The sequence below is a fragment of the Barbus barbus genome, assembly GCF_936440315.1.
Source record: "Barbus barbus genome assembly, chromosome: 40".
NCBI lineage: Eukaryota > Metazoa > Chordata > Actinopteri > Cypriniformes > Cyprinidae > Barbus > Barbus barbus.
Window position 1 is genome coordinate 16,683,864 of NC_136718.1, and position 60,948 is coordinate 16,744,811.

At 37.3% G+C, this 60,948-nt stretch overlaps 4 protein-coding genes across 7 annotated transcripts; 2 read left to right on the plus strand and 2 right to left on the minus strand.

Moving 5' to 3' along the window:
* Positions 1 to 18,622: 18,622 nt before the first annotated feature.
* On the plus strand, positions 18,623 to 19,463 carry LOC306859784 (baculoviral IAP repeat-containing protein 5.1-like; the record flags this gene model as incomplete). Its single annotated transcript, XM_079401040.1, has 4 exons — positions 18,623 to 18,748; positions 18,881 to 18,990; positions 19,136 to 19,253; positions 19,383 to 19,463. The coding sequence occupies 4 exons, from the start codon at positions 18,623 to 18,625 to the stop codon at positions 19,461 to 19,463; spliced, it is 435 nt and encodes a 144-aa protein (XP_079257166.1).
* A 6,109-nt stretch (positions 19,464 to 25,572) lies between these two features.
* LOC306859527 (neurogenic differentiation factor 4-like) lies at positions 25,573 to 28,800 on the minus strand. The gene is made up of 2 exons (XM_079400586.1): positions 28,579 to 28,800; positions 25,573 to 27,417 (listed from the first exon to the last, which is right to left on the minus strand). Exon 2 carries the CDS (start codon positions 27,409 to 27,411, stop codon positions 26,356 to 26,358), a length of 1,056 nt encoding a protein of 351 aa, XP_079256712.1. The 5' UTR covers positions 27,412 to 27,417; positions 28,579 to 28,800; the 3' UTR covers positions 25,573 to 26,355.
* Positions 28,801 to 37,532: 8,732 nt separating this feature from the next.
* Positions 37,533 to 44,872, plus strand: LOC306859857 (myosin light polypeptide 6; the record flags this gene model as incomplete). Of its 4 annotated transcripts, XM_079401225.1 has the most annotated exons (7): positions 39,055 to 39,141; positions 39,641 to 39,668; positions 41,556 to 41,699; positions 42,584 to 42,757; positions 42,915 to 42,992; positions 43,233 to 43,273; positions 44,325 to 44,867. In XM_079401225.1, the coding sequence occupies 6 exons, from the start codon at positions 39,139 to 39,141 to the stop codon at positions 43,259 to 43,261; spliced, it is 456 nt and encodes a 151-aa protein (XP_079257351.1). In that variant the 3' UTR covers positions 43,262 to 43,273; positions 44,325 to 44,867. The 4 variants fall into 4 exon arrangements, with proteins under 4 accessions (XP_079257353.1, XP_079257352.1, XP_079257350.1 ...); XM_079401227.1 differs by lacking the exons at positions 39,055 to 39,141; positions 39,641 to 39,668; positions 43,233 to 43,273 and adding exons at positions 37,533 to 37,709; positions 39,865 to 39,892 and having other exon boundaries at positions 44,325 to 44,872; XM_079401226.1 differs by lacking the exons at positions 39,055 to 39,141; positions 43,233 to 43,273 and adding an exon at positions 37,533 to 37,709 and having other exon boundaries at positions 44,325 to 44,861.
* A 4,248-nt stretch (positions 44,873 to 49,120) lies between these two features.
* LOC306859487 (complement C1q-like protein 4) lies at positions 49,121 to 60,101 on the minus strand (the record flags this gene model as incomplete). The annotated part of the gene is made up of 2 exons (XM_079400527.1): positions 49,121 to 49,300; positions 59,559 to 60,101. 2 exons carry the CDS (start codon positions 60,099 to 60,101, stop codon positions 49,121 to 49,123), a joined length of 723 nt encoding a protein of 240 aa, XP_079256653.1.
* Positions 60,102 to 60,948: the final 847 nt, after the last annotated feature.

The window sequence follows — 60,948 nt, forward strand, 5'->3', positions numbered from 1 at the left end:
GTCACAAAACATAACGGATCTCTCCAGGAGAAACAAATAAGGGACGGCATGTGTAAATACAGAGAAATATTCTCAATCCTTCCTTCTTCAATGACTGTACCAAGCTCAAACACTAGTGTTAAAGGGGTAGTTCACCCAAAAATGTAAATGTCATTTACTCACCCTCAAGTCATTTTGTTTCAAATTTCTGTTCTTCAAATTTTGGGAAAATTTATGGGAACAAATGCTTGTTAAACTCCAAAAATGACTAAATGTGCTATGAAAGAAGTCCATATATATATATATATATATATATATATATATATATATATATATATATATATATATATATATATATATATATATATATATATATATATATATATTCCAAGTCCACTGAAGTCATATGATACCTTTTGTGAAAAACCTAAAAATATCTCAAATTACTTGTAGCAATAAAATTTTGCCTTGCTCTCAAATCTCATTTACTTTTGCGTATATATTGGTAGATCCTGTCTCCATCCATTTATATACAAAAAACGGAATAAATCCTAAAATAATATCCGAATAAATCACAAAAAAAATTATTTGCAAATAAAACATTTCCAAATTCAAGAAACCAAAAACTGGCGCAAACCAGAAATGGAAGTTCTAAGTTTTATAGCATTTTGAAAACTGCATTCACATGATCTTGTTTCCATCCTTCTTTTTCTTTTTCTTTTTTACAAAATTCACATAAAGATATGTGGATGCAACTTAGCAAATGGTGCTAAATGTGAACTGATTGTGTCACAGAAAGTTAAATAAATTAAAGCTGTGGCGGGAAGAAGATTTTCAGTAAATAATAACTTAAATTTCAGTCTTTTCCTCACATAAAGCTGCATTGCTGAAGCTCAAAGAATTCAGCATGGTGCTAGCAACCCCAAGGTCATGGGTTCGATTTCCAGGAAATGTAAGAACTGAAAATGCATACCTTGAATGCTTTGGATAAAAGCATCTGCCAAATGCCTAAATGTAAATAAAGCTACTGTACAGCTTCATATAAAAATAGAGCAGAAGTGACATATGAGAACACTCATGAAATACATGAGGGTGAGTAAATAATAACTTTAATTTTTGGGTACTATTCCTTTAAACGAATTGGCTCTGAGAGCTTTACTTTTCTGTGTGTGAGCTCAGACAGGTGTGCAGGTGTGCATGGAGGAAAGGAGGGGGGGTGTTCTGACTGACTGGCCACAATAGAAACTCCACACTGGGCAGGCGGCAGTGAATGCACATCGCAGTGCTGCTGCTCGGGTTACTCACCTCTCCTTCAGCAGTCAACCCCACTCTTTGTCTCAGTCCTGCCGATGAAAACACTGGGGACCAGGCGGCGTGCCACGGCTCAGTAGAGTCGATGTTTGTCTGCATGTGTGCATTTATGGCAGTGTATAGTCTGTCTTGTGGGGCTCAGCAGATCTCCGCTGTATACACTGCAGAACTTTTATGTCCTATTATCAGAGTCAACTGTGTGTTCACACCACTGTGAACAAATGTCACAACCTGCTCACCTTTCACAAGAAAAGATATAAGACAATTGAGAAGTTCAAACTCATTTACAATAAAAACACTGACAGCCAATCAGAATCCAGCCGACTGTAAAGAGCTTGAGAATTTAAAGAGGCAGATGACATAACTGCAGTGTTTGCTTATAATAAACAGAACGTTAACATGCATTGGTCTGGATGCTAATACAGTTATCGTTTTTGATGTGAATAGGCTTTAAAAGGGCTAAAAGCAGGTTAAAAAAGAGGAAGGGGATCTGGTCAAGGTCATTCAGAGTATATTTAGATAAGGACTGTAAATGAGTCAACACACACACTCTGCTCAAAAAAGGAAGTTCATAAATGGATTGTTTTGCATCACACTACAGCACGTATAATGTAGTGCGTTGTCCGCCGACGTGTGTGACATCATTTTTGTTTACTGGAGTGTAAAATAGTGCAGAGAAGTGGCGTCCTGAGTACATCTGCATTCTAAAGGTCACCACAATGACAAAAGACTTTGTTCAAAATACCAGCAACCTACATTAAAACAACAACAAATAAATGAGTAAAAAATTAAGATACAAGTCTGCATTATAGCAGAATGTATCATTTATCTTTAAATGCGGCAATGCTATTTTTTACATCATATGCAGATGTGTCCTTAAACATGAGATCCTAGCAGCACCAAGCACACTTATGCAAAAACAAAAATCAAGTATTCATTTATTAATAGTCTGAATCTTATTTTTTTAAGAAGGCATATAGATGGAAATGTGGTAATGAATACAGATGCTGACAGAATGGTTGAAAACAAATGGTAGCCTACTTGAAAACATTCGTTGCCAGATGTGACTGATTGGATTGGATAGACGCAGCTGTAATCAGATGGGTTAATGAAGCCATTAGCCCATCTCTCCAGTCACAAACATCATTCCTGCCTCTTTTGATGGGAAGGGAACAGCACGTCTGTGCTTGTCTGTTTGTTCATTGAGACCAAATTCAAGCAAGCTAAATAAATAAAATACTTTTCTTTTCTTTATTTTGGTGGAGAACACGCAACTTGAAAAGGGGTTTAGAATATCAGGTTTATGATTCAATTTGTCAATTAAAATTAAATAAAATAATAATTTGATGAAATAATACAAATTATTAATTAAAATTAAATTAATACAAATTATTTGTTCACCCGTGTCATTCCAAACATGATTTGACAAAAATGACTTTCTTGTTTATGGGCAAGACAAAAGGAGAAGTTTAGCAGAATGTCCAAGCTGCCCGTTTCCCCACAATGAAAGTAAATGGTGACCATGACTGTGCCTGGCCCCTGTCCATTTAGCTAAATTTCTGCTTTTGTGTTCTAGAAAAGACAGAAAAATCAAACAGGTTTGGAACAACATGAAGATGAGTAAGTGATGACAATATTTTAATTTTTAGGTGAATTATCCTTTAAATGAAGAAAAATCTATAAAAAAAAGAGTCTATGAGAGGCAAGAATACACACTTTTTTGGTAAATTATTTTGTTTAATTTTAACAGGACATATATAAACCCTCTAATTCTGAGGATATTTCACAAGCTCATTCTGCAAGATAGATAAAGATAGCAAACGTGAGGCTGATTGTGGTGCATAACCATACATTGCAACTATAAATCCTTTCTGTCTGTAGTAATAATGGCATATGCACACACACATAGAGCAGACAGATCACACATTACAAGGCCTATAATCATTATGCTTGGCTCCCTGGAAAACATGCCCTGAGGAAAATGCCGGCGAGAGTGTAGCAGCTCGGCTGTTAAATTAGCCCAGGCATGCGTTAAACAATGTGGCCTCAACTGGTGTTCCCTCACAGAGCATTACACAAACAAACACACACAGCAACACTTTTATAGCACTTATAGACTTTTATAGAGCTGAGCCACACAGCGACAACTGTCCGACACAATTGTGTTGTTGAAATAGAGTGCAGAGGCTATATTCACACAACCCCTGCAGGAATATGAGCTGGCTCAGATGCTGCAGCCTCTAGTCACCATACACATACACACATCTACAGCCTTGAGCAATGGAGGAACTCTCCAGAAGCACCCAAAAGACTGTAAAAATGTCTCATGCTCAACATTAATAAATTGTTGAGGTTGTTTATAGGTTTAATTCCAGAACTGAGCTCATGATATATATGATTATAAATACCTGAAGACGATTTAAGGCTTGCAAATTCATAAATGCACCATATCATATATTGGTCCCATATCGGTTTTCTGCCAATATTAGAGATTCTTTTTATTCTCTGATTTTGGAAATTTAATTATGCAAGCTCATTTTCTCTTTACTTTTGCAAACATCTAACACACATTTTATATTAACCTTTAAAAACAACAATAAACAACATAGTTGTTTATTGTTTTAGTAAAATTACCAATGATGCTGTGATGCCTAAATTGATTTGCAGCAAATTAACTTGTAAAATGTTTAATTTTTAATTTTCTTTTTTTTTTTTTGTGTTTTTATATTATTTAATCAAATATACAAATAATAATAATAATAATAATATCAGTCATTTATTGTTATAGGTCATAACATTAAAATAATTATCAACATATCGGTATTGGCCAGAATTTTTATAGCGGTGCATCCCAATTTGTTAATAATAAGCAACGATTTTCACAAAGAATGCAATGGTAAGCCAACAAATTAACGCACAAAAAAAACAAGATACCTGTCATATCCTGTCATAACCTGCCATAAAGTACACCTAGGAAGTTCAACTTAGGAAGTGTTTTGTTTTGTTCCTTTAGATCTTAAACCATTATGTTTTCATATTTGAGTGCCAAAATCCCTCTGAGAATGGACAACGGGAGTCTGACCAAGGGTGAAACAGCTTGTACTGCTGAACACCCGCTGCTACAACTGTGACCTTCAGCATCAGCCCGAATTCATCTTGAAGAAACCATTATGATTCAATACTTGCACATCAGGTCTACACAAGTTGAAAAGAATGGCATTAAGGAAGTTAGGAGCTCAATCAAACAGTTGATGTTTCCCAAATCCCATTTCCATTGTGCCACATCACTTAACACAAAGCTTTGTAGAAGAACCGGAGGAGAACTTACCCAAGATCATCCTAAAAGCCTTGCTCCTGCGATCAGGACCAGCTCTCCTCAAATTCTAATCCAGGGGAGCACGAGTTCTTCTCAATGCTCCTCTCTGCGTCTCTCTTCTGATCCAGAAGTGAGTCAAGCAGCCAGCGCAGCATGAAAGAGAGCATAGCTGTTGTCCATCCTGTATCTAGTATGTCCTCTCTCTCCAGGTGAATGAGCAGTATTCTGAGGGGAGGGATCTGCAGGTCTTCTCTCAGGTGAGTCAGAGGGCAACGTGGGGGAGGGTCCCGAGACAGGGGTTGGGGGGGGGGTCAGAAATGCCAGAGCCCTGGTCAGTGAATGAGCTGAAATCTCTGTAGGTGCACTGGGACACACCGTGCTTCTCTACAGCAGACTGAAGATGAACAGTTTCCCTTCAACAGGAACATTTCTCAGATACCATGAAGAAATGCCTCAGTAGCACAGTCAAACCGGTGTCTGCGCTGCGCTCTCTCTCTCTCTCTCTCTCTCTCTTTCTTTTCTCTCTCTATCTCTCTCTCTCCCCGCTTCTTGTTTTTGGGGTTGGGTATAACCTAAAGGCACCTTCCCTGACTGTGCTCTGATTGGTTGCAGTCCCAACCAATTGGAAATGCAGCAGCCGCTTGTCATCCTGCAGAGTGGAAAGCATGGAAGCATTGCCACACTCTCTCTCTCTCAATTTTTCCCTCCATCTCTTTCACTCTCATAATCGGTCTGTTTATGGCAGTCGCGATGGTGGTGGTCACTTCTCCATCTCTCACTCCTCTTCTTGCTCCCTTTGAAACCCTGTGACGGTGAACTTGTAAAGGGATTAACGTCCTGTCTGCACCCCCACTGAGGCTCTCCTTTAGTCTCTCTGTTGCAGGAAATATTCGTTACTGAATGCTTTTCTCAATAGTTTGGGGAGATATTCGGAAGACATGAAACGGAGAGCGACAGAACGAAGGAATCAGGAGGAGGAGGGGGAGATTAAACTAAATTCAAACTGACAGAGGGATGAGGAGACATGGAGTGACACAGAGAAAAGACTGGAAGGAAGAATAAGAGAGACCGAGAAACTAACAAAGACAGAGAGAGACCGACACAAGCCGTAGTCTTATTAAGCACAACTGGGCCAATTTCAAAACGTGTCATTGTCGGGTTGAAATGCACCTCATAAAGAATTCAAAATTGAACATCTTCAGTATGTAAGTGATTTGTCTCGCTACAGACAACAACGGAGCTTATGGCAGCTTTTCCGAAGGAGGAAAGCCATGCTGCAGGGGTGAATCGAGCATTTAAAAACGCTACAGAAGAAAGGAGGCGTCAAAAATGAATTCTCTAAAGTCATAAACTAGCACACACACTATGCACAGTTGAGCCAGGGGCTAGAAAAATTGCAATCTTTTATTTTGTCTTCCTGTTTGTTCCTTTTCCGTCCTCTCTCTCGCTCTCTCTCTCCTCTGTTGTCTCTGGCTTGTGCAGTAAGTCAGCAAGTGGGGATGTGAATACTAAGAAGGCTGGCTGACACTCTTGATAGTACACTGCACAGAGACAGAGACTGAAAATAATGGAGGGTGGGGGAAATTGGACGTATATGCTCCATTATTATAAGACAACAGGTGCATTACATGCACATTCACACACACGCCGTCATCTGATCCCAGAGGGCACTCATACACACTATCAGACCAGCACCTGAGCAAACAACTCATAATGAGTATGGACTCGAATGTGTGCCCTGATACACCAATGGGTAAACACACTGATACAGGTGAGGTCTTTATACTGATCTTTACTGATTAACTGCTAATTATTGAATCTTTGCTTAATCATTCGCTTTGCAAAGGTCAAGAGGAAGGTCATAAATCCCAGTTCGTAAACTGTGGCTGCAAATGGTGACAAAATTAACGCAAACCACCCAGGATATGATAGGATTTGGATGCTGGTATGCTGGAGTCCCTATCAGGGTTAGGCAAATTTATAACTTAAGAATTTTTCAACCTTTTTAAATTATAAATGTGAATTTGGATTGAATTGGCAACACCCCACAAGAAGTCGAATTAACTTTAAATCAGGATGACAGGATGTGGAATTTATTTTTTGGAAAAGCATTCCAGGAAATGAAGTGTTTATAAGACCTATAAAAACAAGGTTATAATACCAGCAGACAACATTTGTTCCTACAAACTTTCCTTTTCCAAAGAAAAACTATATTAATTGGGATTATAATAATTTCTTTGAATTGAAATTTATTTAAATTCTATTTTAAATTCAAATTCAAATTGCAATGGAATTAAACTCAATTATGAATTACCAGGTTTCTTAACTACTGTAGCTTAATCAGGAAGCCTTTGTCGGTCAACCAGCCTTTTTGATAGTGAACAACATAATGATGGCACCAAACCAGCAAGAACCAGCATTAACAATAGCATTTTTAGGGTTGGCCTAATAATAATAATTATGTCATGGCTGATAACTGGCACTATATGGCGCATATTAAAATTATACACTTAAAACTAAATGCTGAATTTAGGCATTTTAGCATTAACATGTAGAGTACAAAAAGTGTACTGTAAAGCATATGTATATGGTTTGGTCAAGATTACATTTAACAGTGCTATTAAACTATGAATATTATTTTAAATTATTAGGGGTTAAATGAGCATTACATGATGCCAAAGGTAATCTAAATATAAAAAATTGAAGAAATGACCATGCACACTCAGATGTTGACTGGTCAATAAACCAGTTTGGACCAGCATAAAAATTCATACTCATCTAATGGGCTGCATTTCCCAAAAGCATTGTGAGCCAAAGTTGATCATGGAGACCATTAGTGGCAATGGTTTCTACAATCTACATATGCTTACGATTCTTTTGGGAAACACAGCCCAGGTCTTTTCACTGAGGCCATCTGAGCCTGTGAACGTCAAAGCACTGATAAACAGGTTGATTAAATGGGCCGAGTGACCGAGTGACCGAGTGACGGCTGGGTGGACAGTGTGCCGGTGTGGACGGCAATGCAGAGCTCAAACAGTAGTGTGACCGTGTGTGTGTGTGTCTCATCAAAAGAGGGGATAAGGTTTCCTCATTAGTTGTGTTGGGATCAATAATTCAGAGCAGGGCCTTGTTGAGCTCAATGGTCCAAACGCTAATGTGCTGTCTACCTGCTAAGGACTGGGACCCAGCAGGACTTTAATGGATGTCATGATGAGAGGGTGAAATCCAAGAATGGGGATCCTTTTGCACCCCCTGGTTCCGTGTGTGTGTGTGTGTGTGTGTGAAGTCTAGGATGGGTATAGTCACAGCGTGAGGAGAATGGCTATCAAAGAACAGGTGTGATGAGATGAATGGATAGATGAGAGTGTCAAGAAAAAGAGATGAAGATGACAATCAACCCTACAGTAACTTCAACATCCCAAAATTGTTACTTAACTCAATTAGCTCTTTCTGTGTTTGACAGCTCTGACACAACAGAATCCCATCTTGACTACCTAGGAGTCATTAATGACATTAAGACAAAGAAAGAGAAAAAAACATGACCATCATAAGCATGTTTGAAACTTAAGACAAACAGCTTTTTTTCTGAAAACATAATAATGTCATTTTATAAGTAAAATTACAAATGAATCACGATTATTTAAAAATTTCACAATCATAAAGCATTAAGAATAAGTTACGTTCATAATTTCTGTCCTTCCAAAAGTAAAAAGTATGGGCTGCTTCACAGGCTTAACCGGCGCAAGCAAAACTTTCAACAAACTTCTCAACTTTCATCCACAACAACTTTTAACAATTTTGGACAGATCGAAAACCTTGTGTGGCCTTACTACCGGAGGTCCCCGGCTCAAATTTTTGAATTTGCTCATATTTTTTCTAAAGAAAGATAAACATGTGTAGTGATGAAAATCTAAATATTAAATGTTGTGGATGAATATTTACTGAGTAATCCACTATTTATGAGGCACTATTTATATATGAGCCTCATCGAGACCCTGTATCTCTGGGACTGAACGATGTAGAGCCTTGAAAATGAAGACTCCAAAAGAAAAGTTTATTAAGAACAAGAATCTAAAACCATATTGCAATATCTTTAATATTTCTTGAGCTACAGGCAGGCAAACTTTGGAAAAAGAATATTTATGGAACTCAGAGAGGTATGTTCAATGCAGTTGTTCTGACAGAAGGAAACAAGATCCATTTAGTTTAAACATTATTTGTTCTTCAGACAAAATAAGCGTCATATTTTTTAAAGTGACCCACATTTGGTTTTTGACCACTGAAAATATGTACAATTTAATGAGTTACTCCTGGAACCATATTGAAAATCCAATATCTCTGGAACCGAACAATATAGGACCTTAAAAATGAAGATAACAAAAGGAAAGTTTGTTAAGACCCCATATCTAAAAGGGCATTAAGATATCTTTAATATTTTTGAGTTACAGATGAAGTCAACAGATTCACTAATATACCTACCAATCTCAGTGTAAAAGTAACATAATGATGCTGCCATCTTTCTGAAGTCATTTTAACCCCCTGTAATTTGGCTCTGATGCTCAGGTGAAAATTGTCATTTTGACCCCACTCTACAAAATAGTGGATAACTCAGTAAATATTAATCCGTGACATTTAATACTTTGGCTTTAGTTTATCATTTAGTTTATCTTTCTTCAGAAAAAAATATTAGCAAAATCAAAAATTTGAGCTGAGGGGACCTCTGGTTGAGTTGACACGGAACGACCCCCTTGCCATTTTAATGTTCAAATGCATCAGACGGTCAGTGAAAGAACTGTGGGTGGTCCATAGGCCTATCATTTAAAACCAGTATCGTTATGACAAACGACAAGACTGGGATGACAGAACGAATGCCTCATGCCCAAAGAGTCCTCATTAAAACCTGTAATCCTGAATCAACAGCAGTCGACTGCAGGTCACATAACCCTAACTGTTATTCATCACTTCAAAAAACAATAAGTTCATATGAATAACTTACATTTAGTCAAAGTATTTCAGCTGAGGTGTCTGTTTTTGCTCCACAAAAGAAAATAGCTCCAAGCAAAGACAAAACATTGCTGAATGATTCAGTGATTCTGTACAATAGGCACAATATGGCCATGAATAAGTTTTTTTTAACTATCCATATGCCTGTATAACTTGTTCGTTGTTTATTGCTTTGGCAACATTGTGCTATTCCACAGTCATGCCATTAAAGCTCATTTGAATTGAATTGAATCAGTTGAGTAAGTGAATGATTCAATGATTCACTGATTAGGTCAAGTCGATTCAGAATAGCCTGCTTCTAGCATACTAGTGTTTCTGCCATATAAAGGCATGACAGAAGAGTAGTACGAGTAGTACAGTGATATGCTTTTCCAGATTTTCACTCCAGAATGAAGTGTGTGTTTAATCGAATTTTGAACGAAGGAATGAATCGCTGCTTCATAGGCTAATACACAAAAAGTTATTTATGGTGGCCGAGAGAGCTCAAAATGTTGCAACTTCAGAAAACACATGCAAATAGACAAAGCACCAGTAAATCAAGAAAGCATCTTCATTAGTTTACAGCAGGTGGTGCCAATGCTCACAACACAAGCAAATAAAGAAACGCACTGCAAATGCTCACAACAAAACCAAATAAATTTTATTTGCAGTGCGTTTCTTTTTTTGGTTGTGTTGTGAGCATTTGCAGCTTGTGTGTTGTCAAATTGAGGAAGTTGTTTTCTTTATTTGCAGGTGTTTTATCTATTTGCAGCGCGTTGAGCTCTCTCGGCCACCGTACTTGTCGCCCCCTACAGGTGTAATGATGTAAACTGCAGAAAGAGTCACTACAAAAATCAGTGTACAATAAAATATTAGACTCTGAAAAAGTGTCCCAATATTTACCATGGTCAAAATGCACTAAACAGTAATTCACCTCTTTTAACATTGGGAATTTTAATGATCCATAGTGAACTAGAAATGTTGTCAAAATGTTTTCGAAATATGGTCAGCTTAAGACAGGCCCATATGAGGCCATGCTAGGCGAAGAGTCAGAGTGCGGCTCTTTGAACCCTATAATCTGTCTATATCCCTGCAACCATATGGAGGACACAGAGAAAGAGAGTGTGTGTGAGAGAGGCTGGAACACCTCCTCTTGCCACCAGTCAACCATTAAAGCCCACTGCCAGAATAAACCTGCACTGCGACACACTCAGACTCAAAGGACAGGGCCTTGACTCCTGCTCTACAGTCCATTTCATTGTTATAAAGCTCCTCATTGTGTAACCCCTACACCAGAGGCAAAAGCGCTTTGCTCCCCTCTGCAGGTTGAGAACTGCTATTACACACAAAAATCATCCATAAACACAAAATAAACCAGCATAACAATGACAGATTTACATATTAATCATTTAAATAATGTGTCTTCCATCACTGTATTCTGAATGAAAATATGGCAGACATATTCTCAGTCCATCGTATATCATACATCTACCATATTTTCATTATATATAAAGTCATATGATGCTTATGTAAATCTTACATTTGAATATACAGTTGGGAATCATCCTTGAGGATTTCAGCATACCTGCTATGTCATATTTTATCCTCCCTCTTAAAAGTACCGATTACACAGAATTATGGTTTATTTAGAGAGCTATTTTTACATAGAGCCTTGGGGAGTCACATCCCCAAACATACACACTTCTGTAATGCAGCAGCCTGGACTGCCTCCAGACTGCAAACCAAGCCTTGCAAACTAAGCCTCTCACGCAAGCACCAAGCCACCTCCCGCAGGGCAAAGCAGGGACATAAACCTGGGACACAAACAAACCTGGAACTAGCATGCAAAATTAAACACCGTACTCATGGCCAGATCAAAGACCCAGAGACATCAAGAGCCAGAGAGAGAAATAGAGCTTTCCGTGTTGAGATTACTGCCCAGCTGCAGGGAAAGGCTGCATGTGTTAGGGGGACCGGGCCAAAAACATTTTAGGGACTCTGTGAAGGCTTCCCTGTCTGGCTGGAGGCCCATGGATATATTGGAATATCAAGGTTCTATTTTTAATGTGTTTAATGAGAGACCAGAGCACAATAAATTAAATCTGGACTCTGAGTTGGCTAGTTCAGTAGACATAGATATACAGTATATCTAGGGATAGGGTGAAGCCCAGTTGTAAAAATCTGCGTGCTAACAGATCTTTCATCATAATCAGTTCTTAACATGCTACTAAGAACAGACCAAACAGACATTCTGGAGGGGAAAGGGACAAATATAAAAAGAGCTGGGTAATAAATTATTACATTTAATCTGGATTGCATAATCAGATTCCAAAAATTAAGTACTTGTAACTAGATTAAATTACATTTAAAATACTTGTAATCAGACTATTATTTTTATTGATTGCATATTATTCACGTAATAGCAATAAATGCTTCTTTCATCTTTTATTCATTTTAATAATTTTTTTTTCATCTGTTCCTTTCTAAAATAGCCTACCACTTGAATGAATATACATTCATAAAGTCCTCCAGTTTTGTGGACATATACACAGTTTTAAAATACATAAATGCACGTTATTTATTATTACCCAACTTTTTTGTCATCTGAATATCTTTCGCCTAATATATTTACTTGAAGTACCCTGAGATTTTAAAATAAATATTTGACATTTTATTACATTTCAATATATTTTAATATGTTACAGTACATTTGCATGTTGGTTAATGGTCACATGACATCCAGGTAATCAAATTAAATATTTTCTTTTTGTAGTGTTTAGTTTTGATAGATGTTATTCTAAAATTACTTATTTTAATTTACCATTTTTATGATTTAGTTAATAATGAGCTTTTGATGAAACTCATGAAGTCCCTGCAGTTGATTTACAAACTCCAGTTTGGGAAACCTTGAAGTCACATAATATTTACTGCACTTCCTGTTATTAATTACAACGAATGAAATATATTTTCTCACTCTTTGTATTTTTATAGCATGTATCAGATTATTAAACCAATGTGATAAACAACTTAAGTAAAAAAGTCATCTAAAAGTAGTCTGATTACATTACCAAAAAATGTGTAATGTAATGGATTTTGTTACTAGATACAATTTTTATCATGTAATTTGGAATCAATAACGGACTACAATTTCTAAATAATCTACCCAGCTCTGTATATAAATAGTGCAAAAGTCAGTGTACAATGCATCATATCAAAGGATAATCATCTCCATAATATTCATTTTTATCAGTGCAAAACTTTTTCCCAACAAAACTTTGTGGTCAAATCATTTAGAGATTTACACAGGGGAAAAATGGTGTATACTTTGAAATTCATTTTAAAAAGTAGCTAGAAGTCATGGGAAAAAACAATGAAAAAAGCATTGCTTTGATTTCTGACATTCAAATTCATGTCAAATTCTGTTCAACCGTTCTTGCAATACCATTTAGTGCCAGTAGAAGCACCGATAGTACCTTTCAGTATCATAACAAGCAGTAAGACAAGCTGCTTTTCTTGCCTGCAAAAACAAACTGTGACAAACTGTGTATTCTTTAAATCACTATTCTAAAGTATTAAATGACTCAAATCTGCACCAACCTGCACTACAGTCATCATTCTGTCTCGCCATGTCGCTCATGCAGACTTCACATACTGTAGGCCACTTCTGGGATGGCTGGATGGGGAATGTGTTTCACAGCCTTTCTCTAAGATTTTCCTTCCTCTCTTTTGTTTCTGTTAAAATGATCATGATTTTTATATATTGAGGGAGCTGCAGTGTATGTGCCATGTGCTCTGAGAACAAACTGTATATATCAACAGCAGTGTGTGCTGGCGGACGGGTGGTGAATTTAGAGACTGCGCTGAAAGGTCAAAGGGACGTCCAGGGTCCAGCCCACCATATAAAAAATAACCTAGACTTAAAGTGCAAAAGGGAAAAACATCAGCTATATGAGTAGGAAATAAAAACTATATTAATTCCTATAAGTAATAGTAAAGAAATGTATATTAAGTCCTGATCTGACATTTATTGTTTATCACATTCATTCATGTAACCTTTTTTGATGTAGTCAGCATTGTCTCCTACATATATACAAATCTAATTTGGTTTGAAAAATAGAAAAATAATGCATGCCTAGTGCGAGGTTAAAGGATTTTATTTGATATTCATTAAATATGCGTAAGACCTTCACGGTTCCGCTTTAGTGCCCTTGAAAAGCACCGAGCCAGCAGCCGGTATATGAGTATCCGTTTGCATGACAGTGGATGATCACACTAAAATTAGACTATATTGATCAAGAGTGGATCCATATCAGTTAGGTTCCTGTGCAACAAGAAGGAAAGATTTCTAGAAAGCTGTTGGAGGGATGAGACATTTCCAACTGGATAGCCTGTGTGCTTTTCCAGCTCTGTGTATGAGGGGAATGTTGAAGTTGACTGTCATTCTCTCTCACACAGAGATGCTAATTTCACACCTTTGGCAGAAGACAGAGAGCCTGCTAATACTATGTCTACACTCGTCTATCTCAGCAAATATCCAGACTTATAGACGCTTACACGTATACACACTTATATGTGCACACATTCATCTCAAGAGATTCACAGAAATCAGATTTATGACAAAGCTGTGTCAAATACGTTGAGTAGAAGATTGTTCGATGATCTTATGAAAGTGACTCATTTTGTTAAGTCAGTCTAACAACTGGAAACATATGCTGAATAATAATAAATAACATCTCAAAGGTCATTCCAGGTGTATTTTTGACAGAATATAGTTCACTAATGGCTCTGGGCAATATTTCTTCTGAAATTGTTAGCACACTCAATCAAACACACACATTAACACAAAGTCTACAGGTATGTGCACTCACACACACACACACACAATACATATATTTCTTGGCTTTTTAGTGGCTTGTACATCTTCAGATCAAACTTGTTTTAGCTTTATTGGTGAGAATAATGAACACTGTGACAAATGTGTTGAACGTTGGCTTTCTAATTGCTGATGAAGAGAAAAGAGGAAGCATATACAGAAAATGCCAGTTCAAATGTCCAGGAGAAGTGTGCACTTCTTCATGAAATACAATCTTTTTAATGACAACATTGACATGACTAAATTAGGAAGACTAGATTCTGGCTACCCCATGAGATGTATCACATCTCCTAAACTGTTCATCTATGTCTTGCATGCTATGTATATCGTAAATGTCATAGTACATGAATAATTTTAACCCTGAAAATATAAATTAGCTTCAGTGTTGTTAGTGTGTTATAAACATATGAGTACACACGAATGCTGTAGATTTCTGCCCATGCAGCAAAAAGGATCTCCAAGGAAAAAGTTTGCGCTCGGATGTGTTCACTTGAGACTGCAAACAGAAATAGATATTAGTGGATGTTCTTACCTGTACCCCACATTAAACCCTCTTCCTCTGACTGTTTTCCTGTCCTCTCGTCTCCTCTTTCTGCCTCCGAGGGTCTTTCCACTGGCACCCTGACACCACAAACTCCCCGTAGAAATCTTTGCTGGCATGAACAATGGAGCGTCCGGATCCAGTTTTTTGAGTCTCCAGGAATATTTGGAGCCAAAATAGTCCTGATGAATTTACAGGAGTGTCTCCTGCACAAAGTATCACACAGTCACACAGAGACACGCATTTCCCTCTTTTAGCCCATCCCACTCTCAGTCTCACCACACTGAGAATACAGGACAAGTGCAAGAGATTCCAGCAGATAATCACACCAGGACCTTAATAAGTAAGGACAACCGTGTGAGGAAGGGGAGAGGAGGAGAACGAAGAGGAGAAGGAGGGAGTGGGTGAGAGAAAGTGAGAGAGCGAAGAGTCAAGTGTCAATGAAGCATGGATTGGGATGAGGAGAGAGAGGGGTATAGGCTGGGCAATGTGAGACACACACCTGATAGCTGGGAAGATGTAACTGGCTTTAATCCTTCCCTGGAGTGGTGTGATGAAATCCAACTGGAACATCCAGGTCTTATTTTATAATATAGATAACTCTGTCGTTGCATAACAAATGATTTTTACATTAGAGCTCCAAAAGTGATAAATTGAGCCATTATGTTATGTTTTGCTTTCTATGTCAATGGTACCACTCAAGTTTGGGAATTTTGCAACTGGAGAAGGATGTAAGGAATATTCTGTAGTAAAAGAAAAAGCCAGTGAATAATATGAATATTCCAGCCATGCAAATTATTTCCAATCAGTTCCATTCATTCGAGGTTGTACATGAACTCTTAAATATGCACACATCTCAAGAGCTTCACAATAATTTAACTGTGACAAAATTTTGCCACCTCTATCTCTTGAGAGAAGATTGTATAAAAGCATTTAATTTAGTCATGCCAATAATTAAGTTATAAAAATTAAAATAAAAATTAATAAATAATAATAATTATTATTATTATTATTGTTGTTGCTGTTGTTGTAAATATTGCTTAATGTGTGATATTTATTTAATATTTATTTATCTTTCAATAAATTAAAACAGCATTCTTTTTACTAATGATATGGTGATAAATAAAAAGGTATTATTATAATTACTTTTAAATATTATGTATTATTTGTTTATTTATTTTTCAATAAAACAGCAACAATAATTCTTATTACTATTTATATTGTGATAAATAAATAGAACACTTATTAGAATTATTATTATCAAATATTGTTTAATTAATTTGTATTTATTTATCTTCCAATGAATAAATAAATACATACATAAGGAACCTTCTGCCTTTTACTTCTGAAGTTAGGAAGTCTTGCAATTGGAGAAGTATATCAGGAAAATTCCAGTCGTGTTGAAGCTGTGGCACATGACATATTGGGAGCTGATATGGGTCATGTCCCGATTCCTCTCCCTCCACTTTCCTTTCAGTTCTTCAGTGTAGTAAAGGAAAAATCCATTTAACAAAATAAACATTTCAGCCATGCAAAGTAATTCCAGTCAGTTCCATCTAGAGTGTGGCTTGGATGAAGTATTTACTTTGTGGTTTTGGCCGAGCCACACAAAAGACGGAGGCTGTACAACAGCTGATGGTGAGGTATTCCCAATTAACTTCTGCGATGAGTCTTGAGCGGCCGACTGCAAATGAGTGACAGCTCCGGTGTGGGGTCTCGCCTGAAACGAAGACGGCAAATGTCATGTCTGATGTGAAACTCCAGCCTGAATATTAGGTGACAAAGTATCACCACAAAAGAGAGAACAAGCAGCCACGGATCTTCTCAAAATCTCAGAATCTCACAAATCAGTTCACGGAAAAACCTGCTTTAGACTCATATGACCATCCCAGTTGAGTGATCTCACATTCGCTTTTTTAGACAGATTAACATATTAACAGCAGAATTTGTTTGTGACACACAAACCAACAGTCACGGGGAAGATGCTATCAGATGAAGGGCAGAGAGGGGTGGAGGGGCCACTTTTTCGAAGCAGTAAGCAAATTTCAGCAGGCAGGCGCAGTAAGATACAATTACAGAACAGGGCCTCTCCCTATGCCCACCAGTCATAAACAACTTCCAAACACTCACACGGTAAACCATTAATGTTGTCTGTCACTCACTATGATCTCACTTTATGGTGTATGTATCGGCTTACGGTAATTGGTCAGGTTAAAATAAGAAGGGACACAACTTGCTGGGACCTCTAGACTGAAGTTTGTTTCTAGTAAATGGCTGATGATGTACAACCTGTGGGAATCTATTTGTACCGCAGAGCTATGTGTGCAGCCTGTAGCGGTTAACTACATAACACAGGAATCTTTACGAGGCTTGTTAAGGATTTGAGGTCTCCATTCCAATCCATTTACTGTGGTTTTATAGCATATTATAAAATACAATTTTGTGATTGAGTTGGAGTCAATGGCATGGAACTCACCAAATAATTTATTCAAAAAGACTTTTTGAAGATTTTTGTTCCTAGAAATAGCATCATATAAGTAAAAATATTAATTAAATACATTAGAAAATGAAAATTAAATAATGAATACACACCTTCATTATTTAATAATTGTGTGTGTGTGTGTGTGTGTGTGTGTGTGTGTGTGTGTGTGTGTGTGTGTGTGTGTGTGTGCCTGGTCCAAGTATTCCCTGTTTTGGGGACCAAATGTCCCCACAAGGATAGTAAAGTAACACCAGTAAATTTTGACCTTGTGGGGATTTTTTATTTATTTTTTTTTCCCCCATGAGGAAACAAGCCTATAAATCATACAGAATGATCTTTTTGAACATGTAAAATATCAGGAAGTTTTGTGTGAGGTGTAGGTTTTTATTAGAAAATACAAAGACAGTATATAAAGACAAAAAATATAAAGACAGTTTGTAGTATTAAAAAAAACAAAAAAAAAACATCTTGTCTCCATAAAACGTGGAAACCCAACATGGGTGTGTGTGTGGGACAAGCGAATATGATATGCATAAACCTCCATGATGAACATGTTTTTAGTTTTTGGTCCTGAAAAACGGCATGATATAATATTTCTATAGCCTATAATATAGGCTACATTTTATACACTTCAACACACACTTTCTTGATATTCACGTTAATTGACATTTTTGAGTCAATTAAATCAAAATTTGTATCAAATATTTTGTTAGTAGTTTTTCAAAAACCTCTAAAGATTCTTTTCTCTTGCCTCATTTTGGAAATTTCTAAGTATCATACTCATTAATGTTTTTCAAGACGGAACCTTTTCAGTCAGTGAATTTCAATTTGTGCGTGTTTATGTTCGTCCAGCAGAGGGAGACATCACGCTATTTATTCACATGTGTGACATAAACTTTACTAGTTTCAGTGAACATATTTTTTTTGTACTAAATGTCTATTTAAATATTACAATGCAATACATGCGTAACATCACAAATTTTAATATCTCGTTTTACAACGATGTTTTTCTTTTTCGTTTATCGTCTGATCAGCTGTCAGCGATTCATCAATCAATAAGCACCCAACCAATTAAACATCCACCTTCAGCCAGGTTTATTGTGTGGAGTTTAGTTGCAGTCTGGCGGTGCTTCAGAAATGTCTAACGCAGAAGTCGTTGCTTCCCGACTTTTGACGTTTAATCAGATGTATAGTTATGAAAAGCGACTACAGACTTTTTCCGAGTGGCCTTTTCGAGAAGATTGCCAGTGCACACCAGAGTTGGTGAGTGTGTCGAAAAAAAAGCTAGAGAGAGCGAGAGAAACTTAATAGCACTGTTTTGAGTTTAGGCACTTTTACAATCCGCTGCTGCTTTAATTAATGAATTAATGAAGATCCTCTGAATCCTGTCTTCAGATGGCCAAGGCAGGTTTTGTGCACTGCCCTAGTGAGAATGAGCCAGACGTAGCCTGCTGTTTCTACTGTCTCAGAGAGCTGGAGGGCTGGGAGCCAGAAGACAACCCCTGGTGAGCTGCAGCCGCACACCTTTATAATCTATGGCCATTGTTTTTTCTGAGCACATTATTTCTTTATGCTGATGTAAACCTAAGATAGTAACAATTGACTTTGGGTGGAAAAGGGGAAAAGTTTTTATTGACTCCTTACATTAAGGTCTGAACATGCCAAGCGCTCCCCCGACTGTGCCTTTCTTCATATGAAAAAGACATTTGACAAGCTCACAGCCATTGAGTACTTTCAGCTGGAACAGGAGCGGCTTCGCATTTACATTGTAAGTGTGAATGCTTTTGTGGCGTACTTTTTATTGTGTGTGTGTGAATATTGAAATTAGTGAAATAGTGAAATTGGCACTATTAATAAAATGTATGTATCAATCGATTTTAACTGATTTCCTCCTCAGAGGAAGATGGGTCACAGGAAGATAGCCTTCTTTCGTGATGAGGTGGAGACCACTAGCAAAAATCTGAGAGCTCTTATTTGATATCTGGTGATGCTAAAGTTTTAATTGTGCATTGTTTGTGAACTTGCACCAATAAATTTAAGTGTTTTTATGTTCCATCAGTGTAATTTTTTGTTTTTTTCTGATGCCTGCAGCTTTGGACCCTTGAAGCTGTTTGTTTAGACCACGTGGTGGCAATGTGTGAATTGGGAAGCATGTACCTTCTTTCGCTCCACCTACAGTATCTGTAAATGATGTCCACAGGTTTTAGTGGTTTAACAGAACATCCATAAGAATTTGACACTATTCTAGTAGCTCAATTTGCCACTTTTTTTCTCTTTTGTGAGGCCTTCTTCCATCCAAACTTGACCCTGGGCAGATGGCCCTAAGCCCCTCCCTCACAATACCAACTGTTGCCCCATGACATCTGTCACTGTGTAGATGGTAGTGGAGTTGGGGAGAACTGTGGGTAAAAACCAAGTCTACCACTGGAGAGATCCTTGCGCTCTGGTACTGAGGATTGCCAGTGTTTTGAGGTGCAGATAGGAAAGAAACTATGTCCGTTAGGAAATTTTGACTTGGTGTTTTTATTCTTAGATGAATGCTGTGCTATACTTTTGAAGTCAAATGTGAGGCGTTCTTTAGTGATAACTGTATAAACGGCTTTAGTTTGTGTGTTTGGGATGGGGTAGGCGAGGGATTAGAGATGCTATCCCATCTCCCCCTTCCTATGCCCTGGATTACTGTCTAATGCAACACTCTGGACACTGAGCCCCGATCAACTGCTTAATTCTTTATCCGCTCGCAACAGAGCAAACAGAAAAATAAGAAATTTTCAAAAAAAATGATGTAACACTCATCTAGAGGAGGAGCTCAGAGGAGACCCCTTAAATCCTCAAAATAACGATGGTCTGAAGTCACGGTTTTGATTTCGTGTAGTTGCATCATTAGGTGGAAGTTTCTTTTTCACAACTTCACTAAATGTTGCATTGTCCAGCAACTCCCTGCTCCTGGCTATATGCATGCAGTTGCGGGTGCTGCAGGTATTTTGAATGTTAAGTCTGATAATAATTAAATTAGCATTAACAATTAGTTTTCTGCCTTTTCAGGTGTAGTAGTTTTTATGCCTATATCACGAGCAGCATACAAATATGAAATACATGGTGCACAGTCCATCACTTCCTGTCTGATCACAGGGAATGACAGGTGTCCACACTACACACTGACTGGGGCTTCTCCTCTCAAAATGTGGCATATGGACAAACTGACAGATGTTCCCAACAGAAAGTTTACAACCTGAGAGCGCCATTGGGGCCCATCTGTTGCTGTGCGCGGGTCCTCCCCCTTGGCTCTCCTCATCTTACACCAGAAGAGGCTCTGCCACACACCCCTGCCTCACCTCCGCTCAGCATCCCCTCTTTTCACACATAATTCAACTCCCACCCCATTCAGCCTTTATGGCACACTGAGCCAAATGAATGCTGAGGGACTCACCTGGAAGAGCGTAGATTAGCTCATGCAGGGGCCAAACAGACCAGACAAAGACCTATTCTACCAATGTTTGGAACAGACTTTTTTTTTTTTTTTTTTTTTTTTTTTTTAGAATGATTTAACCAATATGTAATGTGGCAGAATGGTTTATTAGACTGTGGCCATGGACAGCAGTGGAAAAACAATGGTAAATTCAAATGATATTTACCAAAAAAATAATTTATGTGTGTGTGTGTATGTAACATCTCTTGTTACTAATGTCATGTGCATCCAAACTCTATTATATCCAGAAGATGCATACATGTAATGGTAATAACTCTGTTTTAGAATTATTCATTAAAATTAATACATTATAAAATCTAGAAACTAATATTACATATTAAATATTTATTATTAATTAATCAATAACATTTTGTATTGAAGTGATAGTGCACCCAAAACTGAAAATTGTCATCAAAATTGATCACCCTCAAGTTGTTCCAAACTTGTATTTTCTTTCTTCTGTTGAACATCAAATATTTTCTGAGGAATATGTAGATTTTGAGAAATATGAATATTTCTCAAAAATAACACAAATTATTTTTGATGTGCAGAATAATACTTGTTTACTTGTTTTATTGTCAACTTAAAGTCATAAAGTGAACACATAGCACTTTAAGACTTTTCCATAAATGATCCTGTCTGAAACCTCCATTATCCTCTGAGTTTTCCCCACTTTAGACTTATGAAGGGCACCAGTACATCAGGCTTATACTGTATAGATTATATATACAGATGATTACACACATCTCAAATCTCTGTGACCTTTCTCCTCCTCTTTTCCATAGCTTTCTTACTTTTCCCATCCGTTTCTCTTTTACTCTCCATTACTTTGCATGGCAATCAGTGTGAGCTAACTGCAGGCTCTCTCTCACACAGTCGGGCCCTCCTACCTTGCTTTCTTTTTGTGCCTCCTTCCATAGGGACCCCCATCTGTCCCTCCTCTCCAGCCATTGTGGGGGCTCAAAGCCAGGCCACCTCCACAATGCAGTAGGCGTGGAGAGGGGGGAGGCAGGGTAAACATGACAGCATCCCCATCCTATTAGAAGCTCTTTAACTTTGACAACCCAGCCCTCTCACAAAGCTCTGAGGAGACGAGTCTCGCCTCACAATGTCACTTTAATGGCTTGTTCCACCCTTCTGTGAACTATAACCTCCCTTTACCTTTCCTCTGCTGTGGATTGTCTTTGAATCTGGCTCTCGCTGTCACTCTTTAGTCTGATCTGAGCTCACAGGGCAGGTGCACCACCGTCTGCTGTGCTGGAAACCTATCCGGAAGAGCACAATGTGGAGAAAGTGGAATTGTCTGTCTGTCTGTCTATTTCTGCTCATCTGTCCATCCGTTTGTCTATTCGTCTGTCTGTATAAGTCATATCATATCTGTTTGTCTATCTGTCTCTGCCTATCTGCCGTTTGTCTATCCGTCTGTCTGTATAAATCCTATCCATCTATCTATCTGTCTGTCTGTGCATCCGCCTGTATAAATCCTATCTATCAGTCTGTCTGTCCGTCCGTCTGTCTGTCTGTCTCTATCTGCCCATCTGTCCATCTATTTGTCTGTCTGTATAAATCATATCTGTCTGTCTGTCTATCTGTCTTTCTGTCCATCTGTTTCTGTCTATCTGCCCATCCGTCCATCTATCTGTCTATTTGTCTGTCTGTGTATAAAATCTATCTGTCTGTCTATCTATCTGTCTATCTATCTATCCACTTCAGCATTTTTTTTGTTTCCGTCTTTTTGCAAGCCTCCTCCACCTCCTCCCAGTTTCCTTGTCCAGCTGCCTAGCATACACCACCTATCAGTTTCATTGTACTCCAGCTCTGTACCTTGACCTCCCTGTTCTCCAGCCTATCCAGTGTGTGTGTGTGTGTGATGTGACTCATGAGGAAGAGGATCACAGCGTTATCTGAAGCTTAAAGGCAGGGGATTACGGCAGCACAGACACTGATTAAAGCCTTCCAGCCTCCTATGGCCCCATTAATACAATCTTAATCACAATGCTTTATCCCCATCTCCCCCCTATGGATCAGGACCTTTCATTTAGTGGGAGACTGCGTTGTTTGGTCAATGGATTAGGGCCAGAGAGACAAAAAAAACAAAACTGGGGAGGAGTGAAAGAGGTTTCAGACTGCACTTTAATGTCCCATCATCCACTCCTCCTATCTAGCATTGTAAAATCACAACTCCAAACAACAGATTTAATTATCTCATGCAGAAAAAGATGTGTTCTTGCCCCCAAAAAGTATTTGAACACTGTATAGCCGCACTTTCAGGAATATCGGATTAAACGACCTGCAGAAAATGTCTAGAGAATATCTTCAAGCCAGAAATGAGTTAACCATCTGAAGTCAAGGTGATTTTCAGTGGATGGAAGTCAGTTCCCCTCAGGTTTGCACAGGTTTTCTGGCAGAGTTACCACAGGTGTAGTTCATCGACTATGTTCAAATAAGACTAACAATTATGAAGTCCATATATTTCTGTGTTAAATTGTACATACAATTATGTGTTTCGAAGTATACGGTTTTATAAATTAAAACCTTTTGTGTATTGATTTAGTTGAAGGTGTTTTATTTATATAAATGAAATTGTATTCATTAATGCAATGAAATATATACATTTCTTTTTTAATTTCAAATGGTTAAAATGTCTTAAGTACCACTTAAGTTTGGACCACTGTCTCAAACTATCATCTGCCTTATTCAATAAATCCTTTGAGCTATGGCTGTATTAGAATATGATTTAAGATTAATTTAGAGTCTTTTAGGGTCTTAAAAGTATCACACTAAGATCGTAGTATTCTTTTTTTTTTATATCATAAACTTTGTATGGGTATTTGATGTGGCACAGAGGTCACAGCTATGACCATCTGCCCTATGGGAAAATACAACCATCTTTACATGCCTTTTCATTTTTGCTAGCACATTTCTCCTCTGTGCCTTCTCCTCTGTTTTCAAAAGATATGTCGACAGCAGCTGACAACTCTGAAATCGTTCCCTTATTTCAGCCCTGCTGAGTTCTGCACAGACGGCTGATGTATTGGCAATGAACAATGCCAAAAACTCTTGTATAGTTTGTATAACTTCTGTGGGTAGTAAATTACACAGTTTTATGAGTAACTTGCTGAGATTGCAGTGGCATCAAATGTGATGAACGCTTCAGCCACATTTAATAGAACAGTTCACCCATAAATTACAATTTTATCATCATTTACTTCATCACTTAGCATTTATTTTAAAGAAATATAATCAAACAGCTTATACATTGAAAACATTCCCATCTAAATCTAATATAAATCAAGGTGAACGCAACACTAAAATGAGCTACAGGTTAACAGTCACATTTAGATTTTATTTCTCATAATTTGATCTCACTTTTTTTAACTAAAGGGCCCTTGATGGCACAGCTTGAAAACCTTCTGTCCACTTGACTCCCTCTATTCTGTTCTTTCCTCATCTTCAGTCGCTCTCACCGTCTCAACGCGTGGAACTATGTGTCATTCCAATGCCCAGCTGACCCACAAGAGGACAGGGAAAGGGGTCACTCAAGAATAAGGCCTTGTTCACCTCCTCTGTTTTGGTTTACTCCCTCTCCCACTTTCTCTTTCCCCCCTCGCTCTCTCTCTCTCTCACTAGTTCTGCCCCAGCTGTCCATCAGCCCCCCGCAGTTCTCCCAGCTGTCTCAGCTCTCCGAACGAACAGTCTCACAACAATGCAGGTCAGAGGTTGAGAGAAAGAACACACTGCACTTACCATAGACCAGTGGCGCCCGCTAAAACAATCACTCCCTTTTTCTCCTTCACTTCTCTCGCCTTGCCAGGGCTGGAAAAGACAAACCTTTGGAGCGGCGGATGAGGTGGGGTCCACTTCAGGCAAAACACCTGAGGCACCAATTCTCATCTTAGTGCCGCTTCCAACAATAAACACACGTTCACACGCTAGTTCTCTGGCTTATCACCCCATCATCCCTCTGTTTGTCCATTTGAAGAGGCATCGCATTGTCCGGTTTGAGCACAGAGTCAACGATCGCCCTGTACTCCAAAGATTTGTGAAAAACGCAGACAATGTCTGCAAAGATTTCAGTGCAGCTATGTGACGTGCTACCGGAACCATTAAAAATATATTTTTCACACTTTTTTCTCCCTATACATCATTAACCCCCTTTTTGTGTGCTTGTTTTGTTTTGTTGATTTCCCCAACCATTTTGGCAATGAAAAGGCTGGGAAAATGCAAGTGAGACTGAAAGGGGATCCCATGACACAGTCACCTGTTCCACAGCTATGTGTTCCCATGGCTCCACATGCTCCACTGACTCCCATGCCCATCTTTTTTAATCTCTTTTAAAGTCTATGAATACATTTGGTCACATTAGAGAACATTCAGCATGACTATGAAATAAAGATTAAGCATAACTGCAACATATGTTTATAATGACAAAAATCGAATAAATATTGCATTATTATTTTGAAATGCAATGTATTTTTTAAATGTCTGGTTTTACTGTTAAAATTAGTAATCTATCTGGTTAAGTGCTTCATTATGTTTCAAGGATACATTATTGAATTTCTAAATGAAGAAGATCATAACAATGATAAAGAGCACAATGAAGAAACAAATTGTGTCATATAAGAATATTTATTTTATTAAGTGCGAAACAGGTAAATATTTACAAAGGCTTGAGCAAAATTACAAATATTGTGGAGAATGACAAAAATACATTAAACCGAATGAATTCCAATAAATAAATTCGATACATTATGAGTATTGGTAACAGTGACTGGCAGTGTACCAACGAACCAATAAAAACAGTGCTGACAAATTGTTTCAAACATACAATTGTCTTCAAAATAAATATTAAATACAGTCATAAATAAATGAATTTGTTATGGCAAATATAATGTACTAAATTTGTCCTTTTCCTTCATTCTTTCTTTTTATTTATTTATGTTTTGTGTGTTTTGTTTAGTGGAAAATCAGCATCTGGTTGAACAGTGCTGAAAAATACTGAGATTCTTACTCTCTGTATGCATCTAAAAATCTTGTCTATGTGTCCATTTTGATGCACTTTTATGGCATGTGCACCAAAGTCGTCGTCATATGTGAGGTGAAGAACATTGTGTATACAGAATACAAATCCCAGAACAATTAAAAATAACATTTAAAGAAGTAACAAACTCAGTCATGACAAAAACAAGAATAAATTAACAAAAAATATGCATCTCTTTCTCAGTACTTCAGTTGCTACAGGTAGGTTGCGTTTCAGATACTCTCTCTCAGTGACCGCTATGGTCTCTTAAGGGATCAGACAGGATACATGCAAAGTGTCTCCTTAAATGTGCTGCGCCCCTGGAGGCACACTGAGGAGCAGGAGGCAGAATTGCTGAGTGTCTCTGGTGGTCATTTCTGTTTATTCACTGTAAATGCTGCTCATTTGTGATGTCACAATGTGTGAAGGGGTAAACGGCTCGAAAGCCATTTCTAAAGGAAGCTCAAAACGGGAGCCTGGGAACAGCGGGTGACCCTGAGGAGCTGGAAGACCAGCTAAGGAGGAAGGAGGGTAAGGGTGTGATGAGATGTAATGGGCGGCATGGTTCGGGTGAGGTGTAAAGTTCCTCTCAGCCTCATGCGGCGACGGCTCCTGCTTGAGGGTGAAGTTGCCGCTGATGCTGAGTGGTGGAGTAAGAGGGCCGTCGTAAGGTGGTGTGCCGCTGCTACATTCGTTGGGTGAAGAGTTCTCGTAGTTAGCCCCCTTGAAGCCCTTCAGATGAAGCAAGTGTGAGGCCTCCAATGAGCCGTAGGGTGGACTGGGAAGTCCCGGTGAAGGATAGCTAATGGGGTGACCCTGTGGACCACCTACTCCTGGAACCCCACACTTTTCATCCAGCTTGTTGATCAGCAAGGGCGAGGGTCCAAGTTGGAGGCAGCCTGCCACAAGGTTGCTGGTAGGTTGCGAAAGCCCCTTGCATAGCATCTCAACAAAACCAAGGCTCTCAGGTGACTGGCCGCTCTCCAGAACCTCCGATAGAGCCCAGATGTAGTTGCGGGCCAGCCGCAGGGTCTCGATTTTGGAGAGCTTCTGGGTCTTGGAGTAACAAGGCATGACGTGCCGCAAGTTGTCCAACGCATCATTCAGCCCATGCATGCGTGAGCGTTCCCTGGCGTTGGCCTTGACGCGTCGGGCACGGAAACGTTCTTGTCTGGCTTTGGTCATTTTCTTCTTTTTAGGACCTCTTCGCTTGGGTGCCTTTTCTCCGTCGAGACCCATTTCTTCCTCTTCCTCCTCCTCCTCCTCCTCTTCCTCCATATCCTCACTGCCAAGCTCTACAGGTCTCCTGTGTAGTGTATAGTGACCTATCTCAGGTGTCCGGTCACCATCCTGTGAGCTGAGGTCTTCCTCCATCCATGCAAGAGAGCTGACTAGCTCAGTCACATCCCCTGGTTTTCCATAAGGTTTGGTCATCATTGTGATCTAAGGGCACAGGAGACAGATTTGTGAGTTCATTCAAATCTAAATAAAACGTTATTTACACCTCTATGTGTTTAGATGTTCACAGTAGGACTCCTCACATGAGTTAAAACCCTCATAATGGAGAGACTTGACAGACAGCTAGATTGTTGTGATGACTATTATATAGCTTACAGCTTTATAATTCAATTTCTTCTCTCAGGCTTAATGCTCCATCTAATGGCAAATACTTTTTGTATAAAACCTTTGATTTCCGCAGTCATTTTGGAGACGCTGTCCAATCTGGGACACAACTGGATTTAGTCCACAGATAAAGCGCTCGGATTTAATTTGTGGGGAGCCTGTAAACCGGAATCAACAAACACAGGACCAAGCCACGCTAATACTACTAGAACAGTTTTGAATTTGATTTGATTGAAAGGCAGAATTGTCTCCAAATAAGAGTTTATGTCACAGAAATGTGTTGGCCTCGTGATATTCTACCGTCGATGAATAGCCAGTTTCCTTTAAAACTCTTAAACGCGAGATGTTTAGATTGTAATTAAAGTTACATTCTGTTTTGCCGTTTATAAACATTCACACATGCACACATTTCGACTGGATTAAATGATCTGCATTCTAAAATAAATAAATAAATAAATTTTCATTTTAATTGTTTCCTGAAAATGAAATAAAAATTGTTCCAAAGTGAAAGAGGGTCGTTAATTGCACTTTTTTTTTTTTTACCAGTTTGCATTTAATTACTTATGAATTTGCGATCTGATCAAGTCTGACATGCGTAATTGTGACAAAATGCATGGAAACAAAAAGGACATACAGTATAGTGGTGAAAACATTTTACAGGCTAGTATGGATTACCCTGCGTTTAGAGCCAGTGCTATTCGATTTTAACTATGTTTTATATAGGCCCTACATTTAATCTTAATTCAGTTATGTATTCAATTATTTTTAACAATGAGAACACAATTAGTCTAATAAAAAACTCTGTATTATTACGCAGAATTGTTAAAATCTGAATCTTGAAATAAAGCCTGAAATAAACATCTGATCATGGGTTTCCTACAACTTTAAGAAAAGTAACCTTGTTTTTTTGCAAAAATAATATGCACATATTTATAGAAGTAGCCTAATAATAATTTTAAAAAGTATTAAAAATAACCGTACCTGTTAATGCGGCACTTGGCCTCACTTCGATGAAACTAGAAAAAGGTGGTCAGAAAGCCTGAACACACTGTCAAAATGTTTAAAAGAAATGCTGTAAAAAATAGATAAGCAAAGTTCCAGACTCCCCGCTGATGGTTTGTGTAGCCTATGTCAAGTCCGTCTGCGCCAGTGCAGGTCCGTTAGTTCTCCATTGGTGCATCAGAGCGCGTCGTATGCCTCACTGAAGCGCACTGACTCCCGGCTTTGACTTTCTAGCGATGCTCACAAGCTCCGCCCACAAGGTCCCCACTCCTCCAGCTGATCCAAACGCGCGTGGCGCGCTCGTGGCCAAAAGTTTGACGACTTAAGTGTGTGCATTTATCCCCCGGGCTTTGTGTCTGAGGGTGTTCGCATATGTGCGGAGGGAACGATGCAACTTCCCACATTAACCTTAAAAATCTTGCAAGGAGAGAGGCATTGCAATCCATTTGTCAGAGAAAAGACGATTGCAAATGTTTCTAACAGTAGCCTATTTGGGTCAATGACGTGTCGCTTACACATAGCCTATGTATTTTAATCTATTACTTTATTCAAAATGGATTTAAAATGTAGCTTTAAATGCTTTACATTTCTTGATACAAATTTTTGAACATATTGGCATAGGCTAATATTTTAGTAGCCTATCTATTGGCAGGCTATAGTATTAAAAAGTTAGTTTTGTCTTAAATTATGTAGTAATCAACATACAAGAAGTAGGTCTAATTTGAAACTTTAAAATAGAGAAAACACTTTTAGACCCTCATGACTGTCACCTTCTTTATGCTAATTAAAAAACTAAATTTTCATTGTTGAATTGATGGTCAGCAGCACATTAGTTTCGTTTACTGGATTATGTACACCAGTTTATTTGTAGTGTAGCCTACTATTTCATATTGAAAATAGCCTATCATTGAGACACTATACAAAATATCACTCTCCGCATTTCTTTCTTGACCTAACGTAATTTTCTGCCCCAATAAAGCCCGCTCAGTGCTGAATTAATACCCCAGAGCCCTATTTGGTTTATGGTGAGGTCAAACGTTGGTCTTAACTGTAATGACAGAAGTCTAGTGTACAAAGACGCGCGCGCGTCCCAGTAAATGATTGTGACAGCTTGGTGCAGTGTGAGCAGGTGTGTGTTGTTCACCCGTTTCATTCATTCGCTCCGTCCGCTCATTAGCGCCCCTCGGCCCACCAAAACATAACGCTCAATAACTGTTGGATTAATCAAGCCAAAACGGTTTTGTTTCGCTAAGATAACTCACTCAGCCATGCATGCTGCGCCCGAGGGTGGTTTGCCCCACGAAATAGCCTACTCTTTTCTGAAAAGATTTATTAGACTAGCCTACTTCATATGCAACAGATACTTACCTTACACTGGGCATCTGTTAATTCACGGACTAATTATGTAAAGCACACATAATAATATCACAAAAAATATTATTTCAGAACTTTCTCAAGGTGGGCGCCGTTTTAATGTTTCGCGAATGAAAACGACAATGTGAAGAATGACAGACTACACGTTTCCTTTATTGCTACGTTTTTCACTTTCCGTGGATCCTGGAGCAACATTTAAAATAGGCTACTTAAAAAAAAAATCTGATAGGCCTACTTATTTTATCTATTTTTTTATTATTATTTCTAGCCACTGTTTACATTATAATTGGTATAAAAGTTCACTTAGTTGAATGTTTAAGTCAAGCCGGACACTGGTGATTGATAAATGAACAGATGGGTTTAAGTGATGCGTCTGCTACACCAGCGCTCACGCGCCAGTCGCCTGCCTACCATAATCTCTCGTGCGACAACACAATCAACACAATAGGATAATATCCATACCGCTAGTTCACTCGGGTGACGCATCTTTCCTTTCACACAAAGGGAGGAAGGCTTCCACTCGCCGGCATAGATGTGATGTTAAGATAGAAAATCTATGCACTGATGAAGATAAAGCCTTTTGCTTTGGTAACACTCAGCAATCAATGTCCAATTAATCATAATTAACTTGAAATAAAGTTAAACATATTTAAGTCATCTCTTTTTAACACTCATTTTTAAGTCACAAAGAATCTGTTACTGAGAAATTGACCTTCGGATTTTCGATTTTTTTTGTGGAGGTCATAATAAGGGTAACTTCTACATGCATTTATATGCTTAAGTGTGTTTAGAGTAGTGCTGTCCCATATGAACCAGGGATCACATGTGTGCCAACAGTATGCACACCTAGTAACTGTGTCACGCTTCCCCAAAGATCCCAGGGTAACCCTGCTTCACCACAACTTTACCTCCCAGGAGTGTTTCACAATGCTGTGTCACACCTGCAACCTGTATTGGGAATTACTGTGTTGAGCCCAAACTCTCCTCCCTCATGGCCTACCGAAGGACAGCTAATTTAGGGGCCGAGGCCTGCTGCATTTTCTAGTCCAGCTCAACCAGAAGTGAACACTACAATCACAAGAGACCTTTTACTCCTCTTTACCATTTGACCTTAATGCATAGTTTCATGAGGGCTTTCTCAAGTGTTCATGTCTTCATGGAAAATCTGTGAATGCAGAGCCACGAGACCAACGGTACTCAATAGACAACCTCCTGTTGAGACAGTTTAGAGTTCAGATTATATCCAGAGGAACAGCACACAAAACTCCCATGACCCATTTCATTGTTTGGAGCGACAGCTCCACTCCCCCAACCCTCTCTGTGGTCCCAAGGAATTGTGTTTCTGCAGTTATACAGAAAGTACTGATTGGACTTGAATATATTTCAGTGAATGAGACATTAATATAATATATTTAGGAGCCAAGTGATAATATTGTCCACAAATTACAGAATTCTCAGTAAAGATTGTTGATCAGCAGAAGTTCAGTTCATTGCTTTAACAACAGATGCAGCTGTTTTAGAATACACCACCGTTCAAGAGTTGGGTGTCAGTAAGATTTTTTTAAAGAAATTCATATTTTTTTATTAAGTAACGATGCATTAACTTTATCAAAAGTGGCAGTAAAGACATTTAAAATGATACAAACATTTCTATTTCAAAGAAATGTTGTTCTTTTGAATTTTCTATTCAGAAAAAAAATCCTAAAAGTTTCCCCAACTGTTTTCAACATTGATAAGAAGAAACGTTTTGAGCACCAAAATCAGCATATTAGAATGATTTCTGAAGGATCATTTGACAGTGAAGACTGAAGTAATAGCTATTGAAAATACAGCTTTTGCCATCACAGGAATACATAACATTTTAAAATATATTAAAATAGAAAACAGTTATTTTACCAGTTATTTTAATTTCATTCTATTACTGTTTATTTCTTTTTTTTTTTATCAAAGAAACACTAAATTGGTGAGAATTGGTGACTTCTATAATAGGATGTTTATCTAGTTTTTGCCATCATTGTAGTTATAATTTGTGCCATAGAAATATTACACTGTTTTGAAAAATTATTTTTGCTTGAAAAAAATTAATGAAAAAAACTTTTCATATTGCAACTCCCTGACACTCACTTTAGGGAAACTGGATATATGCAAAACAATAACCAATAATAAAAAAAGGTATACGTTTAATAGATCTTTTTAGAATTCCTTTTTATTAATTAATTGAAGCAACAATCTTGTGGATGTGTATTTATACATTGATGTAAAGCTTGCAGATTATCATATTACAGTAACAAATGCTGATTCGTTTCACAGAAGTCATAATAGAACAAAGAAGCCAGAGACTGTTTTAATGAATCTCTTTAACTGACTTAGATGATAAAAACCTGCTACAACTTGCGTATGCTGCAGTGTTTGTCGTTGAGGGCAGGAAACACCGGCACACAAAATGATACAACATACGGTTTTCTGAAAGGATTTCTGTTGAACATTTTTTGTAACATTAGCAATCGTTTTAATCTGGAGCTTTGCTATGAAGTTTTTGCTGAATTCATTACACCAAAAACGTCAAATCTTCAACAGAAACAAGTCGAAACAGACTAATCAAGCGCATCCACCCCCTGTCAACACATCAACAACAGTTAGTAGGATGCGTCTCCTTAAGCACACCAGCGATGACTTAGCACTTGTTTACTCTAGTTGGCTTGTTGTGATGCTGTTGTAGTTCCCTTGGTTGAGAGCCCTTCTCTGTGCCAAAAAACCCCACACACCCACAACTATTGCCACAAGTGAGTTATCCTTTTCTACAGTCCCAAGGGACCTGTTTGGAGTGGGAAGGGGGATTCGTCCGCCTCTCTGACAGATGGGTCCTTGTTTCTGTCTTTCTCTCCCTTACTCCCTCTCTCCTGAGCTCAGACACAGACACACTCGCTGAGACTGAGATTGAACGAATACAATAGGAATTAAAACCATGCACACATGCTCCCTCGATGTCTTCTGAAAGCTGAGCCCCTTGTAATAATGATAAAAGCAGGGGTGTGTTTGGGTGATGGGGGCTGGGCTGTTTGGGAAAACTTTGATAAAAACTTGGACTTGATGACTTTTTCTAACTAATTTTGTTGTAAACAACCTATTCAACCAAATAAACTTTCGAGATATGAAAATATGTTCAATGTCATTGAAGAACCAGTTTGTGCCATAGAAGAATTTTTAAGCAAACAAGGAAGTTCTTTGTCTTAGTGTGAAAAACAGTTATTACCGTACACTATCGCCTTCTGTAAAGCTGCTTTTTAGCTGAACTGATGGATTTTGCAACACTGACACTGTGATTTAATGAATAATGACACTGTTCTTCTGTGGAGTTGTTTTTTTTTTTTTACCATAATTGGTGAATTTTGCGAAATCGACCCGGTTATTGAACTGAATTGAAATAACTTTGAACTGACTGGAGTTGAACAACAACACTATTGTCTTCTGTAGAGCTGCTTTTCACTGAACTGAACTCATTTCATAATTGAAAGGTTTAATGGATGTTCGTCATCTGTTCCAACATGAAACCTTTGTTTTTAAGAGTGTGCGTATCCAAAATAGATTCTGAAAACGGAATTGTATTCCCTTAAGAGAATAATAGAGAGTAAGAGTGTGTCTGTGTTTTAAAAGATATGTGTTGTAAATGTAATCCCAGAGCTCCGGCCTTATCTGCTGCTTACTGGAGCTGAATACAGGAGTTCTCTGGGATGGATCCTGAGGGACAGGAGAACAGCCTAACTCGTGCTCTCGGACACTGGGGAGAAGCGGGCCGAGTTTTATAGCTATGGACTTTTAACCTTCAGTATTACTCCCTTCATCAGCGCATTATGACTAAAAACCGTTTCTTTTCTCCATTAAACACACTGAAATCATGGCCAATGAGGAGCAAGTAGGGGGAATCTGGGAATAACAGCCAGTCTGCCAGTTTTTGTAAATCAATCCCATATTATATCAAGTGCCCACTGCATAATTGGAAGCGTAAAATTGCCCATTTGCACAACATGCCACCTGCAACCCCTCTCTAGGCTGCTCTGCTATTGATACGATGGCTGGAGAGTGTCCACGCAACACCTCTTGCAATTTTTCTAGCGATTGCTTGGAAGTCGCACAAATTCCATTCTGTTGGGGAATTTTGAGGGTCATACTGGCTATTAGAGCCAACGGAGGATAATTGAACCATTCGAATGAGCCGAAAACAATCACTTATAGTTCCAATTAAGGTGGTCAGAGAATTCCTCTCAAACCACATTTTATAAAATGAAGTGCTCATCCAATCGCAGACCATCCTTTTTCTGAACCCCAACCCTGTTGGGGTGAGCTGTGAGAGACGAGGGAGAGGGGGAGGGGGGTTCCATCTGCTTTGCTGGCTGTCCTTTGGGACGTGGGCATACCCCAAGGGGCTGTAGCTGGGAAGGATAGAGGGAGGGGAGTATGGGAGGGAGTGAGAGAAGTTGAATAGATTGCACCCATGCACTAATCAAAGGCCATAATCAGTATGCCCAAACACAATAGGCAGATTTTGCCCATTCCTTCTTCTAGCTTCTCCAACAAACACAATCATTAGAAGATTCATAAGTGTCATAAAACCAACTGCAACTGGCGTTTCGTAATTAATGACATGAGTGCGCAGTTTTGCAGGGTTTCATTTCAACAAATTAAAAGATTTCGGAGTGTTTGGCAGGGGGCCACAGATTGTGTGTGATCAGGTGCATGTAGCCCACAAGTGGAATAGTCTGATTCCCAAAGTGGTTTACGGCAATATGACAAACACACAAAGGCGATAAGAGGTTTGATTTAATGTTTATAAATTAATTTGAATCGGAAATATTGAAATAATGTTCTCTAAAATATTAACACTAATAAAATAAAAATAATGCTGAATATCCTCAAATGCAGCAATTTTCCCCCAGCTTCAAGAGAAAATGCAATATGCATTGGTGCAATGCCAATGAGCTGATATTTAAATCAGCCCAGTGTATTGGTTTTTGAAGTATTTTTCCACTTATACAGACGTTTTGATGCAGAAAAACAGATGCCAGCTGGAAAACACTACGGCTTCTGATTAAATGAGACGAGAAGTGATTGTTTGTTTGCTGCATGAAAGACAGAGAGACAAAATAAAAGAAATCAAGTTGCATCAGGTTTCATGGTTTCTCGTCAGCTCGGACTTGTTGAGGGATGTCTGGATCTGGTCCGTGTGGGTACCCCTGCGTTAAGCATCCCATTGATTGAACTGCTCCTTCAGGGCAAAAGCAACTTCAGAGCTTTAGTTAACATCCCTCCAGCCAACTGCAGGGCTTTCCGATTGGCTGTCTGCCTCTAAGCTGCCTGTCTTCTAGGCTTATTGTTTTCGCGAGCCCTACACAGTCAATATTAAGCTTGGCTAATGTGATATAGAGGCAGCTGGAGGAGCCATAGATATTACCATGACACTACAGAGTAAGGGGTGTAATGCCATTAAAAATAAATCAGGTGGTTTGATGATTTGGCATGGTCCGGGGACTCTGTGAGACATTAGGTGGGGCAGTTGCTATAATTCTATTACACATTCTGGGGGAACCTCTGAGGAACAATTGATTCTCTTTGCGTAGTTCAGCATATTTCAATTTCTTTACATCAAAGGCCCGAAAAGAGGAAGGCAAAATAGAAAGTTTACTTTTCCAATTGGTAAAAAATCAGCCAGCAGAATGATCAGTTCTGGGCTTGTGTAAAAAAAAAAAGGCAGATGTTCTGGAGACCTTTCACCTAAAATTGGTAAAATTACTTTGATGTAATAACTACAGAAACTTTTGTGCAAGCCCAACGGAAAATAACATCAAAAATATCTGAGCAGAAGATTTAGGTGAGGGCCAAAACATGAGGGCCAAAAATTAATCTCTTTATTCGGTTGTAAGACTTGATGTTCACTCGATAGACTCGCTTTGTTAACGGCTACGTCTTCACTGGGAAAACACGTGAGGTCGCCACTTGTTAAAAACATAATTTAGAAACATTTTGCTGCGAATTAAACAGGTCTGGCGAGCATTTGTAATATCCAAAATGTGCATTAATTAATTAAATCAGTGTGCCGTTGGTCACGCGGTGGGGGTCCTGTGTCACCATTGTTGTGATGCTCGAGACACATAAACGGTGATTTCAAGGCCCAATGAGCGCGCGATGGATTGTATGTAAAATCTATTAAAGGGCGGGGAACATTGATTATTCGTAAAAACACCAAGTGCACTAAATCTATCTGGACGTATTTGACGTGTTAGAAGAGATGTGTTGCCAATAAAACAGATATTTTAAGTTTAATTTAAAAAAGTTTGTTTAGGCCTACATATTATACATGCTGTATTCGTGGGTTTAAAATATGCACATTTTAGTGACTTAATGACAAATATGATCGAATGATACTGGAACAGGTTATATGAACATAAATCAAATGAATGAACATAAATGAAATGAACCAAAATAGGCTTATTTAGCCTATGAATTATTATTCATAACCGAGTTGCTTTTATTTACTCAAGTGTGGCATAGGTAGGGGGAAAGGAGGTTTTATATTAATAGTCTCATTTATTTCGTTGTGGTGGTCTGGTTAAGGTTTTATTTTAGGTAATACTGACATCTAGTGGTTATAGGTAAGCTGATTGGTAAATAGCTATACTATGCATAGAAAATGAATTTCTATTTGGTGATTTTATTGTGAACTCATGACCTAGACACCCGAAAATAATAATTTATCCCAAAAGGGCTCAACACAATTCTTTGGAAAGTATCTGTAATGTGAATATCACTAAGAAAAGGCTTCAATGGAATTTCTGGTAAAGACTAGAAGTGGACGTCATTATACTTTTGCCCAGCAACATGTACCCTTATAATGTACCAGTACTTCATAAATACTCATTATAAAATACATACACAATACCTCTAAACATTAAGCATGGACTTTATTGGTGAGATTAGACTCATAGACTAAATCATCCAGTTAATACCTGAGCAAAACTAAGACATCTAAATATTGTGGAAAAAATTATTCAATTTAAAATAATAATAACAGAATCAGCACAAGGAAACATTGAGGAAGGATGCAGTTACCAAAAGACTGAGTATGAGAGAAATATTTCCCAGAGATGAAAGGAAGAGAATAAAAATAGAAATACCTATAAATAACCGTATATCAGATCTAGCTCTTCCACAAACACACACACAGAGGTCTTGACGTGGTTCTTTTATACTGATACTGCTGTCTGTCAGTGACACAAACACCCTAACACCCACAAATGAACACGATTCTGACCTACATATAAATACAAGCGGAGAGAGTGAAACAGACTCAGTGAGACGGCACTCCTACGCACACTCTCACTGCATGCACATCCACTGCATGAATTCATCCTAGATTATTCCTGCTAGCTGCTTGCTTCTCCTGTTCATTCCTCTCTCTTTTTCTACTATCAGAGGACACACATGCAATTCATCTGACAGAGCTTTTTCCTTGATTTTTTGCAAAGCAGTGGACAGGGAGGAAGGACACATTTCAAGGTCTAAAGATGGCACCAAAACGAGAACCGTCAATTAAAAAGTCTCCATCAGGGGGAACGTTACCAAGGCACGGACCACCATTTCCTTGCCCTGCCACAACACCTTCACCCCCAAAACCAACTCCTGAGTTGAAACCGCGGATGCTGCGCCCCTCTGATTCCCCCTTTGACCCCAGCACATTAGAGGTAAGTGACGGTCCTGCAACAGAGCGTTTAGAATTGCTTATTTTTCATTACTATGGCAACAGCTCTTCTATGCATTGCTACTAAAATAGCAACGGGAAATGTAGCAGAGATGGAATGTGGATCAAAATGGACCAAAAACCTTCATATGAATAACTTGATGTGCACTTATCAAGAATAGAAATTCATATTTTCTGTATGGCAACATACTAACACACAGCAACACAAGTATCAGATCCGAATTTAATATTAGCTAGTTGTGAATAAAACATCAGTGTAATATGTTTTTATGCAGCTTCTGATTACCTAAGCATTGCACACGGAAAACTGTGTCAACCCAGACCTCAAATCTTAAGAGAATACTAGAGCTATATCAGGATTGAGAAATGGGGCACTGATGTTGCTGGTCCACACTATAGTGACAGCCGCATTACTGTCACCTTCGATTTTATTTAAATGTACTAAATAATTTATATTCTTCTTTTTTATATACCTTATTCTCAAATCTAGGTTGAAACCAACAGACCAATCCATTCATAATTGATTGCCGATAAGCATAAAAACAATGGGTTTTGTGAAGGAATTTAACATGTATAGCCTACTTATATATCCTGTCTTTGATGAATTGTCATTAGACATTTTATTTGTTATTTCTACAAATCACAGAGCCTATCCTTATTTGAATATAGAGCCTACACCTCCATGTGCTTAGCAATGCAGCACTGAAGTACACAATTCGACTTTACAAACAAATGCTTAATCGCATGGCTGTACAAACTTACAAATCATCATTATTGAATTCACACGTTTTGCCAATTATGTGCAGTCAATCATTACGTTATAGTGATCTGCGGTGGTAGTGTGTCTGTGCACCTATGTCACTCTTTGTGTGTAACGAGAATACTCCAAAGTCTGAATCATTCCCGCGAATCGGTTCTTTCGAACAGTTCGTTTTCAAGAATCTATTTTTAACAAAGTGATTCGGTGATTCTTTACGTCATGACGTATCCCGCGGTTCCACATTCCATTTAATATTCTTAATAGGCCTACTTAATTATTAATATAATTATCTTAGAAATTCAGTTCAGTTCAGTCTGTTGCAGCCATGAATCAACCTAATGTCACTTCAGTGTCAGATTGGTGATTTTATTGTGAATCAGATTTGAATGCCCCTATTATAAGTTAATTCATTACGAATCAGACACGTAAATATGGTCTCGGTTCAATAAGTTGTTGACTCCACAACCGCGAACGAATCGTTTATTCATATTAGTAAAGCGGTTCAGCTAATTCTCTGAAAAGATTCGACTCAGAGAAATGATTCGTTCATGAATCGGATATCGCTAGCCTTCATAACTCAGCAGCGCTAGCGCGAGTCATCTCACACTCCCGCCGCAACACACACACACCCGGAAAACAAGCCACTGCAGAGATGGTAGGCATATTGATAAACGTTTAATTTGAAATTAGGTTTCAGTAGAACTTTTCTAAATAACGTTAAACATTACTAAGTGTATGGTCTGGTAACTATATAAGTTACACGCTTAGTGCTAAGAATCTGTCGTTAGCCTTTCATGCTAGCTAACCGAGTTTTACGCCTTTTAGCACGCAAGAAAGTGACTAAACCTTTATAAAATGTTCCTGAAATTCTTTTACAGAAACCCAAGACTATGATAGCTAACTTACATTCATTAAAAGATTGTGTTTTAGCCTATCTGTCACCCGGTAGCACGGCTGTGAGTTAGCGGACAGTATTAACGTTAGCTGGTCAGTTTTAGTCAAGGATAGAAAACTTAACTTTTTCGTGCGGCCTAAAATACTTACCCAGACGGATTTTTTGGACCATAAATGTGTTATTAGAAATCCCATCTGATTCACAGCTTTGCTATCTTGCATCATTTCATATTCATTGAATGTCGCTCTGTCTCAAACAGTCTGACTTCAGCGAGGACCAGATTCTTGGTGAGTTTGTGTCTAGTCCAGATGCATGTTACTGTTTCTGTTACTCTGTATGTGTTGCATTTCTTGCTAGACAGCCTGTTTTCATCATCCCGTCCATGTTATTCTGCTTATCTGTTCCTCTGCCCCCGCATTCCTCCTGCTTTCTTTCCTTACCTTTGTATTGTTTTCCTTTGTCACTGTTGTATGTCACCTCCAGATTGAGTTTAACCTGGAGCAAATACACGGTGAGTGCACTGAAAACTTTTCTGTTCTGATGTGATTTAGTTTGCATGGTGTTAAGGACAACAAGCTGCTGTTTGCGTGTCTGATAGCACCTCACCTGCCTCCTTCATTTGAAGTGCATTTAGTAATTAACAAATGAACTGCAAGAATCATCATTTGGTTTGTTTGAAAAGTAGAAATGAATTTTTGTAGCGCAGGCCTATCAGATAATGTGTTTCTTCTGTAGCATGGACAGTCATATCTGTAGAGGGTGTGTCTGAGTCAGGAAGTGTTGAAACTGCTAACAAAAGACTGCAGTGCTAACAAAAGTCTTGCCGTGTTAAACATCTAAATATCAGCTCTGAAACTATAATATTGGAGTTATAATCTGTGTTACTAGCAGTCACGTGAGCTTTCTTTGGGAAATGGCCATTTTGGTTCATCTTTGCTCTTGTTTGTTTAAGCAAAGGAGGTTGACATAATACTGCTCACTCTCCCGTTTTCCCCTCATACCATATATGGTTAAAGGCTCAAATTAAGGCATGCAAGGGAACAGCCACATTCCAATGAGCAGGAAAAGCATTACAGGGATGGGAGTTTTTTTTTTTTTTTTTGTGGAAAGGCCTGTCCTAAAGGATAACATTCAGTTCTTTCGGCGAACTCTGGCTTGGAGTCAAAAGAATTGTTTATTTATAACTACATGCGGTTTAACAGTTTAAACACTCAATAATGGAAGCTTAGGCTCTAGGGTTATGTTTTAGTGTTGTTTTATTATTTAAAAAAAAAAAATAATATAAATGGAATATGTGGAGACCATTTTAGTTTTTTCCCGAATTTATGTTGTAATTTTTTATAGTTTTAATTATTTAAAAACTATGTCTAATCAGTCAAATTCAGGAAACATCACACTTTTATTTATATATATATATATATGTATGTATGTATGTATGTATATACATACATACACACACACACACACACACACCACATTCAGTTAATAAAATAAGAAGAATCTTGCCTGAGAATCTTGACTCTTGCCTGAAGTTCAGCTTAAATAGTTATTTGGTGTGTTTGAATATTTCACTAGCTTTTTAACTCGGATCAAAAGGTCTCTGAGTACTGAGGTATATAATGACTTAAGGTGGATTGATAAGATTTCTGTGGTCACTTACATTTACGCATTTAGCAGACGCTTTTATCCAAAGCGACTTACATTGCATTGAAGTTACAGTTTATACATTTTTAACAGCTCTTGCTTTCCCTGGGAATCGAACCCATGATCTTGGCGTTGCTAGCGCCATGCTCTACCATTTGAGCTATAGGAAAGCTTGCCTCATCTAGCCTGAATAGAGACCGCAGAAAATAGCCTAGAGTGGCATTAATATTGATAGCTGGTGCAGTATTTCTCTTTGTGCTGATCCACTGGGCTCTTTAAATTAAGTCAGACTCTTTAAAGGAATGGCCTGTCATTACATCTTTACAATGAAAGGCATAATATATCTTGTCCTATTTTTCTTGTTTACTAAAATCAACCATCCTTATTTGTCATTCTTGTTCATTTCATTTTTTTTTTTTTTTTTTTTTTTAAATCATGCATGTATTTTGTCCTTTTCTTTTCCTGCCCTCTGTCTGTTTCCCAGGATTTTGTTTCAATAACTTTTTTTTTTTTTTTAATGATCTGTGCAGAATTTAAAGAAGCCTTCCTCCTGTTTGACCGGACGGGAGATGGGAAGATCACCTACAGTCAGTGTGGGGATGTGATGCGCGCGCTGGGCCAAAATCCCGTCAATGCCGAGGTGCTCAAAGTCCTGGGCAACCCAAAGGCAGAAGGTAGGACAAGACACTATGCATAATGGCTGACCTGTATAATCATTGCCTTAATATCATATCTTATCTTTATCTGTATTTACAGAATAAGATATTTCAGGGCTCAACAGTACAGATTTTTAGCTGGTTGTTCAGATTTGTGCTTGCCTTGCCAATATTTTTACTGACCTCACAACAAAAATATAAAGTTTATATTTAGCAGCATATATTAATGTAATAAAATGATTAGACTTTTAAAAGGGTTTCTTTACCAAAAAAGTTTTATACCATTTAAATATTACATTTCTTTGTTTATTTTCAGTAATGGCTTATGGTGCAAAATATGAAACAATTTAGAATATTTAACACCATTAAAACTATTATATTCTCTAACGACTGCACCAGCAGCATTTGTAACAAATGCTCAAATGCATCATAACATAATAGGAATAGTTCACTCAAAAAAAAAATTTGCTATATTTACTCTAACCCATTGAAGATTCATTGGAAAAGATTTGGAAAATTTATCAATCCATCCCTTACTCGCCAATGAATCCTCTGCAGTGAATGGGTGCCATCAGAATGAGAGTCCAAACAGCTCATAAAAACATCACAATAATCTGCATGACTCCAGTCCATTAATTAAGTTTTTGTAAAGCGGAACGCTGAACTATTGAAAAAAGGTGTAAAGTTTTATTTAAATTCATAAAAACAGATAGTGACAACAGCACTGTGCTGTTATATCAGCTGACCTGAAACTCTTTCACTCTAGCCCATCATTATTGTTGAGCCCTGTATTTGTACAAGTAGTAATACCTTGATCAACTACGATAATTATAGTAGTTCTCTCTTTCTGTATAATATGGACATAAATGCTATCTTGTCTGATTAAAGACTTTGTTCCTCAGAAATGAACCATAAATTGCTGGACTTTGAACAGTTCCTGCCCATGCTCCAGGCCATTGCTAAGAACAAAGACCAGGGCACGTTTGAGGACTTTGTGGAGGGGCTTAGAGTATTTGACAAGGAAGGCAACGGCACAGTCATGGGTGCTGAGCTCCGCCATGTTCTCACCACACTGGGTAAGTCGGCCTGGTCTCCTGAGGAAATATTTATAGCCCACTCCTCCACTTCTAGGCCAATGATTGTAGAAACGGTTGAAAGTGAACTTTTCAAATATGGTGTACATGTAGTTCTCTATTTGCAAAACATTTGTGCATGGGTTTATTTATTTTATAGGAGAGAAGATGACCGAAGAGGAGGTAGAAACGCTTCTAGCTGGACACGAAGATGCTAATGGTTGCATCAATTACGAAGGTAAACAATTGAGTTTGATTATTATGCATATAGGTTTATCATGAGAACACTTGCGTTTCTATGAGCCTAGTTTTTGTCTGTAGAAGGTTGTTAAAAACAGTACATTTTAAAACGAAATACAACTTTGTGCTGGGGATTGAATGGATGTATTATGTTTATGTACCACAATGGAAAAGTTAAGTTCTTTTTGCGAGAATCAGATCTTGAAAGCATGCCATAACTGTAACTGATCTTCCACAGCCTTTGTTCGCCACATCATGTCTGGCTGAGAGATGTCTCGGGTATACGTCTACCTCCTGCCCTCAACATTTATAACACGTGAAGCAACAATCCATCCTGGCTTTTTCTTTAAAGCTCTCAGACGCACATGATTGCATAGTCAACACCTTATTACGTTGCCTCTTTCAAAAAATGTAGTCATTCACAGGGCAGCTGTGCCTCATGTAACGTCTAGAGCTAGAGAGCCTGGTTGGATGTAGTTTGAAGGTTTTGACATGGTTGGACTCTTCCCTATCTCTGCAGCAGCCTTTCCTTTGGCCCCTGGCTGCAGCATGCTCTCTGCATGTGGCCGTCCCTGTGACGGCTCTCGGAGGCAAAGGGCGACTGCACTGCTTCAGACTTGAGCGCATGTCAAGGGATATAGCATAACAGGGTGTATTGCTTTTAAAAGCAGTCTTAAGATTTGTCTTCCAGTATCGGCACACTCTTCCCTGTGCTCACCAAGCAGTGCGGTTGCTTTCATTATTAACTAACCAATCAAATTGCAGTGATTTGGCTGTTTTTGCTGATCTTTCTCTCCTTTTTCCTGATGGAGGCTGATCCATAGCTCAGCTCTACAATCTCTCATTACTGTAGCTGTGCTATAAAACTGTTTCCACTCTTGCCCTGTAGAGGAAAACCAGAAGGAGCTTCTTTAACATTTTCTTGAATCCTAGACCTGGTTAAGTCTTTGAGCTGTGGTTTAGTAAGAGCTAGCCATGATCTTGCTCTCTCCCTGTTTCTCAACACTTATGAACGAGTAGAACTGGGGAACGGCTTCCAACTACAGCAAATGTTGCAGGCTAAAATGCAGTTTTTGAAGGGTTGATGAGGTTGTGTGAAGAGCACTTGTCTATTTTATCATAAAATAATAACTTGTATATACTTTTTAAATATTTATTTTATTATTTATAAACATCCTTGTTTTAAAAGAATTTGGATTGTGGCACTAGAACTTTTTTATTTTTCATAAAGTATATATTTTTTGACGATCCATGCTGTAGTTGGGGTCGATTCCCTTTTTGGCACAAATTGGAAACTAACTTTTTTTTTCTTTTTTTTTTTCTTCTACAGAACTCGTCCGTATGGTCATGAGCGGTTGAAGATAAAGACTACAACTCATTTGTTTGTCTTATTTTCTATGTAATAATTTCTTTTGTATGTATTTTATTATTTTTTTTCTTCCTATTCATTCCGTCACCTTCATTTGCTTAATAGCTCCAGTCCTTCGCTTGTGTTTGCACTCATTTGGGTATTATTATTAGAAGTGCCTTTATCTTCTTTAAGTTCCCATTTGACTCCCCAAGAGGTCCACCTCCTGTCCTGTGGTATTCAAACCATATAGCGATATGAAAAAGATCTCTTGTGTGCTGACTGGTCTGCAATAAAACCTCTCAATACAGCACATTAGCAGTGTGTATGCAATATCCAGTGTATCCTCAGGCATCTCTGCTGGACTGTGCTGTAGTAGAAATGTTGTGTCTGGCCAGGCATTTATTTCTGGCCTTTTCAGAATAAGTTACCTTTTTCAAATTGAGAAATTATGGATCGAAAATGCAATAACATTTTAATCAATTTGGAATGTTCTCACTGTCCAATAAAGTACATTTTAAACAGAAACTATTTGTTTTTCTTTATTTCAGATTCTTCAAGAGTCTTGTTTTGGAAAGTGTAAAAAAAAAAGTTGTAAATTGAAGGAATATGAGCTTTGAGTCCAGTTGAACTGTTTGCAGATAGATGGCAGTGTTTTTACACTTGTTAAAAGCTGAACTCCCCACCCCCAGTTGCTTTGATTGTGGTTAATTGTAAAAACCAAGCTTTCTGAAGTGAAATTAGAGCAAATTGCTGAACTTCTTTTGCAGTTGTACTAATGCAGTTCAAATGATCACTATTTGGTTTCAGGTCAGTGATTTTAATTAAAGGTAAATGTTGTTGGCACTAAGATGTTTAGTGTCTTTGGGACTAATTTGTCTCAATTGCTTATAAGGGCAAATCTCAGGCAGACAGGCGTAGTGGGTAAAAAAAACAGGCAAACCTGTTTTTTCATGTTCAGATCATTTTTAGCTGTTATTTAAAAGAATTTCAATGGAAATTTGAAGAATAACAAATTACTTTTTGTATTTTTAATTATTACAATAAACATATGCACACCTATATGAATATCTAATACCGTTAATAGATTATTATATACTTTATATTAGTATTTTTATTCAAATATTAAATTGATTAAAAGTCACTTGGAACGTTTTTACCAAAAAAAAAAATATATATATATATATATATATAGACATATATATGCTGTTAAATAAACACTTTCAAAGAATCCAGAAAAAAATATATAGATATCATGGTTTCCATAAAAATATTAAGCAGGACAACTCTTTTCAATATTGATAACATTAAAAATTAGTGCTGTCAAATGGTTAATTGTGATTAATCGCATACAAAAAGTTTTTGTTTGCATAATATGTGTTCTATGTATATTTATATACACACAGTATATATTTTAAAAATATTTGCATGTATTTACATGTCTACATTAATATTCATATAATTTATATAAATGTAATATATAAACGTAACATATTTCTGAAATATATACATGGATGTGTATTTATATATACATAATAAATATACACAGTACACACCCATATATTATGTAAACAAAAACTTTTATTTTGGATGCAATTAATTGTGATTAATCATTTGACTTTCTCATTGACTAATCATTGAGCACTAATAAAAATGTTTCTTGATCAGATTATATAAGAATGATTTCTGAAGGATCATGTGACACTGAAGATTGCAGTAATGATGCTGAGAATTGAGCTTTGCCATCACAGGAAAAAATTAGATCTTAAAATACATTAAAATGGAAAAGATGAAATTATTTAAAAAATTAGTATTGTTTTTTTTTATGCTGTCTTCTAATGACCCTATATTTATTTGTAAAATGACATTCGTACAGGCTTTTCAAGAGTCTGTCTGTATTACTGCATACATTTTTTTTATATAGGTAAAAACATCACATAAGATGTAATCTGAGGGTTTGTTTGGGTGCGCTGAAATACCCCATGATGCATTGTGTGCCGAGAGGAGCCCATCAACAGCTCACTGACCTTTTCTTTCTCTCCGCTCGGCAGCAGTCAGAACTATTCCCCCCTCATTAGACGGCACATACACTCTCCAAGCGAGATCCAGAGAGCCAAGTATCATACACCAGCGGTGAATAGGTCCTCCACTAATTACTGAATTCATTTTGCGTGGATGTGTGTGGATGTGCATGCAGGTCTGTTTCTGTGCTCACTTGTGCGAATGTGTTAGAGGCAAGTGAAGTGTATTGATTATTTTAATCTGCCTATTTGTGAGTCTGTGATCCTCGTGGCTCTGCATTCGACAGGGGAATCACTAATGGGCCTCAGCGCAGGCCGCCTCAGACCTCTCCCCGTCCAATTAACTTTCAACTGGAATCTGGCAGGACAGCGCGAGGAGGCTGGCCACGGACACGCTGAGATCCCCCAGATATTCCCACAGGCTGCAGATTCACCAAAGCCTTAAGGCTGGAATGTCATTACCTCTCGCTTTTAATTAAAGTATTCTCTCTTCGTTTTAGCTCTGATATGCACAGGTAGAATCCTATTGTTCACGTCGTTGTTCTTGTTTTTCTTTTCTTTTCTCTCTCTCTCTCTCTCTCTCCAAGGCACTGAATTTTCATTAGAAATACTGTCTGGTAAACATTTTTTTCTTAAATGTTCATAGTAGAGAACATGCATGACAAAAATAATGTTTGCTATATTTATATATAATGTTATTTTAGTAAACATGTTGCAAGGTTTTTGTATCGTCAGCTGTACAAATGTATAAAAATGAGGGAGAAATATTAGATTATTTATTATTGAACCATTTATGAATAGGGAATGTTTTTGATGTTTTGAGGTTATTTGTATCACTTTATTTGCACATGGCTTGACTTGTATCAATAATGCTGTATTTCTCATAAATATTTTTTCAATATAACTTATGAATCTGTATTAAAATTTAAAATTGAGTTAAATTACAATTTAAAGTTTAAATTTAGTTTGCATTTAAAACGTTTAAGGACACATTATTGTCAGAATTATCATTCAGTCATTTCAAACATTTAACCTTTTTATTACTTCGGATTTGTCCTAAAATAGCAAACTTACTGGGCTTGGTATCACAGGAAAATATACAGAGCTTGATTTTTTTCTATGAATACTTTGAAAACATAATATCGATCGCTGTGAAAGTGTATTGATCACAATGTTCCTTCTCTTGAATGCAATGTTGCGCTTTATATATAACATAGAATTTTACTTGCCTACTTTCTCAGTGGAAATAAATCGGCAATCTCTGTATAAATCATTTTATAAGAAAAGTGGAAAATGTTTGCATTAATTTCAAACCACTTAACATGCAAAGTTTTGTATACTCAGCTGTACAAATGTTACATAAAAATGAGGCAGAGATATTTGAATATTATTTATTGAATTGTTTATGAATAGGGAATGTTTTGGATGTTTTGACATGTTATTTGTATATTTGTTTCAGTGTATTTGCACATGGCTTGACTTAGATCAACAACTCCTTCATACTGTATTTCTGTAAAAATGTGTCAATACAAGGTCATGAATCTGTACTAAAATTACAGTAAATTTCAAATGTTTAGGGATGCAATTTTTTCAGATTTATCATTCAAACCTTTGGCCTTTTTTACCTTACTGAGCTTCAATATCAGAGGAAAATGTATAGAGCCTGATCTATAAATTTGTAACTTCTATAAACATATTTTAAAATATAATACATACAAACTCATTGACTACTGTGAAAGTGTATTGACCACCATGTTCCTTTTCTTAAATGTGTTGTAGAAATATTACATTTGAAATATATACTCTTTTAATGGCAAAAAATGATTTTTAAAATCAATAAATCTACTATTTCTGTATAAATAATTATGTAACATAATGCTGATATGATATAAAATGTATACTTCCTTGTCACGAGTGTAACATTTTCATATTAATTTCAAAGTTTTACATCTTTTATTAGACTTACACAAGGGGACAACATCCTACCTTTTAAAAAGTACTTATAATTTAATTTATTTGCGTGATTACTACATTGTACTGGTTTAAATCTTCTCAGCCTAAATCAATATATCAATGTTCCAGTCCAGCCCAGATTATTTAGACTGATTGGAAATCTATCTGTTTGGCTGTAGCGAGCCATTGAGTGTCCACGCACATTAGCCATATTTCCAATTCCACACAGAAATCCAAAGCAGTCACTTGAAGACAAATTAATTGAACAAGAAGACTTAGATTAATCACTAGCCCTGCGACATGTGCGCACGCATATATACGTGTCCATATTGCACTACGGCTGCGTCTAGTGAGTGAAAAGTACATTTAAGCACTGATTTTCTTTCAAGTCCAGCCATGTGTAAATGCAGCTCAGTTCACAGTAAAGCATGTCGACTAGTGAGTCTGAATCTCTGGTTTTGATTGACGCCCAAAATGGAGACAGGTACACTAACAAGTACACATGAAACTATGAGTGTGTCGCTGTCCAGGATAGATATAGACATATATTTATATGCATTTTAATTTAAGTTTGGGAGTAGTGTATAATGTAAGATAGTTATAATTTACACACATACAAACAGCGTGTCGGAAATCCTCTGGCTTTATGAAAGGAATCGGTTGCTGTTATGTCTGTGCAGCCCTTCTGCTCCGTATAAACCACGTCCATTTCTTTCAAGCCTGTTCGGTGTGTGTATGTAACTGTATGAGTGTGTGTTCAAGTGTGTGTGTTCATACACAGTACATCTGAGTGTGTAGAGCAGCTCAGTCGGCATAGATGAGGAAGCCAGAGAACGTGCTGTATTTGTTGGTGTTTCCTCCGTGGACTTTCCCTCCGTCCAGCTGCACACAGACCTCATCTCCCACGTCTAAATGCAGGATCACACTGTTGGAGGCGTAGTCATAATTCTGATCAGCGTCCTGGGCGATAGCGCTGGCCCTCACCTGTCACACACAGGAGAAATGAAGCCACGGTTAGAGGAAGGACACAGAGCAGATCGCCACAATTCACAGATTAGATTCTCAATATTCTAGCATACTTGAATGATACTGAACGCGTACTCATAATCATTTAGTAATAACCATTAGACCAAACAGCAAAACATAACTAAAGCATTTATCCACCTCACAATGCAATAGTCACTCTAATAATTTTTTTTTCACTTAAACATATAAATACATATTCAAGAAGCAAGATCTGAACATTGCAATGAGAGAATATTAGAGATATCAATGGGATTTTGTTCATTTGATATGATATGCAATAACTTCAAGTAGTGGAATTTATTATTAATAAGCACAGACTGCATTCAGTAACTTTTTCATTATCATATATAAAAGAAGAATTTAATAGGTATAATTTTTTTATGTTTTTAAATGTTAAACCTACAGAACTGAAAATAAATGAATAGATCATTTTAATATTATTACAAATAAATAATTTCATGTTTTTTATATCAATAATAATAAAAAGAATAATTAATAATACAAATAAAAATTAATTAATAAACAAAAATAATGAATTATAATTTATTTCATTATCATTTCATGATTCTTTTCATTTGAAGGGAAAGAAAAAAAAGATTTTATCCAGATTACAAAAACCACTATTACACCATTTCAATTGGTTAAACTAGAACAATAGAACTACAGAAAAATAATCATGTTATGAATAATAATTACAAGTAATATTTGTATTATTAAAATAATCAATTAAATTAATAGACACAAATAATGAATTGTAATTGTTTTCATAATCTTTTCATAATCCTTTTTAGGAAAAAAAAAATGTTTTTTTCCAGATGCTTGCTTTTTAAAATAAGTGCATAAACCACTATAACACCATTTCCATCTTGGAAAGAGTTTGTTAATCTGTAGAAAAAACATATTACAAAATAATAAATGTATTAATTACAATTTTTAAAATTAAACAAATATGCAAAAATAATGAATTGTAATTGATTTCATAGTTTTTCCAGTTCCTTTGAGGTGAACACATTTTTATTGTAATACATTTTATAAACATTAATTATTAGATTGAATAATTAATATGAATTATATATTAATATTACATATTCATATGAATAATAATGCTACATGAAACAAAGTATAATGATTCAAAAGGAACACACTTCTGGTAAATATCGATAAAGTTGTGCTGATGGGGCTGTTGAGGTACTTAATCCTAAAAAAGGTTTGAAAATACGGCACTAGCCATATCTCAACAAACAGATGCTCTCTTGACCTGAAAGAGGCCTTGTTTTATCATCTCTATGGCAATGGAATGGAGTCATTATTAAATGATACTCTGACAAGGGCTGGCCGGGTTAAATGGATGGGACTGCAGATAACCTGCTGACCTCCACCTCAATTGAGAAAGAGGTCACACTCTCTCCTATTTATCTACTGTATCGTGAAGCCAGACCTATATGGGTGATGCTAAAACTCTACTATACCCCTTCCTTTATTAACCTGTTGAATTTAATCGCAAGCGCACGTATCACACAAACCACAATGAGACTGTTTACTGGAGACACGGACTCATTTAAATTCTGCTTGAGAGATCAGCTGTATTGACTCCCAGCAGTGGATCTGAAACTTGTTTGTTAACATTTTAAATTGAGATTAGTCATGTGGTCAGACAGACGTACATCCCTGCATAGAGATACAATTAAAAAGGTCCAAGACCTCTGAGAAAACAGACACAAATATACCGCATTATAGTGCTATATCCTTGCAATGTGATTTAGATATCATTTCTTAGTATCTGATCTATGCTCAAGGATTCTAAATGGAAAAAACGGGGAATGTTTTAGCAGACAGGTGTCAGATGACAGACAGTGATTGTCAGGCATTTTGCTCAGCCGTGTTATAGCCACTCAATCTCTGTCAGGTTTCCTAAACATATGGAGCGAGTCTATCGTAGGAAAAAAATGCAATGATATGCACGGTGTCAGTAAACATCCTCATACAACATGCCATCACTCACTCAAATGCCTCTTATTTTATTGGGTGTGTTATTCCCTTGAGAAACACCCACAACCACAGACCTCATAAAACACACTGACCCCAGACAGAGAACAACTCCCTCCCATATCCATAATCTAATAACCCCACTCCATTACCATCACGATACTGTCAACATCCGCACAATGTCCTGAGCGGAGACTACGGCCATTTAGATGCTTTATTGAATACCAATCTGTATAATGATGTTAGAGAGGTTTACAATGCAGCACTGTAGGACAAATATATCAGTTTTAAATTGATTTTGCATAGCAGTGATAGATATTTGTCATTCGCAATTTGAAAAAATTCGCTTGCACATTTTCACAAGCTATATAGAGACATGCAGTTTAAAAATTAATGAGCAGTGATCAACCAATATTGCATTTTCATCAGTTATTTTATGTGTTTAATAATTGATATGTAGAACTGATTTTTAAGCTATTTATTTAGTCTTACAACAATAAAAAGCATAAGATTCACTGTGAATATCATTAATAATAATAGTAAAAAATACTCATAATGAAGGTTTTAATAATAATAATAATAATAATGCAGTTTTTGCTTTTTAAATGGTCACATATATTACTCTTTTAAATAATAATTATCCAAAAAATAAAAATTAAATGAATAAATACAAAATATGCTACCCAACCTCTGAGTACTCTTGTTGGGCCCTACTTTTAAACAAATCAACAAATGGTGCCATTTATCTATGCATAATATAGATCTGTAATTTTTATTAAAAAGTTATTAAATTAAGATATTTTGACTATTATTATAAAAATTGATCATGGAAAACTCTAAATGTGTTAAAAATCATTTTATTTCACCTGAAGATATTCGCTGTGTTGATGTGTGATGTGAACAGCATTTTTGCCTTATCCCGGTGCAGCCTGTGTCAAACAGTGCTGGGTTACCAGTCCCTTGAGAAAGCCCTTTTCCAACTATTATCTCACATAAAAAAAGACTACAGAAACAACTACACAATCCCTCACATCCAGATCTAACAGCCACACTCTATGATACAGTAATTTACACAGCGGGCCGGTCAATAATCTAAATATTGAGTTGGTAAGCCTGTCATTGGTATGTGTGACCGAATAGCAATCAGTGCAACAATGATGTTTTCTTTATGTTACACATCAAAGTATGCCACACCTGAAATGTTTTTACTGCAATGCCACAATGACTTAAGAAAACTCAAATATCATCAAGATCAAAAAAGTAAATGTGGCATGCACATCATTCCACGTCTGACAGTGACGGCCTGGCCTCCTCTCCCTATCGACGCACAGTGTATGTCATTCTCCTCATTATTTTGGCTAAGTGGGCAAAGGGGCAGTTTCTCCCTCCGGCATACCCCCGTGTTTGACACGACAACACGAGCGGTCACTTTAATTAGCAGTCATCCGGCGAAGATCATTTAAGACCTTTCTTCGCTTCCATTGATTCTCGTCTTGTATTTTTGGGATCAGTTACACCGAATCTGAGCGCCCGGGGTTTAGACATCTCCTGCAAAGCGAGCTTGTTAGATGCTTTCCGGCATTTATCAAATGTAAGTGATATGAAAGCTTGTCTTGGAGGGAGAAGGAGAGAGGCATTTTAGGATTACCGTTGACTGCACTGGAGATGGATATTGACATGGGAGCCGACTACTTGTGAAACGCCACGCTGACTTGATTTCAGCGCTGGCTGCGAGCAGGGACCCTCGCAGGGTCTTGTTGGCTTGTTCTGCCAGGCCATTTCATTACAGGGAGGGGAAGGATGGTGTTTTAAACATAACCAGAGCTGAGGAGAAAGACGAGGGTTGAAGGAGAAAATTGGAGGGGGAGGTTTCGGGTAACAGACTGATCAAGCAAAGCTATTTTGTGAGATGCAAGGGTATATGAAGTCTTGTTTTTATCAGTGGTGCCGTGCTCCAGTGGTAATAAAACTGACAGAATTCATTCTCCGTGATATACAGTCCTCTTAGAGCGGAGACAATGGAAAACTAGCTCTTAAACTTACCTAAGGGACCAAGCACACACGAGAGGAGGGAAAAGACTAAAGCAAAAAAAAAAATGGAACATTTATTGAATAGCTCCGTTTTGCCTCAAAGGGAGAATAAAATTTGTTTCGCTTCTTCAGAGAGTTATGCTTAATTGGCATACTGTACGAGCGTGGCATTGCATACTAATGGTCCAAGTGTGCACTATAACACCGGTTACAGGCTCTGTGAACATCGCTGTATGTATATTATCAACTGGTTAAAGGGTTAGTTCACCTAAAATGTCAATTCTGATATCATTAACTCGCCCTCATGTTATTTAAAAACAGTATAACACGAAAGAAGATGCATTAGGCCAATTGCTTCCCACAATGTCAGAATTGTCATTTTTAGGTGAACCATCCTTTTAACAACTGACCCCATGTAAAAATTAATAAGGGTGTCACCTATGCATTCCATTTGACTGATTTTAATCAGTTTATACCATTTCCCTTAAAACTATTTGACAATTAGAGGCCGTGCAATTAGGGATCACCACAATTAGAGACGACCAAAGACACTCATTATATTTCTACCGGACTATGTACATGTCACTGCACCGGGAGACATTTATTAGAGCAGGTACTGGTCATTAACAGACAGGCGATGGCATTTTTAACACTTGCGTGTGAAAGAGCTCGACCTTTTAGAGGTCTATTAAAAGAGCGTGTGACAGGTGAAAAAGGAGAAAAAGAAATGGTGGAACGATTAATCAACACAGCGGACGGAGTGTAGATTAGTCTACTTTGAACAGAGGTTTAGACTGAGGGTTTGGGAACCTACATGAGGGACCATAAATTAAAAGATTAACAGCACACGGTACGTTAATGATAAGGAAGAAGCATGTAGATGCTAAATCAGAGATGACACACAGCCCTGGTGTTATATTTTGACTCGCATTAGCATTAAGGCAAACAAACCATTATTCAACAAGCACAATAAAACGCCACCAATAACGCTAGCAGCATCAAATCATTTGAACAAATCTCGCCATATGTTTATAGATCTTTATGCAGTTATTCCATCAGACGGCGGAGGTTATCTGACTTATACAGCATAAAAATTAGAAGCTATTATTAAAAGATTTTTGACCCTAACGTCACTGGGACTTTTGAAGATGGGATATGACAAGTTAAAATCTTTTCTTGTATGAAATTTCCCAGATGCTGTGATACAGTAGCTAAATGTACAATGATGAAATTTCATTATGAAAATATCTCGTTCAGTGGGCAATACACCAAATTAATTACAAGAAAAATTAAGATGACCTCATTAAATATTAAAGATGGCACTATTATGATCACATCACTAATCCTTTCCATCTGTAACTCAACAAATGAATTACTGTAATAAAAAACATATTCATCTACTGTCATATATTGGCACAGTTTACAAAACAAAAATGTACTAATTCTAAACTAAAAGGCAGTGAATAATGGGTCACTCTTTAGTTAGTGGCATGTTTTAAAAATCTTGAAAAATTCAAACATGTTATCTTCTACTGTATGTTAAAGACCACATATCCTGGAATAAACAATCGATAAACATTCAAGTCGTGGGTTTAGCATGGAGGTGTGGGGAAAAAAATATTGTAAGTATTGGATTTGCTAACAAGCAAGTTAGTAAGCAGACAATTAATTTTATATTTATACAAAAAAAAAGAAATGGATTGTTTCTGAATTAAAATTTCCATCATAAAATATTTAACAAATTATATAACAAATAATATTTGTTAGAATGTATATATTGTATATGTGCATTATATTAAAATATGTATGTATATATATATTAAAATGTATGTTTATATGTGACCCTGGACAATAAAACCAGTCTTAAGTCGCTGGGGTATATTTGTAGCAATAGCCAAAAATACATTGTAAGGGTCAAAATGATCGATTTTTCTTTTATCCCAAAAATCATTAGGATATTAAGTAAAGATCATGTTCCTTGAAGATATTTTGTAAATTTCTTACCATAAATATATCAAAACTTCATTTTTGATTAGTAACATGCATTTCTAAGAACTTCATTTGAACAACTTTTTAGATTTTCTCAATATTTAGAGTTTTTGGCACCCTCAGATTCCAGATTTTCAAATAGTTGTATCTCGGCCAAGTATTGTCCGATCCTAACAAACCATACATCAATGGAAAGCTTAAAAAATTTGAAAATTGATTTGAAATTTGAAAATTTTAAGTTTCAATTTAGAAAAATTGCAACTGGTTTTGTGGTCCAGGGTCACATATATATTTCTTTGTTATATGTATACAGTACACTATACACTGTCAATTAAAATTTTAATTTCAATGTAATTACAAATTCTAATTGACTTTTTATGTAAAACGTCCATCTTTTTCCATGTTTTAAAAAATTAAACATAAAGGGGAAGTTAAAAAGTCTGTGTGACAAACCCAAAATAGTGAAGTCAAATTCTGACCTTTAAAAAAATATATAGGAAAAAAATTATTAAAGAAGGATAATGAAAATGGAATATTCTCTATTCTTTTATTTTTTTCCTGTAAAATCAAGAAAACTACCTGTAATTGATCCTATAAGAAAAGATTTAAATGATATCAACGTTTCTGTAGTTTTCAGTCCTGCTGACCTGTGACTTTTCCATGATTATCCACCTACATCATTTCCATTTCAGGAGGTACCAAAGGGCACTAACTCACAGACCATTCAACAGTGACACTCCTGGGACACTTTAGCCTCACACGTCTGAGGTCCGACAATGAGTAAACCATCACAACTGCACCAGTCGCTATCAAGAGACCAGCTTTCACTAGCTGTCAAAACCACCGCACAGACAATGATCAGCCAGATGGTCACACGGGCCCGCAACCAGGTATGGCAACACGCATGCCACACTCTAGAGGATACCTGAGATATATTTTTTCTCTTAATTAGCACCCTAAAATTCACAGACAGTCATAATTAGCAAACAAATGCTAATGTCAGGATCTGGTCTTTTTATCTTTAAGACGCCTTGTTAACCTGTCAAACCATGACATGTATGGCGCTTCTCCATCTGTCTGTGGCTCTGTATTCACTTTTGTCCGTGCGTATAAGCCTCCCAGAAGTCTCGTCTCTCTGCCCACTGTCTGCAGCTTTCTATTAAGCCATCTATCTTCCTTTCATCGCCTGATCTTTCTGTCAAGCAGCCTGGGTGATTCTGCCATACTCTTAACTGTCATGGCTACCCTTGCGTCCTTCTCTCAGCCTGTCTCACAATTCACTTGTGCACTTGAGCTTGTGGGCCACCCACTGGGGTGCCATATTGAACATGGCCTCCACAATGAAGATGCGAGATGACTGTCAAAAGTTGTTTTCAAAATGAAGGATAAAAATTATGATATATTTCACTGCTTATTTTTTCAGTTCTGGTGTTGTTCTTTTACAGTTTGTGAGTGTTTCTTCAAAGGTCACTTTTACTGATGTGTGTATATATATATATATATATATATATATATATATATATATATATATATATATATATATATATAAAAAGGCATTTGAGTCTTTTTTTAATAATAAATTATTTTTTTCATAATAAAGATTATGATATTTTATTATTCTGAAAAAAAAAATTATTTTGGTGATTTGCAAAAATCCTAACTAACAAAATGATATTTGCTCGAGTCTATTAAAAAAATGAAATAAACAAAATGGAGTATATAATTCAAAATATGTACACAAATATGTAAATCAAAATTGCCTATATAGTAAAAGTTTACATAAAATATTCTGCCTTTAAAGGTAATATGCATACCATTGAAACAGTACTGATGTAACATTTTAGTTAAAAGTTTTAAAATTGATATATTTATTAATCTGAACTAATTAATTTTTGAACTTACAATCTTAAAAATAAAGGTTCTTTATTTGCATTAATGGTTCAATAAAGAACCTTTAATATCCATTGAACCTTTCCATTGGGCAAAGGGTTCTTTAAAGTGAAGAAAGGTTCTTTAGATTATTCAAATGTTCTATATGCTAAGAAAAATGGTTCTCGAACTGATCACTGAAAGGCTCTTTGGGGAAACAAAAATCATTATTTTATGGCTTCGCTGCAAAAACCCACTTTTGTACAGCTAGTTACTTGTTTCATTTCTGAGTAAATCAATGTCTTTTAAGGAATCAGTTGAACTTAGTGATTCAATAAGTCACTTGTTGCCACCTACTGGTGTAGCGAGGTTTGAAATGACAACGGTTTGTGAAACTGTTTTTTTATATACGAATATGATTGCAAGGGAGTTTGAATAGAAAATGTGTTCTTTTAATTAATAATCATGAAGCTCTGCTTCATAAGCAAACACAAAGAAAAAGAGAAAATATGTTTTAATAAAAATATCCCTAAAAGTGCTTTTAGATGAAGAAACACCCTATGTATATTTGTAGAGTAGCCTAGTCTTGAGTAAAACTGCACAATGGTGATTCTCCACTTCAAAACCTTTGAATTTCTGTGATCTCGGTGATTTGGAAACTGGCCTATAATATTCAATAGACTTGACTGTTTGAACACCATTTTGTCAGTATTCAAAAATAACCTTTAGCAAATTAACATAAACCTCCTAATCCCAACGGACCATTGTCTGCTTTCAAATGACACTTCTGAGAATTCCAGTCTCTCAGCATCTGTCAAAAAATCTAGCATCCTTTTCACTTTTACATGCTCTGTACTTTCCATAGGTAGCTGCACAAATCTGCATCCAATGAACTCTTTAAAATCTTAAAGGCTACAAAAATTGTGACTAGTGTCGCAAATGGACTACGGACTGTATTTTAAGTGCTTGGGGAAGTATCATTCCATTTGCAGTTTATTTGGTGTAGTGCGCAGTTAACCCACACATTCCTCTATTACATTTCAGGCCTACAGAGGAGTAAAGCAATGCCACCTGATGTGCTCGAAATGGACGTAATTGAGTGGACCAAAAAGATAATTAATGAGCAATCAATGAACATGCAATAGAAGGGGGCACGTACAGCATGCAGGGGATTCAATCTAAGAGTTATGAATGATTTAACAGGGGAAGCAGACTTGCATGACAATACAAAACTGTACAGGTTGGACCAATTTAATCTACTATGACTCTAATCACTTTTACCGGTGGTCCACTCTATTAAGCCAATGTTCTGTTTTTTTACAACATAACACCAGGCTTTCACTGCACAGTGAAATACAAATAAACATTTTATAGTGTGCTTGCGTAAAACTGTTCATAAAAGAATATGTTACGATTGCCTGTCAAATAAAAAGGTCCAAGAGTGTGTTTTGATCTACAAAGGTCATAGAATCACTTAAAAACACTACAGATAAACCTTTTCATGTCTCGCTCATTTCCTGCCTTCAGTATTTAATTAATGTCGAGGGAATGAATGGCTGAATATGGAAACTGTTCATTTTTTGTACATTCATTATTTAACTGGCAGTAGACCAAACCTTGACAGCTCTGGCTGCTGAGTCGTATGACACATTTTTAGGTGATGAGTGAGATGTAAATATAATGTTATTAGATTGTCAAAACATATGGCAATGCAGCTGAGATAGTTTGGACACACAGATAAGACATTAATGTCACAATTTTCCTTTAAGTCTTCTCCTGGTCAGCCTTGCAAAACAATACCTCTGCATCCAATTTGCTTTCATGTTATGTAGTGCGATGGTAATCAGTTATATAATTTAATAGGAATTTTAATAAGAAAAAAAGCTCATAATCCAACTATTCTGACTACTCTAAATGAAGTTGACCTTAGTGGTGAAGCTCAATATGGTGAACTGAGGCAAAGAGAAACTACTTCTTATATTTGACTGCACACATTGTCTGCAATAAAGCCCCAAAAATTTGACTGTTTTATCATTTACTCACCCTTATGTCATTATAAACCTGTATGCATGTTTTTTCTTCTGTAGAACATAAAGATGATGTTTTGAAAAAAGTAAGTGAGGTTCATTCAGTGTTGTTTTGGACCTCATTGACGTCCATTGTATGGACTAATCAGTTGAAACATTCTTCAAAATATCTTCATTTTGTGCTGCAGAAGTAAGAAAGTCATACTTTGGAATGACATGAGGGTGAATATATGATTACAGCTATTTTCATTTTTGGATGAACTATGCTTGAGCCAAAGATTTCATTTCAACCCCAAACAATGATAAATTCTTACCTGTCCGTTCTTCTTGAGGTCCGCCCACATACTGGTCCCATCTCCTCCTCTCATCAGGACATGGTATGTGAAGAAGTAGATACCAGGTAGAGGGCATGTGAATTTTCCAGTGCTGGGCTCATAGTAATTGCCAACATTGGTCACCACATCATCAAACTTGAGCACATCAGTGCCTTCATGTTGCTTGCGCAGGCCTGCGTAAAATGCAATCTTAGGGCTGTAGAGCGACGGCACGTAACCACCAGGCCCAGGACCCGGGGGCCCTTGTGGACCTGGCTTTCCAGGCTCTCCAGGTGGTCCTCGTGGTCCAGGTGGTCCTGGGATTCCAGGAGGCCCCCGATACCCAGACTTCCCTTTCCGGTTTGGAAAATCAGGAGGTGCGGGTGAAACAGCCGTTAGCTCCTGGCCGTGAGATGTGGTGTAGGGGTCACAAACCATCCGACAACTTCCTAGCATTTCATAATGACTTCCTGCGTTGCCAGCTCCTCCTCCTTTAGTGTTGTGGACCAGTAAAGGGATGGTGACAAGGAGAATCAGAACCATGGCCACACCCACGGCCACTCCTATGACACGCTTGCGACGGCTGAGCCGGGAGGCAGCAAGCGTTAGAAAGTCCTCCTCTCCTTTAGGTGGAATGGTGCCCGCCAGCGTGAAAGTTAGAGAAAAACTCACTAAAGTGTGAAAGCAAATGTGCGTACAAAAGGACAGCCAGAGAGCCACAGATATCTATTGAGGAATGAGGCCAGTGGGGAGAAGGACAGAAGATGAATTTATGGATGAGACAAGGAGACTAAGAAGAGCGTGGAGCATACAGAAAGGAGAGGGTGAGATGGGACTAGTGGTAGGACAGCGTGGAGAGCGACAGGAAGATCTGGAAGGACGAATAGGAACAGTGGTGGCTGCAACACAAAGGTGTGGCACGGAAAAGAATATAAGATGATTACAGAAACACAAGGTGGCTCTTGGTCACCTAATATATGGAAATACTTGCAATACAATGCAATACACTATTTTTAAAGTGTTGGAATTTCTTTGCTAATAACAATTCAAATCTTTTCGTTCATCCCCTTGTTTGTTAACATTAAATATACAATGAATTTTCTAATACACAGTAGATATTTTGAGGGTTGTTTTTTTTTTTTGCATAAGTGAACAACAACGAACTGCTTTTGGTTTTTCCACTTCAAAGATATTGTCCACCTAACAAAACATGTGCAATTGAGCAATTGCAAAATTTTGCAATTGAAAGGCTAGATGAAATCACAAAGTTACCGGCTTGCAAAACAAAATTCAAATTAAGTCCAACCAAACACCTGACAGATGTAGCAAAACAATCTGTCATCTAGTGTTCCACGTTTCAAAATAAACTGATCCTGTACAATGAAATTTG

What these genes read in the sequence shown, in the direction of transcription:
- LOC306859527 (XM_079400586.1), bottom strand. Translation starts at nt 27,411, where the DNA reads ATGATGACCAAACCTTATGGAAAACCAGGGGATGTGACTGAGCTAGTC.